General features: G+C 46.9%; 2 protein-coding genes across 2 annotated transcripts; both read right to left on the reverse strand.

Moving 5' to 3' along the window:
* Positions 1–1,157: 1,157 nt before the first annotated feature.
* Positions 1,158–46,988, reverse strand: LOC103242382 (myosin-13). Its single transcript, XM_073005600.1, has 28 exons — positions 46,971–46,988; positions 46,289–46,438; positions 46,024–46,194; positions 44,604–44,913; positions 41,369–41,442; positions 41,191–41,278; positions 34,347–34,464; positions 33,392–33,515; positions 31,683–31,819; positions 28,997–29,252; positions 25,205–25,447; positions 21,779–21,955; positions 20,587–20,732; positions 20,393–20,483; positions 19,025–19,414; positions 16,145–16,271; positions 15,940–16,058; positions 13,425–13,621; positions 12,764–12,947; positions 12,102–12,267; positions 11,295–11,419; positions 9,716–10,024; positions 9,428–9,631; positions 6,814–6,939; positions 6,336–6,506; positions 3,302–3,406; positions 3,104–3,199; positions 1,158–1,602 (listed from the first exon to the last, which is right to left on the reverse strand). Exons 1-28 carry the CDS (start codon positions 46,986–46,988, stop codon positions 1,450–1,452), a joined length of 4,575 nt encoding a protein of 1,524 aa, XP_072861701.1. The 3' UTR covers positions 1,158–1,449.
* A 446-nt stretch (positions 46,989–47,434) lies between these two features.
* On the reverse strand, positions 47,435–50,960 carry LOC140708598 (myosin-13-like). The gene is made up of 2 exons (XM_073004696.1): positions 50,528–50,960; positions 47,435–47,605 (listed from the first exon to the last, which is right to left on the reverse strand). The coding sequence occupies exons 1-2, from the start codon at positions 50,772–50,774 to the stop codon at positions 47,469–47,471; spliced, it is 384 nt and encodes a 127-aa protein (XP_072860797.1). The 5' UTR covers positions 50,775–50,960; the 3' UTR covers positions 47,435–47,468.
* Positions 50,961–60,337: the final 9,377 nt, after the last annotated feature.

The following is a 60,337-nucleotide window of genomic DNA, read 5'->3' on the forward strand; positions in this document are numbered from 1 at the left end:
ATTGAATTGAGGTCACGCAGTGCTTGTCTTTCTGTACCTGGCTTATTTCACTTAGCATAATGTCCCCCAAGTTCACCTGTGTTGTCACAAATTGCAGGATTTCCTTCTTTTTTATGGCCCAGTAGTATTCCCAATAGTATATGAATATATATTCAAATTTGGATATATATGCACATTTGCATGTATATGCACATTGTGAAGATATATACATATATATGAGATATCTACATATATATATACACACACATATATACACATTTTCTTTATCCATTTATCCACTGATGGACATTTTGTTTCTACATTGTGGCTATTGTGAACAGGGATGCAATAAACATGGAAGCGTAGATATCTCTTCAAGATCCTGATTAATTTCCTTTGGCTATATACCCACTAGTGGGATGGCTGGATCGTATATGGTAGTTCCATTTTTAAGTTTTTGAAAAACTACCATTACGTTGTACCAATCTGCATTCCCACCAACTGTACACAAGAGTTCCCTTTTCTCCACGTCCTCACCAACACTTATCTTTCGTTTTCTGATAACAGCTATTCTGAGAGATGTAGAGTGACATAGGGTCTTTATTTTTCAATGTTTGAGGAAGCTAGTGATTTACCTGGCCATGGTTTGAATTTCCATGTGTTCTACTTGGAGCAAAGATCCTCCACTTTCACATCCCTTATTTAATATTTACAATAGAGCAGCAAGAATCTAAATATCAGCTTCATGGAAAAGGAATGGACCATGGTAATAAACACAGCAGAGCCGGGAATCCGAGTATTTAGGAGAATTTATTTCTCACACATTTTCCCTCCACTCTCTCTGAGGTGTCCCATGGCAACGAGCATCAGGTGAGCCTCATTCTTCCATCTTCTGTGGGAGAAAAAACAATTGTACATAGGAAATGAGTCAACTAAACGGGAGACTGAACATCACCTTGAAGTGGAGCAGCTGGAAAATCTGGAACTTCAGAGAAACATTAAGGAATGGCATTGTTTCCCTTTGCACATTGCAAAAACAAACCAATCTAGCTACTAGCGACAGGACAAATGCCCTACAAATCAGGGGCTTCATGGGCAGCATCTATAGCAACAGGGAGAGACAGGGATGACAGTGTCCTGCCTCACAGCTCATTCTCCCGAGAGCCTGGAACCACAGGAGTCTTTGCTAAAACAGTAGCATTTGGGAGTGCGTGACTAGCAGCAGGAAGGAGAGGATCAACAGTCATCCTCCAGGTTCTCCCTGGGTGGTCCATGGGACTCCCCCGGGGCTTGGAACTTCTTGGGAAGAAGCCATACTCAGGTACTTACTCCTACCTGGCCCCCTACATCTCAGATACCTGCTCTTACCTGGTCCCCACATCTCAGGTACCTGCCTTTATCTAGCCTCCCACACTCAGGCTTTCGCCTGGCCCCCATATTCAGTATCTGTTCTTAGCTGGCCCCTACATCTCAGGTACCTGCTCTTACCTGGCCGCCCACATCTCGGCTTTTGGCCCTCAGCTTGTTGACCTGGGACTCGGCGATGTCCGCCCTCTCCGCAGCCTCCTCTAGCTCATGTTGGACTCTCCGGCATCTGGACAGCTGCGTGTTGGCCTGCTCCTCCTACACAGGAGATAGGGGTTATGAAGCTATAGAGCCCCTCAGTCTGATTATGAGGTGCCCTGTCCCTGAAGGCCTCTGAGGAGTTAAGCAACCAGGGCTTTGGATTCCCCCATGGCAAAGAGGGCAGGTAGGCTTTCTCCAGAGTGTGAGGACAAGGCTCCCAGCCCACAACCATATGTACTGCCTCGAATCACCTTGCAGGTGCTACTGTCCCTCCTAGGACCTCCAAAAATGTTCCCTTGCACCTCTTCTATATGGTATCTGTTCCACAGAGATCTTTGGGGGAGACCTAAGTCCAGTGCTCTCCCAAGGCATCTGAAGGTATAGAGACCAATGGCCCAAGTCTCCCTCATCCTGTGCCTCTGCCCAGCGTCATCTGTCTAGGGCCAGGCCACTGTACTGGTCTATTTGGGGGAATGTCAAGGATTCCTGATTAAGGTATCCTCCTGGGCACCCTCTAGCCTGCCAAACCTGCTGGGACTGTACTCATCCCATGTGCACGAATTGCTCTCAATATTGAGCCAGTTCAGATCTGCTTCCCTGAGGTTAGGATTGAACCAACCAGGCTCCAGGGAAGGGAGGAAAAAGAGCAATGGGAGAAACTCAGCCATTTGTCCAGGGCAGGCTCCCCTAAATTTTGGTCATTAGAACAGTAGCCCTTCTGCATACAATAAGAAGGTTCCAAAGTCAATGAAGTGTGAGAAATGGTATATTCTGGAACCCCGCTTCCACTTTGTAGAGTTGATGACATATGAAACTCTACAATGTCTACACAATCTGAGAAACCCTTGAAGTAAAGCAACCATTGTAACTTTGTTTAACTGAGATTTTCCCAAACTATTTCTTTTCTGTAAAATAATAAGCTCCTCCTCATGGCAGCCCAACTTCCTGCTATTAACATCCCTCAGAACCAGTGTCCTCAGAAGACACTTTGGGAAACATGGATTTCAGCCCATTCCATTTATTTCCTGTTGATTTCACCTATTTGATCAAAGGGCGGATCACAAAGGATGGAATGGAGTGGAGGGAGTTGGGAGGGCTGAGGAAGGCTGGAGATGCCTAGGAGGGTGGGCTGTGGTGGGATGGTGGGAATTAGGATGAGGTGCCTCAAGTCAGGTCATGGGAGCAGGAAGGGCTGGGAGGGTAGACTGGGGTGGTTTGAGAGAGTCAGGGTGATCCAGTGCCAGCCAGGGTAGGCTAACATGCTCTGGGGTTGGTCAAGTAAGTCACGGTGGGCAGGATGAAGGGGATGAAGGGGGTTGGCCAAGTAGGGTGAGGCAAGAGGACACAGAGGTGGTGAAGGTGGGGAAGACTTAACATGGACCAAGAGAGGAAGAGGACAGGTGTCTCTGTGTTTATAGCCTGCAAATGCAAACTCAGGCCTGAGACTCAGAGGACTTTACCAACCAGGAACCTGCTCCCACTCGGGGATGGCGGGGACACCCAGGCTGCCCCAGGGACTGTCTGTCTGTGGGCACTCCCGGGGACCTCCTGTGCTCACCGCCTCCTCAGCCTGCCTCTTGTAAGACTTCACTTTGGCCTGCAGCTTGTCCACCAGGTCCTGGAGCCTGAGGATATTCTTGCGGTCCTCCTCAGCCTGCAAACAGGGTACACGTGGCAGGGGCCTACAAACCTATGGCCACTTCTGATGGGGCTTGGTCCATACAGCATTCGCTGAGGAGGTTTTTGGGACCTCTACCTGGTAAGTCATCTCCTTCACTTTGCGTTCGTACTTGTGGGCTCCCTTCAGGGCTTCAGCTCCCCTCTTCTGTTCCACATCAAGCTCATTTTCCAGCTCCCGCACCTGGGTAGGATGAAAAGAACACAGAATTCAAGTCTCCTCTCCCAGGCTTCTCTCATGGACTCATGGGCCAATCATTCTAGCGTGAACTCAAGATCCCCTAGTGGTCGTTAAAAAGTCAGGAAAACAACAGATGCTGGTGAGGATGTGGAGAAATAGGAACACTTTTACACTGTTGGTGGGAGTGTAAATTAGTCCAACCATTGTGGATGACAGTGTGGTGATTCCTCAAGGATGTAGAACTAGAAATACCATTTGACCCAGCGATCCCATTATTGGATACATTCCCAAAGGATTATAAATCGTTCTATAAAGACACATGAACACATGTGTTTACTGCAGCACTATTCACAATAGCAAAGTCTTGAAACCAACCCAAATGCCCATCAATGATAGACTGGATAAAGAAAATATGGCACATATACATCATGGAATACTATGCAGCCATAAAAAAGGACGAGTTCATGTCCTTTGCAGGGATATGGATGAAGCTGGAAACCATCATTCTCAGCAAACTAACACAGGAACAGGAAACCAAACACCGCATGTTCTCACTCATAAGTGGGAGTTGAACAATGAGAACACATGGACACAGTAAGGGGAACATCACACACCGGGACCTGTCGGGGGGTGGGGGGCTAGGGGAGGGATAGCGTTAGAAGTAATACCTAATGTAAATGGTGGGTTGATGGATGCAGTAAACCCACATAGCACGTCTATACCTAGGTAAATCCCAGAAATTAAAGTTAAAAAAAAAAAGATCCCCTAATGGGATTATTGCCAAGATGTCTCCTCCTAAAGGGCTCAGGAGCCATATTTTACTGACAAGGTCATCACAAGTCCATGCAGGTGCTTTGAGCAAGTGAGAAGAAGATGCCCTCATTGGGCAGAGGCAGCCTCAGGTGCACAGAGCATAGCTGGTGGGTCAGGCTTTGCACAGATGCACCCTTTTGTGGAGGCAGGTAGTTTGGCAAAGGCAGCAAAAGCTAACCTGACCTGTCCTTGCAGGTGAAACCTACCCAGCTGTTCACGGTTGCCCTGATTACAGATCAAGTAAGAGAGCAGGGATCACGAAGAGAACCTGGGCTAGGAGTAATCAAAGCATTCTCCAGGCCCACTTGATAGATCCAAAGCAAGTCAGTTGCCACCACTGAGCATGAGTTTCTGTATATTTGGGATGGAGATAATATTTCCTGCCTAGCCTACCTCAAATGTGGAGATTGAATTAAAGTATGTGAAAGTATGGTTAGAATGACAAAGCACTACACAGGTGGTGTTAATTTCATAGTTGCTTCTGCCTTTCTCGGAGTCTTGAGGGGAAAGGGTAGCCACTGAGGACGCAAGTCTCCAACTGTGGTCCCAACTCCACAATCCAGAGATTGAAGCCGAGGAGGGGCATCAGCTAGCTGCATTCTCCACTCCACCGGGAATCACAGTGGCTGCACAGCAGGGACGATTCCGGCTTGGAGACTCACTAGATCAATCTTGAAAACTATCAATGGGACAGACTTATTCTGGGCACTGTTCCCCAAACCTCCCCACCCTCCACCTCCTGGACCCAGGAAAGTCTTCCATCAGGTTCTACAAAACATGTGTTTTCCTAGGAATTCTTTCTAGGCTTCTGTGAGGTTTATGGAAGTCACATAACTGGGCAGCGGATGGGAGGACAGTCAAGGCACCTCACCATGGGAGGGGGAGGGTGGCCAAGGGCTCCCTGTCACTCCAGGAATCATAGTGTGGCAGAAGGTGTCATGAGACCTAATCCTTTTCACATAGGAGGGATCCATGAGAAGAACAGGCCTAAACTCATTGTGATGGAATAGGACTGGGGACCACTGAAAATAAACATTCAAGAACTTGGGGGGAAGTTCTAACTTCCCTGGTGTTTACTTTTGTTATTCAAAAAGTCTACGGCCTTGTTTTTAGCACCCCCCCCAAAAAAAAATCCTTTCACATTTAATGGGACCATGTGCCTGGGGAGGAAATCCTCCGTGGTTTGCAGGTTTGCATAAAGAATGACAGTATTTGGGGGCCTTCCTGCTGGGAAAAGTTGTCTCCTTTTCTTTCCCTCCTCCTCCTCCTTTCCTCCCACTCTTTCATTTCCTGTCTCCCTGGGACAAGAGACACTCGAACAGCCTCCTCCGCAGAGCCCTCCTCCAAAATGTCAACCGCTAGTACAGCCCATTTTAAAATGATTGAAATAAACCACATGGGTCTAAAAGGAAAAGCAAGGGGGACAGGAAACAAAGGGAACAGTCAGCAAAGAAACGGAACAATAACTGCAGGATACGCTCCCAGATAAAGAAAGAGCAGGATGTCCTGGTGTCGGGGGTTGAACTTTTCTGGTGCCTCAACCTAAAGGAAGAAGCCCCGATCGCCCTCTTTTGGGGCTGGAGCAAGAGACATACCTGTGCCAGAACTGCAGCCTGCACTGAGAGATGAGAGAAGCTGGGGAGGGAAGGAAACCTGAGATTGGGAGAAAACGGAAACTGCAGATTTTATGTAGGATGGGCCGTGTTTATCAAAGTGAAACTTGGTCCAAAATGTAAATGCATCAAAATGTGTAATTTTATGACCGTAAAGTACATGTTCATAGCTTTTTCCATGTATGTGTGTGCATCTGAATCTACACAGCAAATGGAATGTGAACATTAACACACATCATGATATTACATTTGCTGAGGTGTGAGCATACCAAAATAGATGTGTGTGTGTGTGTGTGTGTGTGTGTGTGTGTGTGTGTGTTGGGGCACAGGAACAGATGAAACAGAAAGAGATGAGAAATGAGGCTCACAAGGAATTTTGCAAGCAGTCCTGGAACTGAATTTGCAGTCTATTCAATCAATGGCCTTTTCCCACCATCTCAGTTTCTGGACTGTGGTTCTGTCTGAGGCTGTCACTTTCAGAGTAAGAATCCTCTCAAAAACTCTACCCGGTTCTCCAGTTTCTGGATCTGCTTCTTCCCGCCCTTCAGTGCCAGCTGCTCAGCCTCATCTAGACGGTGCTGCAGGTCCTTCACCGTCTGCTCCAGGTTCTTCTTCATCCGCTCCAGGTGGGCGCTGGTGTCCTGCTCCTTCTTTAGCTCCTCAGCCATCATGGCGGCCTGGTTAAGTTCACAGGACACATCAGAGGCCCCGTCCGCCCATCCCTACCTGGAGCTTGCAGAAGAGGAGAATGTTGGGATCATGGTGCTGAGCCTCCCGTGTCTGACTCCAGCCAGTCTTTGCTGATTCCTCAGCCTCCCCTCCCACTTTGCCGCTGCTGAGACTGTACCTCATTCCATCTGTCTGGGAAGCCACCACTAACCGACTGTGGTCATAAGAGATGAAACATACTTGCCACACCCTGGCTCAGAGGCCCCCCTTTCTCAGTTCCAAACCCCGTCTCTGAAAAGGAAGAACAGAGCTCACATCCGTGATGGCCTTCTTGGCCTTCTCCTCTGCGTTCCTGGACTCCTGGATTGAGTTCTCCACCTCTGCCTGGCACTGAGCTATGTCAGCCTCCAGTTTTTTCTTGGTATTTATCAGGCTCGTGTTCTACAAGAAGAATTAGATATCAGGGGTGTGGGTTCTATCTGGGCACTTAAAAAAATTGGAAGGGGGAGGGTTGGGCGGGGAAGGAAGTAAATCGTGATCCTGTTCCATTTCTTATTTTTCACATGGGTGACCTGCTGGGTACAGTACTGTACATTATTCTTTCTTTCTTTCCTCTTTTTTTTTTTTTTTTTTTTTGACACAGAGTCTCGTTCTGCCACCCAGGCTGGAGTGCGGTGGCCGGATCTCGGCTCACTACAAGCTCCGCCTCCAGGGTTCACGCCGTTCTCCTGCCTCAGCCTCCCCAGTAGCTGGGACTACAGGCATCCGCCACCACGCCCAGCTAATTTTTTGTGTTTTTAGTAGAGACAGGGTTTCACCGTGTTGGCCAGGATGGTCTCAATCTCCTGACCTTATGATCCGCCCACCTTGGCCTCCCAAGTACTGAGATCTTTCTTTATTCTTAACTGAACAGAAAGTCCTGCTTCTGTTCAGTTAACAGACCCAAGAATCGTACATCAAAGAATTGAGTAAATGATAAAAGTAGAATTTCAAATATTTGAGGATGGATAGATTATTCAGTAAAAGGTGTTGGAGCAAGGAAATGATTGATAGACATACTATATAAAATGAAAAATAATTCAAATAATCAAGATATGCCATAAATAGAATTGTAAGGGTGATGACAAACTGAAAAACATTTGCAATGTATATTACAGAAGAAAATATTCCCTTTCTTAACATATAAATAAGGCAAATCAATTAACAAAAAGGGCAAAAAGTACAAATGGGTAAAACATACTAGAAGAAGTACAAACGGTCAAGAAAAGTGATAAAATGTTCCACCTCATTAGCAATAAAAACATACTAAAAACTCAGTGAGGTATGCTTTGGCAATAAAATTGGTGAAGATTTTTTAAATAAGAGCTAGAATATTCGAGAATTTATAGAAGAGAACTCTCACACGTTTTCCCAGAGAAAATAAAAATTGGGACAGCCTTATTAAAGAACAATTTATAATATATTACAAATATCTTTGCTGTTTGGAACCTGAAATTTCATTTTTAGAAATTTATTTACTTCTAGACATATTAAGTGATAGTAATCATGGAAGTATATGAAAATTTGGTTATGAGGAAGTTCATCAAAACAGCCTTTCTAAAAGTAAAATTTTTACTGAGAACAATCTAAAATAACCACAGAAGACTGATTAAATGAAAGTGCAATAATATACAGGTAGAATAGCCTACTTTTCTGTCATTAAAAATCATATTACAGAACACTATTTAAAGATGTCGAGGCTGGGCACAGTGGCTCACGCCTGTAATCCCAGCACTTTGGGAGGCTGAGGCTGGCGGATCACCTGAAGTCAGGAGATCGAGACAATCCTGGCCAACATGGTGAAACCCCGTATCTACACAAATACAAAAATTAGTTGGGTGTGCTGACGTGCACCTGTAATCCTCAGGAGGCTGAGGCAGGAGAATCGCTTTAACCAGGAGGTGGAGATTGCAGTGAACCGAGATCTCACCACTGCATTCCAGCCTGGTGACAGAACGAGACTGTCTCAAAAAAAAAAAAAAAAAAAAAAAACCTCAAAATATGTTCATGATTGTTAAATGAAAAAAAGAGATTGCTAAAGATTGCTCATATTTTTACTATATGTATATGCATTTATTTTTAATTAAAACTTTTTTTTTTTTTTTGGTAGAGACACGGTTTTGCCATGTTGCCCACGCTGGTCTCAAACTCCTGAGATCAAACAATCCCAAAGTCCTGGGATTAGAGGCAAAAACATAATATTTATATAATTCACAAGGGGCCTAAGAATGAGAGACCCCAGAATGTTAATAATATACTTGACTTTTTTCTTCCATATATTTGCTTGTTTTTTCTATTTTTTTAAACAAAGGAGTTTTAAAAACGTTTATAAAAATAATTATTTTGTGTTTTGTGTGTGTGTGTGTGTGTGTTGTTGTTGTTGTTGTTGTTTGTTTCGGCAGGGTCTCCCTCTGTTGCCCAGGCTGGATGGAGTGCAGTGGTGAGATCATATTTCATTGCAGCCTTAACTCCTGGGCTAAAGCGAACCTCCCACCTTGGCCTCCCAATGTGCTGGGATTATAGGTGTGGCACTGAGCCGGGTCAAAAATAATTATTTTGAAATAAAATCTTAATATTCTAAGGTTTCCTCTTAAATAGTACTTCCAGGCGCCTTACACAATAATTAATCCTTCTTGCTCTGATTTCCCTACAACGTGCAAGATGTTTAATGTTTGGATCAGAAAAGGCTCAGAAATCTGTCAATCAAGAGTCAGTTATTTCAAGAAGCAAGCTTAAAGAAAATTGTTCTTGACCACTAGTCTGGGAGAAACCGGGTGCTCCTTCCCACGGCGTGGGCCCTGAGCCGAGGGATGGCGGAAGCAGCTAGGGGTGCAGGAGGCGCTACCTGCCCCAGGGTGGCTTTTCAGCACAGGAGTGAGGGCTGACGCACCTGGGAGTGCAGGAGCTGCACGCGGTCGCTGGCGTCCAGCAGCTCCTGCTCCGACAGCCTGCGGGTCCGCTCCGTTTGCTCCAGGGCCACCTTCATTTCCTCCAACTCCTCCAGCAGGAGGCCATTCCTGCGCTCCACGATGGCCAGCTGCTCCTTGAGGTCCTCATTGCTCCTCAGGGCGTCGTCCAAGTGCAGCTGGGAGTCCTGCAGGGGAGACCCGGGGTGAGGCCAGAGCTGCCCGGCAGGCTGCAGCCCGTCCAGGTACGCAGAGGCGGCCACCGTGCTCACCTTGAGCTGGCCCTGGACCGTGCGCAGGTGCTTCTGGGTCTCTGCCACCTGGCGGTTGGAGTGGCCCAGCTGAATCTCCATCTCATTGAGATCTCCCTCCATCTTCTTCTTCACTCTCAGGGCGTCGTTCCGGCTGCGGATTTCAGCATCCAGCAAGCTCTGCATGGCCTCCGTTGCCCGCTGGCTGTTTCTTTTTAGCTGCTCGATTTCTTCATCCTTCTCAATGACCTTGCGGTCTAGCTCGGATTTCACCTGGCTTAGCTCTAGCTGGACGCGCAAGATCTTGCTCTCCTCGTGTTCCAAGGAACCCTGACGAAAGCAAAGGAGTGACTGGGGGTGCTGTGGACAGCCACCTTCATGAATGGGTATTTTCATCCCCATACAATCAAATGGGTATTCTTTTTTTAAAAAAAATTAAATTGAAAAAATTTTTTTTTGGTAGAGACAGAGTCTGGCTATGTTGCCAGGCTGGTCCTGAACTCCTGGGCTCAAGTGATCCTCCCTCCTTGGCCTCCTAAAGTGTTGGGATTACAGGTGGTGTGAGCCATGGTGCCCAGCCCAAATATGTTTTTTTTGTTTATTTGTTTGTTTCTTTGACAGAGTCTCTGTTGCCCAGGCTGGAGTGCAGTGGCGCAACCTCGGCTTACTGCAACCTCCACCCCCTGGGTTCAAGTGATTCTCCTGCCTCAGCCTCCGGAGTAGTTGGGATTACAGGTGCCCGCCACTGTGCCTGGCTAATTTTTGTATTTTTAAAGACAGGATTTCACCATGTTGCCTAGGCTGGTCTCGAACTCCTGACCTTCCAGGTGATCAGCCTGCCTTGTCCTCCCAAAGTACTAGGATTACAGTTGTGAGCCACCATGCCCGGCTGCAAGTAGGTATTCTTATACCGATTTTATAGATGAAGAGAACAATACTCAGAGAGGTCCGAGTATTTGACTTGCTCCCAAATATCCCTAATAGTGATGAAACTGGGACTAAAACTTTGCATCCCTCGTGAACAAATTTCTTATGACTTGAGATAGAGTATCCTTCTTAATTAGTGAAAAGTTTACTGAGGGTATCTATTTTAATAACGACCATAAATCGGGAGTCAACCTATTCTCCAAAATGACGGGGCAATTGCTCTCCTGTTATCCTGTGTTGGTTCGTATTTCCCTAGAAACCACCAGTCATCCTGGCCACCGCCGATTACTGCATCAGGAGACTCTGGGTGTGTTTTGATTGTACAGGATTCTTGATAGCCAAAGATGATTGTCTGTGCCTCTGTGTTAAACATAACTGAGAGATGCTGCACTGCTCTCAGGATGTTAGGTGATTGATTTTCTGCTTCCTGAGAGGAAGACATTGAAGATATAATGAACACATTAATTTATTTTCAAAAGAGGAACTGTGCCAGAGGACACCCAGGAGATAAAGTAGCAGCCCGTGGATGTTTCAGCCCCTGGGATGGCTGAACGTTTCTCCCACTGGAAACTGAGGGCCTCCTGGCAGGAAGGGCCCCATGGGGTGGTGACGGGCAGCCTCTTTCAGTTCCTGGTCCTCCTGAATTTCCGAATATCATATCCCAGACACTTACCTCCACTTCTTCTAAGGCGACCTGCAGATCTGACTTTTCCTGCTCCACTAGCTTCTTGGTCTTTTCCACTTCCTGAAGATTCTTTCCAGTTTCTGCAATCTGCTCAGTTAAGTCGGAAATCTCTTCTGCAAAGGACAGGCTCAATTTAGGCTGTTTCAACAGGCTCCAGTTTATAGCATAGGCATTTGCCAGGCAATTCAGGGATGGGCGATTCATTCGTGACGTTTATATAGGAGAGAATACAGGGTAGCTGTTCGGATGAGGTGTTGGCAAGACAGGGATGTGTTACCTCACCTGCATTAGGCAGACAGGAACCACAAGTGAAGAATAGAAACTTAAAACTTCAAAAGTACTGTATACAAAATGGTCATAGAGCAGACCAGAGAAAACAATTGTGGGGAAAAGGCATAGAATCATAGTCTGCAGAACCAGAAGGGGCTTTGGAAAGTGCTGGGTGTGGTCTTCTGACTTTGTAGATTGGAAGTCTGAGGTCCTAAGGGATTCAGTGGCATACCCAAGAATACAGAGCCACTTAGAGACAGAATCACTGAAGGGTCTTCTCTAACAGAGCAGGGGGCTCAGCAACCCATTGTGCCTTTGGTTCTGGAAAATGAGACTTAGCTCCTGCTGTGCCTTACATTAAAAAGGTTTGGACCTTGGGGCAAACTGAGTAATATGAAGCATGATGGGTGAGGATTGTGTGGGGCAATGGGAAGAAGGTGTCTGGAGATGGCTGTGGCCAAATGGGGAAGGGGTTGGCAGGAGGAGACGGGGACATAGCACACACCGGTGGTGGAGAGAGCTCACCTTGTAGATTTTTGTTCTCCCGCCTCAGTGTCTCTAACTGGTCCACCACCTCCTCATAGGCGTTCCTCATCTTGAAGAGTTCGGTGCTGAGTGACCTGGACTCCTTCTGAGCAGCTTCCAACTCAGCCTGGCTTTCGTCCAGCTTTTGTTTCCACTCTGCAAGGACCTGGGAGATGACAAAGGGACATAGGAGAAGCAAAAAGCAGGGGTGACTCAGAAGAGTTCATGCAAACAAGGGCTATCAGTAACGCCAACGTTTTGCTCTTCCATCCTTAGGGACTGAAGAAAGAGGAGGAGCACTGTTCTAGATCCGGGCCCCCAAACTGTGATATTCCTGCAGGCCCTCTGCTGCGTTCTCACAGACATTACGATCTCAATGGAACTGAATTAGCTTTCACTGAAAACAAAATTGCCTTTGGAGGGACTGTCACAGTAGTCAAGAGACACCTCAAGTCCCCCAAACTGGGAAATGATGCTCCAACTGGGGGCCTTGTAGGATGTGCAGATATCTTACACATCTAAGTGTGAAACTGTTGTTTTCACCACTGCCACTGTAAAGCATTTGACCCTTTTCCAAATTCAGGTATATTCATGTAAATAGCATTTCCCCAACTTGAATCATCCCCATGGCTTCTTCACAGAGAAAGTGGCTGGGGAAGGACCTTGTCAAAGTTCCTCTGCTTCTTGTCCAGGGTGGCACAGGCGGTATGGGAGCGCTCCAGATCCAGCATCAGATCATCCACCTCTCCCTGCAGCCTCTGCTTGGTTTTCTCCAAGGATGCGCACTTGGAGTTCGCCGTCTCCGTGTTCTCCTCTGCTTCCTGGAGCCTCTGGGCCAGTTTTTTCCTATGAAAACCAGATTTTTTTTCCCCCCTTGGCAAAAGTGGAATATTTCAGAAGGTAACTGTCAGATGGGAAGAGAAATACAAAAAACAGATTTTTCCCCCCTTGGCAAAGGTGGAATATTTCAGAAGGTAACTGTCAGATGGGAAGAGAAATGAATAGCATGGAGGGGATTGATGTTTGATGACACCAAGACCTAGGATTTGGTGAGTGGAGAGGATCCAAGTGTCACCGGGAGAGTCTCAAAATGCTTGGTGGCAAAGCAGGTCCCTAAGGAGCCCCCCAGGGAGCTAGGGGGAATGGACAGTTCCCGAGAAGAAGGACAGGGAGACCCCCAGAGGATGAGGGGCACAATCTGAATGTTTCAGAAACCACAAAGGCATGGGCAGGAAAGAGACAATCTCTCAAGATACGAAGACTCCTGGTCCCTTGGCCTGTGCCCTCAGGCTCCCCCTGCTATTGCCACCCTGGAGTCCCTACTTGGCCTCCTCCAGCTCCTCTGTGCGCTGGATGGCGTCCGTCTCGTATTTGGTCCTCCACTGAGCAACCTCACTGTTGGCCTTGGACAGCGCCCTCTGCAGCTCGGCCTTGGCTTCCTGCTCCTCCTCATACTGTTCCCGCAGTAGGTCGCAGTCGTGGCGGGAGGACTGCAGGGCGTGTGCCAGGGCGTTCTTGGCCTGGGAATGACAGTGGTGACAAATTGCAAAAACATTTGACCCTTTTCCAAGTTCAGGTATTTTCATTTAAATAGCTTTTCCCCAGCTTGAGTTATCCCTATGCTGTTTTCACCAAATTTGCCATATCAGCATATCGCCTGGTTTATTTAATTTTTTCAAGTGGGCTCCTTAATTATATTTAAATATATTTAACAAAAGAGTGAACTGTTACAGGACAGTAAGTGGAAAACCACTGACATTTGCCATAAACAGAAGGTAACCGTAAGTGCAATGGAAATAAAGCAATGTTACCACATCTAGCTAGGTACTGTTGCCTGCTGGGACTCCATGCCTGGGCTCTACCCTCTATTTCTTAATAGGGTAAATAAGCAAATGCTAAAGGAAGTATGGTTCACGCTGAGGCCTTTTCCTTGATATAATCAGAAGGTTTGGAACAATTAAAAAGGGAAGAATTTTCTCGCTACTTGATGCAATGGTACGGAATGCTGTGACCAGGAGAAGCCTGAAAGCATCTTTTGATGTCACCAGTGGGCTGTGTCCCCACACTGGGGACTGCTGATGTGAGCTTTGCTGTTTCCACAGCCCGACTTCCTCCTCCTAGGCAGAGAAGACATGCCTAGAGGCATTCGTCCCTCGGAAGGGCAACAGTTTAGCTCCGACTATAATGGCCACAAGACGCCCTCTGGTGCCACCATCAAAGAGAGAGTTCTGTCAGCCCACTTTAGTAATTTGTACATTTTCAACTTTTTAAAAACGCAATAGGCCAGGCGTGGTGGCTCATGCCTGTAATCCCAGCACTTTGGAAGGCCGAGACGGGCGGATCACCTGAGGTCGGGAGTTTGAGACCAGCCTGACCAACATGGAGAAACCCTGTCACTACCAAAAACACAAAATTAGCCGGGCGTGGTGGCCCATGCCTGTAATCCCAGCTACTTGTGAGGCTGAGGCAGGAGAATCGCTTGAACCCAGGAGGCAGAGGTTGCAGTGAACCAAGATCACGCCATTGCACTCCAGCCTGGGCAACAACAGTGAAACTCCGTCTCAAAAAAAAAAGGCAATAAATGGGAAACTTTGCCTAAGAAGGAAAACAGCTGTTGCTGTGTCCTGGCCAAAGGACAGCCCGCTCCTCCTGCAGTGGCCCTCCTCAGTACTTGTTCAGGCTGGGGTTCTCACCACTTCCCCCTGCCCCCTCATCTACTGAAGATCTTCACCATAGAACAGAAAGATGGGAGACAAATATGACGCTTGTCCTTTTTCAGAAGAAAAAGGTGGAGCTTGGGAAAATTCCAGAAGATTCCCCTATAAGTCTTAGCCAGTGTACAGCAACCTTGGAGTTCCATTCATGCAGTTTTGTGGACTCTTGGTTCTCTATTCTGATACTTGAACACGAATTGGCAGCACCAAGCACCTACTGTGTGCACTGCTCTTCTGGGCAAAGTAGGTACAGTGAGGACAAACTATTCTTGCCCTCCATGAGTTTACAGATCTGTGGGGAGACACATATTATAAACATAGTATCTAGATCTTGAAATCAAGAAGGCGATGATGTTCATGTTTATGCAACTGTCTCCAGGGTGCTCCCAAAACTACGGAGTCTTTTTGGAGGAGGGTAGCTTAAAATCAGGTGGTATAGGAGGTGACACACCAGGAATAATGAAGAAAGAGGAAGGGATTTCAAGTGGCCGGAATGAATTGCTGGGCAGAATGGTCAAGTGTGTACAGTGATCGGGAGGAGGTGCCCTGGCTGGAGAGGGGAGTTTCTCAGACTACCCTGTGGGGGACAGAGGTCATGGACCACCATGGGTATGGTTTTCTATCCCTGAAGAAGGAAATCTAATGCCAAGGTCCTCTAACTTTAAAGGACAGGTTCGCACCATGCTGCAAGGCAAACAGGAGAAGTAACAGGTTTCTTCTTTTCTTTCTTTTTTTTTTTTTTTTAGCGGAGTCTTGCTCTGTCTTCTAGGCTGAAGTGCAGTGGCGTGATCTCGGCTCACTGCACCCTCCGCCTCCCGGGTTCAAGGAATTCTCTGCCTCAGCCTCCTGAGTAGCTGGGATTACAGGCACCTGCCACTACGCCCAGCTAATTTTTTTTTGTATTTTTAGTAGAGATGGGGTTTCACCCTCTTGGCCAGGCTGGCCTTGAACTCCTGACCTCGTGATCCACCCGCCTCAGCCTCCCAAAGTGCTGGGATTACAGGCGTGAGCCACCGTGCCCGGCCGCAGCAGGTTTCTTGATGTAGCACTGCTCCGACCAGCTTCACAGGTGAAGTGGTCATACAGCCGGGTTTCTCAGGTTCAGTCTGACTCTGTATCTTTACCTTTGTTTCTTCTTCCATTTGCCTCTTAAGCTCCTCCAGCTGCTGGGTGAGGGCCTGCTTGCTTTTGGTCAGCTGTGAAATCAGAGATTCCTTCTCTTCCACTTGGTGGCTCAGCTCCCCTACCAAACAGATGTGGCCCCCGTCAGTGTTACCGACCACCCTCTCCCATGGCCCAGCTGGACCTCAGAGCCCTGCCCATTCTCACCATTCTGGGTCTGTAGTCTTGCTTTCTGCATGTTCAGGTCATGGATCAGCTGTGTCTGTTGCTCATCCTTGGCTTTGATTTCACTAAATTGGTCTTCTACCGTCCGGCACGTTCTTTCTATGTTACTCTTTAACAAACAGAAAGTCACCATGAATGGGAAAAAAATGGATTCCTAGTGCCCAGCATTGAACTGAACAGTGTGATCGTTTAGCTTCTTGTCAGGTAAAATGAAACTACAAATACAGAACAAAAAAAGAGTCAGTTTAAAATCATAATTGACTGGGCGCAGTGACTCACGCCTATATCCCAGCACTTTAGGAGACCGAGGTGGGTGGATCCCTGAGGTCAGGAGTTTAACACCAGCCTGACCGGCATGGTGAAATCCTATCTGTACTAAAAATACAAAAATTAGCCGGGCATAGTGGCAGGCACCTGTAATCCCAGCTACTCGGGAGACTGAGGCAGGAGAATCGCTTGAACCCAGGAGGCGGAGGTTACAGTGAGCAGAGATCATGCCATTGCACTCCAGCCTGGGCAGCAAGAGTGAAACTCTGTCTCAAAAAAAAAAAAAAAAAAAAAAAAAATCATAATCATTTCAGATTTGTGAATGCAGCTCAATCACCAATCGCTTGAAACATAAGTTTTTGGTAGGTAAGTATTTAATGATTTGTAAACAACTCTTTGAGAAGATGCCACTTTTAAGTGGATCCTTGGGATCCTCTTGTAATATAAGTAATTTGTGAATAATTGCAAGCAATACAAGCCTGTGAATATTTGCAAGCAATATATTCAGATGACAGTGTTAAGCATTTCATTCAATATCACAAAAGGTTCCCGATGGTGGAGGTGGTATGAAGGGATTCACCTCCCCAGCCTCCAGTTGGCCTGTATTTTTGTGAACTTTATTCAAAACCCTTATGTGTGTTGACCTTTCTCTCCTCCTGCTGCTCCATAAAATAGAAAATAAAATGTATGGAGCATATGTTTTTCCTTAGAATGCGAAGTATGAGCTGGCAGTGGAGGAAGCAAGGATACTGATTCCAGGGGAGTCCTGGAGGAGCTTAGGATCTCTTTGAGAAGATGACACACAAACATGAAGGAATCAAAGCAGGGAGGGTTGAAAAGCGATGGCGACTTGCAAGAAGAAACATGAAGTGCTGCTTCCCCTGGATGTTAAAATTGAGAACAGAGAGCAGCACACGGCAGTTCTGGAGAGAGGGAGGCTGGAGTGGGGGCTGTTTATAGGCACAGTGCGTGGGGGATGCTGGAGGCTCTTCCTACCCACCTTCCCCTGCAGGCTGGCCTGGCTCGCGGAGAGAGAGGTGTGGGAGGGGAACATGTACAGACCCAAGTTCTTAGAGGAAGAAAGAAAACCAAGAAAGGGAAAAAGGGCAAACAAATGGGAAAGCAGGAAAGAAGGAGAAAAGGAGTCATCACTCGGAGCCAGAGGCTGCAGTCAGGGAGTGAAGAAGCAATCAAGGGAAAACAAGACAGTGTGGACGCAGACCCTAAACACTGGCAGCAGGGGGCGCTAGACAGACCACTCTAGTTCTCGGATCCACATCTCCCTTCCTTTTCTGGACAGATGCCCTGACCTTCCGGGAAACCCTCAGTGAGAGGCCCACAGCCCTACTTCTAGGGTCACCACTGCTTCTTCCAGCCCAGCCAAACAGCTCCTAGTACAGCTCAGAGCACCCTGCAAGGAGGGCAGGTGTTAAATCGAGGAGCACACATGCTCCACGAGGAATGCTTTGCTTTGAGGTCATGCACAGAGGTGGGTTCACTATGAAGCTTGTGAAATAAGCTTCAGGGCCCACAATTTGCATGGACCCCAGAGAGTCTGGGAGCTGCAGAAGGTTTGAGGGAAGAGGAGCCATCCCAAGCAGAATATATTCTAGAAGGCATTTCTGGCAAATGGCCCAAAGAGGCCTCAGGAGAAAAGAACTTGAGTCTTCAAGGTAACCTGCAACACTTTTGTGTCATTATAAGTATTAACTTTCATGCCTAAGTTTCATAAGTTTGTACACTTTTTTTTTTAAAGAACCCCAGTCGGCCAGGCACAGTGGCTCATGCCTGTAATCCCAGCACTTTGGGAGGCCGAGGTGGGTGGATCACCTGAGGCCAGGAGTTCAAGACCAGCCTGGCCAACATGGTGAAACCCCATCTCTATCAAAAATACAAAAATTGGCCGGGTGTGGTGGCGTGTGCCTGTAATCCCAGCTACTTGGGAGGCTGAGGCAGGAGAATTGCTTGAACCCGGGAGGGAGAGGTTGCAGTGAGCTGAGATGGCACCACTGTGATCCAGCCTGGGGCACAAGAGCGAAACAGTGGCACCAGATCATCCAACTGTGCTTGAATCAAGTGGTCTTGATGCTTTGGTCTTAAAGTTTGTGTCTCCCCAAAATTCATAATTTCTAGTCCAGTGGTGTTGGGGGTGGGGCTTTTGGGAGGTGATAAGGTCACGGGGGTGGAGCCCTTATGAATGGGATTAGTGTTCTTATAATACAGGCCTGAGAAAACTTGTTCACCCCTTCTACCACATGAGGATGCAATGAGAAGGCACCATCTGTGAGGAACGGACCTTCAACAGACACCGAATTTGCTGGCACTTTGATCTTGGACTTCCCGGCCTCCAAAATTGTGAGCAATAAATTTCTGTTGTTTATAAATTACCTACTCTAAAATATTTTGTTACAGCAGCCCAAATAGATAAAACAAAGGATGTGAGTGAATTTGAGGAACTGGAAACAGGCAGAAATAGGGAAGAGGGTTTCGGTGTAGAACATGCAGTGGTTTGGAGGCATCAAATTACATGTGCCCAGGGGCAGGTGGCCACCGGCTGCCTTGCATTCTCCAAGAGCAGAAAGGTCAGTCAGGTACCTTTGACTTGGAGATGGCTTCGATGTTGCTGGCCATGTCATCGATCTCCATCTTCAGCTCACTCTTCTCCTTCTCCAGCTTCTGCTTCACCCGCTGCAGGTTGTCAATCTGCTCCCCAAGTTCAGCCACGCTATCTGCGTGCTTCTTCCTCAGGGTGGCTGCCGTGGCTTCATGCTGCAGGGTGGACTCTTCCAAGTCCCTGCGCATTTTCTGGAACTCAGCCTCCCGCTTCTTGTTCATCTCAATCTGGGCTGAAGTGGCCCCACTGGCTTCTTCCAGCCTCTCACTGATCTCCTCCAGTTCCCTGGCCAGATCTGAGCGCTGCTTCTCAATCTTGGCTCTGAGTGTGTGTTCTGCTTCAATTTCCTCCTCCAGTTCTTCTATGCGAGCCTGAAAGGATCACTCTATCAGGAATGTTATTGTGGAGGAGGGGGCAGCCTCCTTTGAGAGGGGCTGGGTGTTGAGGAATTGCAGGTAGGCAGCACGAGGTGGGTGGATCATTTGAGGTCAGGAGTTTGAAACCAGCCTGGCCGACATGGTGAAACTCCACCTCTACTAAAAATACAAAAATTAGCCAGGTGTGGTGGAGGCCACCTGTAGTCCCGGGTACTCGGGAGGCTGAGGCAGGAGAACAGCTTGAACCTGGGAGGTGGGGGTTGCAGTGAGCTGAGATCACGCCGCTGTGCTCCAGCCTGGGTGACAGAGACTCAGACTCAGAAAAAAAAAAAAACAAAAGAATTCATTATAACATTCCATTGGTGAAAAACCTTGGAAACAACCTAAATGTCCATGAATAAGGGAATGCAGAAATCGATGGTGATGGAGACTTGTTCTAGTAGTCTATGGAGCAGGTAGACACCAATCCACGTCTATCATAGATAGCTCTGCAGATCACATTGCAAAAAAAAAGCAGCAAGTTGCAGAGTGATACTCTCAGTGTGATATTTATGCTAAGAATATAAAGAAACAAGAACCTTTTCTGCATGTGTACTATATATTTTTGGGGGGTCTTAAATGTGTACAAAAACACATAGCAAAAGAGGCAGAAGGATGCACATCCCACTGAAACTGGTCATTACTTCTGAGAAGACGGTGAGGGCACTGGGCTTAGGGGTGGTGGTCAAAGCACCCTTATCAATAATATTTAGCTTTACTGGGCCTATTTTGAGCCTTTGCAAGGAAGTATGTTTATGGGTTACTTAGAACATATTAAAATATTATTTTCAAAAACGAAAGGAAAGGACAGGACATCATCTCTAGCTTTAGCAGGAGGAAGGAAAGAAGCAGCTAAAGAAACAATGGGGAAGGAGTGAGGAGGGGCACTCTTGCAAAGGGATTGTCATGATTGGGAAGGTTTTGATGTTTTACCTGCAGTTCTTTAATCTTCTTTTGAAACTGCAAACTGTGGACTTGTTCATCATCTATTTTGGCTTGTAACTGACTGATTTCAAACTCCTTCCTGCAAATAGATTTTAAAAAAAGAACATGAGATACAAGCCTCTTGGAGGGGATGAAAGTTGGCTTTTAGGCTGAGACACAGAGGTGGTAAAAGAAATATCTACTTTTTTAATTTCTCTTCTATTTGCTGCTTGTCATTTTCTAGATCCATAATGGATTCCTGGGACATTTTCAGATCTCCTTCCAGCTTCCTCTTCGCCCTTTCCAGGTCTGCCCGCAGTTTCTTTTCCTGCTCTAAGGAACCCTCAAGCTGAGAAGACACACAGGTAGAAAAGTAAGCCCCTGCTGGGGAAGCGTTTGCTCCTTTCATTCAGCGCAGCCATACACGTGACCTGGGGCTTCCTGGGGCTCCTGTAGGGTGCTGGCTGCAAGCCTCTGGCCCCAGGAGGAAGCAAATCTTGTCCCCTACCTCCCCTCTCTTCTGTCTTCCAGAAAAGGCTACCCAGGGTGGGGCTGGATCCTTCATGGACCTCCTGGTGCCTCTCTCAACTGATTCCCACTTGGCCTGGCCCAGACCATGTTCCATGGAGGGGTATGGTACTCACGGGTGCACACCCTTGCACAGACAATACAAATGGGGGCTTCTATGGACAGCACTGTGAAGGCCTATGCTCTACACCATCACGCATTCCCTGCTAACATTACACAACCATGGGAGGCAAGGAATTCATGTGTGTGTATGTGTGTGTGCGTGTATGCACACACACACGCACACATGGGAACAGGAAACAGGGGCGTAGAGGAGGAGCACACCTACCCTGGGCTCAGAAACATTCAAGTTATCTAGAAAATCTCTAGCCACAATAATGATTAAAACCTGAAAACTTCAAAAGTGGCTCTTACATCAAGAATAATAACGTCATGGGATGGTAGTGGAAATAGTAATTTTCGTGGCCACAAATGGAACTCATCTTTAATAACATTACAACAGGATTGGAGGTTTTGGAACCCAAAGGACCTACAGGTGGATGCTAATAATACTGATGATGGCGATGATAGCAATAATAGCGGCTGTGTTTTACTGAACACCTTCTGTGTGCTGAGCTTTCTGTGAACACCCTCTGAGATGGAGCTATTTCCATCACCATTTCACAAGGCACAAATGGAGGCTTTGCAAGGGTAAGCAGCTTGCTTAGTATCCCAGACTCCTTCAGGGTCAGGATGGGGCTGAGATCTGAACTTAGGGATGCTGATTCCAGAGTCTGACTTCTCAAGCCCTGCGTCCTAGTTAGACCGTCTGTTGTCTGTGCTTCCACAAGTGATAAATGCTAAAGCATAGTAGTAAAATATCCTCACATCATCTGTTTGCTGTTCAAGCTTGGCATTTATTTTGATTAGACCATTGACTTTATCTTCTTCAACCTGAAGGTCATCCAGTGTTTGCTGATGGGCCTCCTGTAGAGACTTCTTTTCTTTGGTCAATTTGGAAATGTTTTCTTCAAGTGCTGTCATTTCTTCGGAGAGATTCTTTACCTGGGACAATATCAACACTGATTTAATGTGGAAAACGATTAAGCCAGAAGTTTCCATCAACAAAAGCTATTGCTTCTTTGCTCATTTTTCCTCTTTCCCTTTTCTTTTTGGCTACTACTTTTTTTACCTCCTGGAATTGACAGACTCTCAGTTCTTTATCTTCCTTAACAGTCTATCACGGCGCCTCAAATTCTCCCATTAGGATTATTCATTTAAGGAGGGCAGTATATTCTATAAGGAAGGGCACTGTTAAAATGCAAATGTGCTACCTCTGAAGGGTAACACATCAATCTATATTTGCTCATAACACGTCTGTGGAAATGTGTTTATTAGGCTGGCTGGCTGAATAGGGTTTAGAATGAGGCAGGAAGGGGAGGAGAGGCGTGAGGTGCTCTGCAAGAAAATTCACGCCGGGTGCAGTGGCTCACGCCTGTAATCCCTGCACTTTGGGAGGCCGAGGTGGGCAGATCATGAGGTCAGGAGATTGAGACCATCCTGGCTAACACTATGAAACCCCATCTTTACTAAAAATACAAAAAAATTAGCCGGGCATGATGGCGGGCACCTGTAGTCCCAGCTACTTGGGAGGCTGAGGCAGGAGGATGGCGTGAACCTGGGAGACGGAGCTTATAGTAAGCAGAGATCACACCACTGCACTCCAGCCTGGGAGACAGAGTGAGACTCCATCAGAAAGAAAGAAAGAGAGAGAGAGAGAGAGAGAGAGAGAAAAGAAAGAAAGAAAAAGAAAGAAAGAAAGAAAGAGAAAGAAAGAAAGAAAGAAAGAAAGAAAGAAAGAAAGAAAGAAAGAAAGAGAGAGGAAGGAGGGAGGGAAGGAGGGAGGCAGGAAGGCAGGAAAGAGAGAGAGAGAGAGAAAGAGAAAGAAAGCAAGCAAAGCAAGAAAAGAAAAGAAAATTCAGAACAGGAGTGCTGTGTTATCAGGAAGCAGGAGGAGGGCACCCAACATGGAACTTGAAGGAAGTAAGTGAAACTTTTTCCACATCCAACAGGCCTCCAGATCAGAAGTTGCTAACTCCTAATCTATGGGCTGAATCTGGCCATATTTTCTTTAGTCCACATAGTAGTTTACAATGTTATTATTTACAATGTCACTGTAGTTTTTGTTTGTTTGTTTGTTTGTTCTTGTTTTGTTTTGTTTTGTTTTTGAGATGGAATTTCTCTCTGTTGTCCAGGCTGGAGTGCAGTGGTGTAATCTCTGCTTACTGCAAGCTCCACCTCCCGGGTTCACGCCATTCTCCTGCCTCAGCCTCCCGAGTAGCTGGGACTACAGGCGCCCACCACCACACCTGGCTAATTTTTGTATTTTTAGTAAAGATGGGGTTTCACCATGTTAGCCAGGATGGTCTCGATCTCCTGAACTTGTGATCTACCTGCCTCGGCCTCCCAAAGTGCTGGGATTACAGGCGTGAGCCACCGCGCCCGGTCTGTAGTTTTTTAAATGTTATCAACATTGAAAAAAATGAGACTTCACGTAAAACTTGGATTTCTGGCTTCTCATGGAAAACCAGAAGTTCTGAAAATGCTGGATTCCCATTCCCCGCTGACAACAGTTGGCTGGGGCTGAGTCACCACTGCCTTCTGTGGACAGGGCAAGAGCTCTTCAGTTTGCCACAGTCCCCAGCCCTTCCGAGTGTCTTTTTCCATTACTCCCAGAGTCTATCCAACACTGACTCTGAGTGTCAACTGTCATTGTCTGTTACGCTCAGCAGCTCACATCCCTTAGCCCACCTCATGGGCAACCCATTATGATGTGAATCATGTCAGTGGTTTTACATATTATTGTTGAAATGTATGTCGTTGTGTTGTGTGCATATGATTTTTGTCCACATAAATGCTATTATGCTGTATACTTCATTTTCTTTTTCTTTTCTTTTTTTTTTTGAGATGAATCTCACTCTGTCACCCAGGCTAGAGTGCAGTGGTGCAATCTCAGCTCACTGCAATCTCTGCCTCCCAGGTTTGCGTGATTCTCCTGCCTCAGCCTCCCAAGTAGCTGGGAATGCAGACACCCGCCACAATGCCCAGATAATTTTTGTATTTTTCGTAGAGACGGGGTTTCACCGTGTTAGCCAGGATGGTCTCGATCTCCTGACTTCATGATCCGCCCCCCTTGGCCTTCCAAAGTGCTGGGATTGCAGGCGTGAGCCACCGCGCCCGGCCCTATATTTCATTTTCTTACATTTTCCCACCATTTAGCAGTGTTTGACATTTGCTGTGCACAACCCATTGTTCCTAATGGCTACGTGGTTCTCCCTGGTGTGTATCTACTATATGTTATCTCTCCGTTTTCCCCGTGGTGGACCCTGGCACTGCCTCCAGCTGTCTCCCACAAGCAATGCCACTACAAACACCCTAGGACATATCGCTTTGTAGAAAGGTGGAAGAATTCCTCAATCTATACACCCAGGAGCAGAATTGCTGAGTCATAGGGTATCTGGATTCTTAATTCGACTAAGTCATTCCAAATGACTTTCCCAAACGCTGCATCAGTCTCTGTTCTGCCAGTACCCGCTCCTCTCAGTCAATCTTTGGTGTTACCCAGTCTTCTGCCTCCTTCACTATCTGGCTGGCCCCTGTAGGCCTTCTTGTTTGGAATCCTTGCGCTTGGTGCTATGGGAAATGAAGAAGAATATGAAACAGTCCTTCCTCTCAAAGAAATGCTAGAAGTTTGTGATACAGTCAGGGAGGTTTGAGAAGAGCCTATGGGGTCGGGCGCAGTGGCTCACACCTGTAATCCCAGCACTTTGAGAGGCTGAGGCGGGTGGATCACCTGAGGTCAGGAGTTCGAGACCAGCTTGGCCCACATGGTGAAACCCCATCTCTACTAAAAATACAAAAAATTAGCTGGGCATGGTGGTGTGCGCCTGTAATCCCAGCTACTCGGGAGGCTGAGGCAGGAGAATCGCTTGAACTCGGGAGGCGGAGGTTGCATTGAGCTGAGATCGCACCACTGTAACGAGATCTGCCTGGGTGACAGAGCAAGACTCTGTCTCACAAAAAAAAAAGAAAGAAGATGACGAAGGAGATGGAGGAGGAGGAGAACCTATGGGACAGAAAAGACGGCAGGGGACAGAACTTGTTGGGACTTAACTACCCTTCTCCTTGACTCCAGCCTCTCATTTCCGGGCAATGTTGTATTGAGTGGACTCCTACGCCACCCTTTCTCCTCCTTACAGAGAGAGAGAGAGAAACCTGGTTAAGACACTGCGGGAATCCCTTGGGTTTGCGCACCTTGTTCTCTGTGGCATGCTTCTCCTTTTCAACTTTCGTCAAGGTCAGCTCCAGGTCATCAATGTCTCTCTTGAGAGAGCAGCATTTGTCTTCCAGATTCCTCTTCTTGGCAACCAATTCAGAATTCATGTCCTCTTCCTCTTCCAGTCTCTCAGTCAGCTCCTTGATTTTTGCTTCCAGTAGGATCTTGCTTTTGATGAGTCCTTCACACCGTTCCTCAGCATCCATCAGATTTTCCGTTTCCTGAAAGAACCAGGTCATTTTATGTTTTGATTGGCCTCTTTGAAAATGCTACAAAGAAAGGGTGTCACCCTCTTAAAGCCCATTATCTACGCCTAAGCCAATAAATGGGTCATACACACACATGCATGCACATGTGCACACACTGCACACATACGTGTACATAAACTTAGATATCACCCATAAACACATTTTTCTTTTTAGATGGAGTTTTGCTGTGTGGCCCAGGCTGGAGTGTGGTGGCGCGATCTTGGCTCACTGCAACCTCTGCCTCCCAGGTTCCAGCGATTGTAGTCCCGAGTTGCTGGGATTACAGGCATGTTCTACCACACCTGGCTAATCTTTGTAATTTTTGTAGAGATGGGATTTCACCATGTTGGCCAGGCTGGTCTCAAACTCCTGACCTCAGGTCATCCTTCCGCCTCAGTCTCCCAGAGTGCTGGGATTACAGGCGTGAGTCACTGTACCTGGCCAGTATACATGCTGTTTTTTTGTTTGTTTTTAACTACCAAGGACATTGCTTATAGAAATTTGCATATAATAATTTGTCCATTTATTTCTTTAGAGACAAGATCTTGCTCTGTTGCCAAAGCTGAAGTGCAATGGTGTGAGACAGCCCACTGCAGCCTCACACTCCTGTGCTCAAGTGATCCTCCCACCTCAGCCTCCCAAGTAGCTGGAACTACAAGGTATGTGCCACCATGACTGGCTTCATTTTGTGTGTGTGTACAGATGGGGTCTCAATGTGTTGCCCAGGCTTGTCTCAAATTTTAGCCTCAAGTGATCCTCCTGCCTCAGCCTCCCAAAGTGCTGGGACTACAAGTGTGGGCCCCCATGCCTGGCCTCACTTATAATAATTTCAAACAGAGGAGTTCATGAAGTTACAAGTTCATTTTAAAGAATGAAGCCTCTAGAAATTTGCCACATTTGGGCTGGGCGCGGTGGCTCAAGCCTGTAATCCCAGCACTTTGGGAGGCCGAGATGGGCGGATCACGAGGTCAGGAGATCGAGACCATCCTGGCTAACACGGTGAAACCCCGTCTCTACTAAAAAATACAAAAAACTAGCCGGGGAAGGTGGCGGTAGTCCCAGCTACTCAGGAGGCTGAGGCAGGAGAATGGCGTAAACCCGGGAGGCGGAGCTTGCAGTGAGCTGAGATCCGGCCACAGCACTCCAGCCTAGGTGACAGAGCGAGACTCTGTCTCAAAAAAAAAAAAAAAAAAAAGAAATTTGCCACATTTGAACAGCTGTTCATCTCACTCTTCCTGCTACCACCAGTTGGAAAATGACTCATCTACTCTATGTTCTCTGAAGCTGACAAAATCGTTTCAAAACATTACTATCTTTTAACTTCCATTAAATTTGTTTTTAAATGTATGTATTTATTTATGGTCTAGAGATAAGGTCCCACTATGTTGCCCAGGCTGGTCTCGAGCTTCCGAACTCGAGTGATCCTCCTGCCTTGGCTTCTGAAAGTGTTGGGATCGCAGGCAGGAGCCACCAGGCCTGGTCCTTTCAATGGAAAAGTTCTTCCTGTGTCTCCTTAGCTGTGTCTTCTTGAACCACAGAACAGAAAATTAAAAACACCCAAGAATTCGTGATTGAATACATATGTCCTAGAAGATACTGCAGTGAATCTCTTGAACAGACCAACATCAGCTACTTCTGTTCTAAATCAGGCTATATCTTCCCATATAAGAGTATTTATTTATTTATTTTTTGAGACAGAGTCTCACTGTGTCTCCCAGGCTGGAGTGCAGTGGCGCAATCTCAGCTCACTGCAAGCTCCGCCTCCTGGGTTCAAGTGATTCTCCTGCCTCAGCCTCCTGAGTAGCTGGGACTACACGTGTGCACCACCACACCCGGCTAATTTCTGTATTTTTAGAAGAGACAGGGTTTCACCATGTTGGCCAGGATGGTCTCGATCTCTTGACCTCATGATCCACCTGCCTCAGCCTCCCAAAGCGCTGGGATTACAGGCGTGAGCCACCGCGCCCGGCCTGTATAAGAGTATTTTAAGACACATACTGCAGGGTAATGCGTGGGAGGAGACTGGTACGTGTGCTAATGTTTATTGAACATCTATAAACATGAGCTGTGTGCTAGGCATTTTATACGCATTAACTGTTCATTCTTCAACAGCTGGATGAGGTGAGTACTGTGACTATGCCCATTTTACAGACGAGACAACGGAAGCACAAAGAGGATACGTAGCTCGCCCAAGGTCACGCGGCTATCAGGTGGAACATCTGGGATAGAAACCCAGTTATCTGGTTCCAAGAACTGTTCTCTTGCCTGCTGTGCCTGGGAAAGCACTCCTGTTAACTCACTATAGGGGTTGGGAAATCACATGAAAAGGGGAGCGGAAAATGCTCTGCATAAAAAACAAAAGGTAAAAGTATTTGGAGGTTTATGAAAAAGGGAAAATTATAAATGCCTTCACTCTGTGAAAGAGACAATTATACTGTCCCATTTCTTTTCTTTTCTTTTTTTTTTTGAGATGGAGTCTTGCTCTGTCGCCAGGCTGGAGTGCAGTGGAGTGATCTTGGCTCACTGCAACCTCCACCTCCCAGGTTCAAGTGATTCTCCTGCTCAGCCTCCTGAGTAGCTGGGACTACCGGTGTGTGCCACCACACCTGGCTAATTTTTTTTTTTTTTTTTTTTTTGTATTTTTAGTAGAGACGGAGTTTCACCATGTTAGCCAGGATGGTCTTGATCTCCTGACCTTGTGATCCACCCACCTCGGTCTCCCAGAGTGCTGGGATTACAGGCATGAGCCACCATGTCCAGCCTATATCCTCCCATTTCTTTGATAAAACTATGTATATTTAAAGTACTTTTTTTTTTGAGATTGGGGTCTCACTATGTTGCCCAGGCTGGAGTGCAGTGGCATGTTCTCAGCTCACTGCAGCCTCAACCGAGTGGGCTCAGGTGATCCTCCCACCTCAGCCTTCTGAGTATCTTGGACTAGAGACATGCACCACCACACCTGGCTGGTTTTTTTATTTTTATTTTTTATAGAGATGGGGTTTTGCCATGATACCCAGGCTGGTCTTGAACTCCTGGGCTCAAGCAATCCTCCCACCTCAGCCTCCCAAAGTGTTGGGCTTACAGGCATGAGCCACCGCGCCTGGCCTAAAGCACTTTTTACATATTACTGTAAATCATATATGGACAATTACTCTTGCACTTTGAATTGGGTTAATTTTGATTATTTATTTTTATTTGTATTGTTTTTTAAAAGGTGTGGTGCATATATGTATGACACATATATATCCCTCATGCCCACAGCAAAATATATCTAACTCTGTGATGTTGGGGACAAATCAGAGCACAGATTCTCTTTGCAGACATAATTTCTGGCACTCACTGCTTTGGCGAAGCCCGGGACCAGGCATCCTTTTACCAGCAGGGTGGTGCTGCAATACTCCATACAACCACTGGGTGACACCACTGTCTCTTGAATAGATGCCTGATGGTGCCCTCAACCTTCCTCCCCCTTTTCTGTCCTCCAGCGTCTGTGTTTTGCATTCTTAAGTGGGAGGTACTTACAGACTGGACCTGCAATTGGAGGTCATTCTTTTCCTGCAGCAGGGAGACCATTTTCTCCTCCAGCTCCTTCCGGCGAGCCTCGGATCGGGCCAGTTCTTCCTTGGTCCTCTCGAAGTCTTCCTTCATGGTGGCCATCTCCTTCTCGGCCTCTGCACTCTTCAGTAGGGGCTTGATTTTGAAGAACAGGTTCATCCAGGGCCAGTGCTTGACGTTCATAAAAGAGCGGATGTTGTACTGGATGCAGAAGATGGAGTCCCTGTACACCCATTAGGACTCGAATTAATAAACCCAGCAAGGTCTGGTCTCTGCACCCCCCACCTGTCCCCCACGGGCCCATCCTCCATCCTTCCTGGTTAGGTGGGGAGGTGCAGCCAAGCTTGGCAGATCCTCTGGATCCAGAGTAGGTCTGCAAATGAGGGGCAGAGGAGACAGAGGCACGTGCACAGGTTGGAAGGTAGGAGAGGGTGCGGGGCCTCCTGCAGGCACCTGGTCACCTGGCTGCCCCTTCTACCACCCTACTGAGTGCCCTGCCTGAGGGCGTCAGTGGCTTCCTAATGCTCAATTCAAGGAATAGCTTTCATTCCTATTTGATTGGGTCTTTCTCCCACATTTGATGTGTTAACCAGTTCTCAACTTTTGAAACTTTCTCTGCCCTAGATTCCATCAACATGTTTCCTGTTTCATTGTATTTTGCCATATGAGGTCCCTCTTTCTTGCTGAAGAAACCAAGGACTTGTCCTTGGTCATCTCCCAGTCTCTTGCCCTGGTAGAGTTGATCTGTCTTCCCAATTTCTTTCTTTTCTATATATTTTTTTGAGACTTTTTTTTTTTTTTTTTTTTTTTTTTTGAGACGGAGTCTTGCTCTGTTGCCCAAGCTAGAGTGTAATGGTGCAATCTCGGCTAACTGCAACCTCCACCTCCTGGGTTCAAGCAATTCTTCTGCCTCAGCCTCCTGAGTAGCTGGGATTACAGGCGACTGCCACCATGCCTGGCTAATTTTTTGTATTTTTAGTAAAGACAAGATTTCACCATGTTAGTCAGGATGGTCTCGATCTCCTGACCTCGTGATCCACCCGCCTCGGCCTCCCAAAGTGCTGGGATTACAGGCGTGAGCCACCACGCCCGGCCCATGCCTGGCTAATTTTTAGTAGAGACGGGGTTTCGCCATGTTGGCCAGGCTGGTCTCGAACTCCTGACTGCAGGTGATCTGCCCGCCTCGGCCTCCCAAAGTGCTGGGGTTACAAGCGTGAGCCACCGCAACCAGCCTGTATTCCTAATTTCTACTGCTGTTTTCATCCCAGCATCACCCACATGATCTCCTCCCCTTCACCCTCCACAGCTTTGTATTTACATAGCTTATGGATTCCTGAACACTGGCTTCTCTTTGCCTTCTTGAGATTCTTTTCATCTCCATGCTGGCTTCCATCTGCTTCACCAAACTCAATGCCTGGGAGTCATTCCTGACGCATACGTAATGGCGGTCCATTATGGCTCTGACAGTCAGAGTCACAGGGGATCAGGGAACCAGGGAGAACAGGCTCTCTCCCACACTCTCCCTGCAATCCCTGCAGTCATCAGTGCTGCTATTCCGTCTCTTGAATTATCAAAGGAATCAGACTTAAACGTTCCTTTAATCCGTGCCCTGCTCTCTAACCCACCAACCATGTCCTACTTCAGGTCCTTGTCATCCCTTGTTTGGACTTCTACCACACTGTGGTCTTGCCCCTCCATAGCCCTTGTGTTCACCCTCCTCCTAGCTGCCAGAGTGACGCAATCCTACCCCTCGTCTCCCCACACACCTTCTACAGCTCTCCATCAATGACAGGGTGCAGCCTGGGTTTCCGAATGTGACACACAGGGACCTCCACTGCCTGCCTCTTGCTCTAGATTCCAATGACAGCCATTTGCTTGTCGGGCTTCCTCCCAGACCACCCACTCTCAGGTTATGTAGACCTTGCTTCAGGAAGTGCTTTCTTCAGCCGGCTTTCTTCAGCCGGGCATGCTGGCTCACACTTGTAATCCCAGCACTTTGGGAGGCTGAGGCGGGCGGATCACCTGAGGTCAGGAGTTCAAGACCAGCCTGGCCAACATGGTGAAACCCCATCTCTACTTAAAAAAAAAAAAAAAAATATATATATATATATATATATATAAAAATTAGCCAGGCATGGTGGTACACGCCTGTGATCCCAGCTACTAGGGAGGCTGAGGCAGGAAGGTCACTTGAACCTGGAAGGTGGAGGTTGCAGTGAGCTGAGATTGTGCCACTGTACTCCAGCCTGGATGACAGAGCAAGACTCTGTCTCAAAAAAAAAAAAAAAAAAAAAAAAAAGTGCTTCCTTCTTGCTGGCATCTTCATGCCAACTCCAACCCCCCAGCTAGGCTAGGGGCTTATTCTTGCCAGTTCCCTATCCCCCGACTATAACATGAACATTGCGCTTGTCACAGGCATTAAAACCAGCCATGCACGTGTCTGCTTCCCACTCCTTTGTGACCCTGTGAGACAGGGTTCATTTCTGTCTCCCCAGTGCCATGCAGAGCACCCAGCCCAGGATTGCCGCTCAGTAGATGTGGGTTACACAAATGAAGGAAAGAAAGAGCAAGCACATGGATATCCCAAGACGAAAAGCAGGAAGCGACAATCAGCTGCTAAGCAGGATAAGGTGGATGTGAGAGTCTGTGTCACCTCCTCTCCATCATCTTCTTGAACTCCACCCGCATCAGGTAGCCCCTGCACACAGCCTGCGTGCGCGTCATTAGCGTCACCAGCTTCTCGTCTCTCATCTCCTCCAGAAGCCCCAGGAGCCCAGCTTTGAAAAACACCTGCATTAAAAGACAGAGGAGCCTTGATCTTTCTCCCCAGCAGGTGTTCAGCCGGGCCCTTGAGGAAGCCTGTTTCTGCCCAACTCTGAGCCTCAACCTCAGAGCATGGCAGGGACAGCAATTCCGTTTCCAGGACTTGCTTCTCAGTGACTCTGGTCTCCTCAGTGGCCCCTCCTGGGCAGTGAGGCAGCCTGTTCCAGAGTCTGTTCCAGGCCAGGTGCGGTGGCTCATGCCTGTAATCCCAACTCTTCGGGAGGCCGAGGCAGGCAGATCATTTGAGGTCAGGAGTTCGAGACAAGCCTGGCCATCATGGTGAAACCCTGTCTCTACTAAAAACACAAAAATTATCCGGGCGTGGTGGTATCCAGGCACCTGTAATCCCAGATACCCAGGAGGTTGAGGCAGGAGCATCACTCGAGCCTGGGAGGTGGAGGTTGCAGTGAGCAGAGATTGCGCCATTGCACTCCAGCCTGGGTGACAGAGCAAGACTCTGTCTCAAAACAAAACAAACAAAACAACAACAACAAAAACCCAAAACAACAACAAAAAACCAACCTGTTCCAGGCCCCACCAATCCACAGAGACCAGTTCTGACAGAGCTCACGTACAGGAAACAAAGATGAGCCCAGAAAAAAACCATGGGATACAAGTGTGCCCAGATCAGAGAGACTCACAGATGCGCTGGCTTCACTCTCTTTCTCTGTCCATCCGGGAACGTTGGTTCTACCCTCAGGCCCACTTCACCCACTCCCTCCATAACATTCCAGGGAAACCAAGCGCCCTCTGGGCCAGCAGGCTGTTCCTTGGTGGGGACCCCCAGCCTGCCCCTTTCTGAGATGTGAATCTTCGGAGGCAGGCCAGGATTTGAAGCCGACCTTTGCCACTTACTCTCTATCCATGTGTGACCTTGAGTCAGTTTCTCAACCTCCCAAGAACCTGAAGAGTCAGTGCCACCTGTGTCACCATCACTCCCACCTCGCTGGATAGTGAGGAGTCAGTGAAGTACGTGCAGGAGGCTTCTCACGGGGCTGATACTCACGTGCTCAATAAATGGCAGCTAGTTTGTCTTCGTTTTTGTTTTTTGAGACAGGCCTTCACTCTGTTGCCCAGGCTGGAGTGCAGTAGGGTGGTCAAGCGCACTGCAGCCTCCTTCTCCTGGCCTCAAGCAATCCTACTTCAGCCTCCCAGAAGCACTGGGATTATCGGCATGAGCCACTGCGCCCCGCCTGGCAGCTGGTTTTATTGGTTATAAGTCATTCTTCTCAAGGCCTCAGTGTCCGTGGAGTCCTCTCTACGTTCTCTTCTCTTTTCGGCTTTCTTACCTCGGACACTAGAGTTTCCCGTTGGCTTTTCCTATCCTTGCTGCATGGTGGGGCTCAGGCTTCCAGTCTAAGCTTCCAACCATGTACGAACCAATAGGGAGACAAGTTCTCTCTACCTAGACACAGAGCTCTCTTTACCTGGGTGACTGGGCAAGGATGGTCAGGTGTACCAGATGGGGAAAGGGATCAGCTAACAAGCAGCCCAGGGCTGTGGGGTTACTAGGGGGGTCCCAGCCTCACCTGTACTCACCTTGGTGTTGCCGAACCTGAACTGCTCCCGGTCCACATCGATGGAGTTCAGGAGCTTCTCTGAGGCGTTTTTGCTATCAATGAACTGCCCTTCAGGGATAGCACTGGCATTGAGGATCCGGTACCTAAGGAGAGAGGACATTTCCCGGATGGATTCCAATCCCCGGAAAGGCTTCATAGCTGAGACCAGGACTTCTAGAATCTTCTCCTGCTCCAGCCTTAGGAGGAAGTGGAATATTGTACAGCTGGTCTGGGAGATGGGAATAGCTAGGGGCTGATTCTAGCAAGGGGGCCACGGTGGGTGGGAGAGAAGCGTGAAAGAAGGAAGCCCAGCTGAGTGCATGGCGGGAAGTTTGCTGTCAGAGGAAATGATTCTTCTTTGGCTTAAAAGAGCCTTGAAATCCACCGTGACCTGCAGACCTTGGTTCTCCTACTTCTGGAAGGTCCTCTCCTGTCCTCCATCCTGGATGAGGCCTGGACTTGCGCACCCCAATGGTGGCTCAGTGGACAGAGTTAGTCTAGAGCTGCGGGCCTCAGCTGGGGGTGATTTGGCAATGTCTGGAGAGTTTTGATTGTCACAGCTTAGCGGGGAGGGGTGTGGTTCGCTACCACATCTCTGAGTAGAGGGCAGGGTTACTGCTAAAATCCTCCCACACCCAGACAGCCTCCACAATAAAGGACTGAATGTCTAGCCTGAATATCCATCGTTCGGAAGTTGAGACATCCTGGCCTAGAGTCACAATCAGGCTAGAGGGTCTGGGCTCTGAATTTGGAACCACTTGGGCTGGCCCAGCACTCACTGTGGGCATAGTGTCAGTTCCTCCAGCAAGAGATGAAGTCCGTGGAAACTCTGGGAGGCTTGGGAGCTCATTAAATACCCAGGCCGAAGAGTGTCTCTGGGGAATGCAGAAGTTGCCCTCGGAAGGAGAGAGATGCACAGGAGAGAGGGAACCTACCGCTGCTTGAAGTCAGCATAGAGGATCCGGCTAGGGAATCCCTTTCTGCAAATCCGGATGCCCTCGAGGACCCCGTTACAGCGCAGCTGGTGCATGACCAAGTAGTGGTCCATCACACCTGGAGAGAGAACGTCCCGGGGGTGTGCCTGTGACCCCTTCATTTGTTGATGGTCTGAGGCACCATGAAACCCTCCAGCATCCATACTTGAGTGGCAGAGTCAGTGCCAGCTCCAAGGTAGAGGGCTGGGAGTGGCCGGAGGCTGCCTGCAGGTCCCACAGTAGAAATAATCCCAACCTCTTGGGGAGATGCTAGCACCCCATAACCATGGTAATAAGAGCCAAAGCATTGTGCTTTCTGTCCTCAGCCCTGACTCTGCAGCAAGGCTGCAAAAGGGGGCAGAGTGAATATGGGGTGCACTTGGGCTTCCCGTGGGATAACCTGAGATGTCTTCTTGCATCTACACAAGGATGGAGTTGGAAAAATCTTCAGGCTGCGGCTGCAGAAGAGTAACCCAGCAAAGAAGAGGAGGCCGGCTGGGCCCGGTGGCTCATGCCTATAATCCCAGCACTTTGGGAGGCCGAGGTGGGCATATCGCCTGAGGTCAGGAGTTCGAGACCAGCCTGGCCAACATGGTGAAACCCAGTTTCTACTAAAAATACAAAAATTAGCCAGGCGTAGTGGCACACGCTCATAATCCCAGCTACTTGGGAGGCTGAGGCAGGAGAATTGCTTGAACACAGCGGGCGGAGGTTGCAGTGAGCTGAGATTGAGCCCTTGCACTCCAGCCTAGGCAACAAGAGTGAAACTCTGTCTCAAAATGAAGAAGAAGGAGAAGGAGAAGGAGAAGGAGAAAGAAGGAGAAGGAGAAGGAGAAGAAGAAGAAAGAAAGAAAGAAAAAAAGAAGAAGAGGCCATGGGAGGGGACCCAGAGGGGGGTTGAAGGCAGGGCGGCGGTCATCTGCTGACCACTCAGCCCCTGCTCTAGGAATTGGGGGAGAAATGGAGCTTGGCTGGAAGGAGAGGAGCCAGAGGGGCATGCCCCCCTGGGGAGGTAACGTGGATGCTCGTGGTAACCAGCCTGGGTCAGGCACAGATCAAACTAGGATGGAGAAAATTCTGTCTCAGGTCTGTGTGAGGGGTTAGAGGAGAGGGGCTATGGCAACCTGATGGCTTCTCTCTGTGGGCTCCCTAAGTTGCTGGGAGGGGGGTGGGGCCAAAGCTGTCTTTGACTTAACCTTAGGGAAGCTTCTAGAATGCCCACATGCTTCCCTGGTAGCTGTGAGGAGACATCACTATACAATTAGATGATTTTTCAAGGCTTTGGTAGAGCTGCACTGTCAGATACCGTAGTGACCAGCCACATGTGGCTATTTACATTTAAATTTATTAACATGAGAAATTAATTAACATTTTTAAACTTTTCATGTAAATGTAAACATTTCATGTAACGGTGGCCACCCTATTAAACAGTGCAGACATGGGGCATTTAATCATTTCTGAAAGTCCTATCAGGCAGTGATTCTCTAGAGAAAACATGGTTAAGAGCAAGGAGAAAATGTCTCAGACATTCAGAGAACTGGCCAGGTGCAGCGGCTCAACACCTGTAATCCCAGCACTTGGAAGGCCGAGGTGGGCAGATCCCCTGAGGTCAGGAGTTCGAGACCAGCCTGGCCAACGTGGTGAAACCCCATCTCTACTAAACATACAAAAATTAGCCGGGTGTGGTAGCGGGCACCTGTAGTCTCAGCTACTGGGGAGGCTGAGTCAGGAGAATGGCTTGAACCTGGGAGGCAGAGGTTGCAGTGAGCCGAGATGGTGCTACTCCACTCCAGCATGGGTGACAGAGCAAGACTCAGTCTCAAACAAATAAATAAATAAAATAATTTTAAAAAGAAATTCATAGAACCGCCGATGTGGAGAGAACCTTAGAAATGATCTAATTTGACTCCCATGAGCTCTCAGATGATGACTCTGAGTGTTCTGAGTGGTTAAGATCCCAGCTGTGCTGTTTACTAGCTTTGTGGACTTGGGCTGTCTCTGCCTCAATTTCTCTATTTGTGAAATAAGGATAATAATGTAGATTGAGCATCCCCAATCAGAAAATTCAAAGCCTGAAAACTTTGAGCTCCAACCTGATGCCACCGTGGAGAATTCCACCACTGAGCTCATGAGGCAGATTGCAGCCAAAACCGTTTCACGTATAAAATTATTTAAAATATTCTATACAATTACCTTAGGGCTATGTGTATAAGACCCATATGAAACAGATGAATTTTGTATTTAGATTTAGTCCCATCCCAAGATATCTCATTAGGCTCATACAGATATTCCAATAGCCACAGAAATTTAAAGTGTAAAATACTCCTGGTCCCAAGCATTTCAGATAAAGGGATATTCAACCCATAGTATCTATTTCATCGGGCGGTTGAGGATTAACTGAGTTGAGTACAGGCTGGGCACAGTGGCTCATGCCTGTAATCCCAGCACTTTGGGAGGCCGAGGTGGGCGGATCACCTGAGGTCAGGAGTTTGAGACCACCCTGGCCAACATGGTGAAACCCTGTCTCTACTAAAAATACAAAAAATTAGCTGGGGGGTGTGGTGTGTCCCTGTAATACCAGCTACTCGGGAGGCTGAGGCAGGAGGATTGCTTAAACCTAGGACGCAGAGGTTGCAGTGAGCTGAGATCGCACCATTGCACTCCAGCCTGAACAAGAGTGAGACCCTGTCTTGAAAAAAAAAAAAAAAAAAGAGAGAGAGAGAGAAAAGATCAGTACAGAGGTTTAAATGGTGAAAGCAGGCATGATTAACACTTGCTTTAATCATGTGGCTGAGGCCTCTTTCTTCTTAAGCGCCGGGAGCAGAGAGAAAAAGGCATAATTACAAGAAAATGGAAGCTTCTAGAGCCAGCAGAAAGCCGAAAGGACCATCATTTTATGGTGGGGAGGCCAGAGCTGCCACCATGCTTGCCAGGCCGTCCATTCTGTTAAGGGCTGTGTCCCACTTGCACTGAGAGATCTTTTCGAATTCCTACAGAGGCATCCTATGGGGTGGCAGGGCCCTGGGGGAGACTGAGGCCCAGAGAGGTGAAGAGCTTTGCAAGGCCATGGCAGAGCCGATACGGGACTCTCCTCTCTCACAGGGCCCCTCTGGTTTGTGCAGACTCGGAATCCCGAGCTGAGTTACCTTAGGGCTTGCTCTTGTTTTTCCTTAAACCCGGCCTGAGATGTTTTCTATCAGGTCCACGTAAAGGGCCTCCTTTGGTTTTGTACCAACGTACAAAACTTCTAAAAATTTCCCTGAGCTATTCTCTCATTCTTCTGCTTCAGTTGCTGAAGGGTTTTTCCTCTTTACTTCTCCAAGTGTATCCCTTCCATCCCGCTCCTTTCTCCAGCCATCTTTGCCTCCATGGGCAGTGGTGTTAGCCACGCTTTTGAAATATGCTGTATCTTATGATGCTCTGGCATCTTGGGGCCTCGCCGGCCCAGGAGAAACTGCCCTTCCCGGGGCTGCTAATTCCAGGAGATAGCAAACAATTCCCGCAAGCACATCTTTCACATGCAAACCAACTATCCAAAGCCGTTAACCCCCAACCCCTACCTTTGTCAGGCTCTCACAGGACTCTTACACTCTGGGCCAATATTTCCCTGCCCTGGTCACCTCAGGGCCCCGGGTACCGGCCAACTTGAGAAAGTTCCTACATTTTGAAGCCTGCTGAAACCATTCAAACTTGCCAGTGCTGAACCTGCTTGGCCTGTTCATGCTTCCTCACCGACTCCATCCCATTGGAACGACCCTCAAGGCTCTGGCCTGTGATTTCTTCTTACTCCCCCACCGCCACACCTAGCCCTGGTGCTTCCCCTCATGGCCCTCTGTGGCAGGCCCCCTCCTCTCGAGCACTGCATCTTTTTTTTTTTTTTTTTTTTTTTTTTTGAGACGGAGTCTCCCTCTGTCACTGAGGCTGGAGTGCAGTGGCGCAATCTCGGCTCACTGCAACCTCCGCCTCCCGGGTACAAGCAATTCTGCCTCAGCCTCCCAAGTAGCTGGGATTACAGGCATGCGCCACTACGCCAGGCTAATGTTTGTATTTTTAGTAGAGACAGGGTTTCACCATGTTAGGCTGGTCTCAAACTCCTGACCTCAGGTGATCCACCCGCCTCAGCCTCCCAAAGTGTTGGGATTACAGGCGTGAGCCACCATGCCCAGCCGTGGCTGTCTTTTTAATGGTAACCATCTTCTGGTCTGTTGGCCTCTCCATCCCTTAACAATAATAAAACCTACATTTAAAAACAGCAGCAAGCCAACCTTTGGTGAGCCAGCAGCACAGACTTAGCAGGCCCCAGGTTTGCTGCACGAGGAGAACGAGAGGAGTAGAGGCTGGAGCCTGCTCCTGAGGGTTCCCTGTTCAGCAGACGAGCACAGGACCTGTGCCTGTGAAGCCCCGGAGGATTCGGGAGAACAACTAGCAAACCCCGTATGTGCCTGTGGGTGGGGAGGAACTTGAGATTTGATCGTGGATTGTGACTCCCAGTCCCTGCTCTAGGTGCCCTGGGGTGAGGCATGGAAATCTCCATAGTCTCTAGTCTTCTAGAAAATAAAGAGGGCACACTAGGTGCTTTCTAAGGTATCACCAGGCTTCTGTATCAGTGTTGGGCCATTCCCAGAAATGGACATGAAAACAGAGAGGTAGGTGCCAGAGCTAAGGAGAAGCAAACACAACAGAAAAGACAGACATGAAAAACAGACATTTCAGCAACCTTTACCTTCCCAAAGAAAAGGTAGGGCTGGGCGCAGTGGCTCACGCCTGTAATCCCAGCACTTTGAGAGGCTGAGGCGGGCAGATCACGAGGTCAGGAGATTGAGACCATCCTGGCCAACATGGTGAAACCCCATCTTTACTAAAAACACAAAAAATTAGCTGGGCGTGGTGGCGGGCGCCTGTAGTCCCAGCTACTCGGGAGGCTGAGGCAGGAGAGTACCTTGAACCAGGGAGTTGGAGGTTGCAGTGAGCCGAGATCGCGCCACTGCACTCCAGGCTAGCGACAGAGCAAGGCTCTGTCTCAAAGGAAAAAAAAATAATAATAATGTAAGCCAGTGGATTACCAAAAACCTTCCTCCCAGAGGTACAGTTTAGAGCCATCTCCTGCCACCTTGCAGGCCATCTGCTGAGAGAGGAGTCAGGCTACAGGCATGTTTGATTTATGCAAGCGTGTACTCAACAACGACAGTAACGGAAATGGATTTTTTCCAAGACCTACATAAAAGCCAATGATTTTGTGTGATGCTTAACCAAAGAAACCACTCTTCCCAACACTGGAGAAGCTGGCTCACTGGTCAGAAGGCTGCAGGATGCCCCAAATAATGCATATCACAGTGATGTAGCTGGTTATTACCTTTGACTTAGACTTTAGAACCTAACTTTCATGGAAGATGCAGTTTCACTAACTATAACACACCTGGCTATTGGGGAGTTACAGTTTCTAGTTCTGAGTGATGACGATGATAATAATAGTAATAATGAGAAACATCCAACGTTTGCTGGGTGTTCACAATGTGCTCAGCCCTGTTGTAAATGCTTGACTTGCACTTACTCATTGAACCCTCACGACAACCCTCTAAGGTGGGTTAAATGAGCTGATATTTGCGAAGTGAGTAACCACTTTATGGCTGCTTATTGAAGAAGGAAATAATGGATAAAAATGCCACTTGTATCCTTGTTTTATAGACAAGAAAGCTGAGGCAGAAAATGCTCAGATGCTCTGCTTAGGGTCACGTGGTATATAGGTGAACCTTTTTTTTTTTTTTTTTTTACCCGACCATCTATACCTCTGTTTATTTGTAATGTTGCAGAGGCAGGATGTTTAATCCTGAACTGGGAGGCCCGTGTTGGGCATAGAAGAGCTCAGCTGGTGAGCGCGTTACCCCATAGGCACAGCTCCACGTGGCAGTTGGTTTTCCTTTTTGTGACAAATAACACTGAAAAAGCTAGACTCCAAGAATGTTTGCAACTCAGGATGAAGTGACAGTGAACGGAGCCCTCTATTGCACGGGGTTCTATATTTATACATAGTCTCTGATTCTCAGCTTTCTCGTTTATAAACTGGAGATCAGTACGTGTATCTTGCAGAGAGCTGTTGCAAGGATTCGGGATAATATAACAAAGTGATTGACATGAAGTACGGCCTCAAACAGTTGTTACTGATGCTAGTTTGATTATGGGATACCTAAGATGATTATTTACCTAATGTAGTGGTATTTAACTTTGGGGTAAAGGAGGCCAACAGAGCCTTCATCTTATGAAAGCTGTGGATCTGATGTGCCTATACACATACACACAATATTTTGAACGTGATTTCATAGTAGGGGTGCCAGATAAGATACAGATGTGCCATTCAATGTGGATTTCAGATAAACGATGAATACTTTTTTGGAGGAAGTATATTCCAAATATTGCATGGGTCACATTTATATTAAGACATTTTTCATTGTTTATCTGAAATTGAAATTTAATAACATTTAATACAGCATTCAGTTTTTAACATTTTTGTGGTCACATAATAGTTGAACATATTTGTGGGGTACACATGGTATTTTGATACAAGCGTGAAATGTGCAAAGATCATATCTGCATAACTGGGATATCCATCACCTCAAACATTGATCATTTCTTTGTGTTGGGTACATCCGGTATTTTTATCTGCTAAATCTGGCAACCCTATTTCAGAGACTGCTTTCAGAAGTGATACAGACCATCCCTCTTTCCAAGAGCACACCCACAGAATTCTGCATTTATCTCAGGGCGTCCTGTTCTGTTCAAATACTTGCCAAGATCTGCTGGTACTTACCAGGAGTCTTGGTCTCATTGGGAATCAGGCATCGTACAAAGTGAGGGTGGGTGCTCCTTAAGTTAGTCATCAATTTGTTTAGATTTTCCTGGGACATAAACCAAAACAAGCACATTTAGCAAATGCCATTTCACTGGGCAGAAAAACAATCGGATGTGGAAGCTGCCAAAACACTAACCCTGAACACGGCCGACACAGTCTGGAAAGAGGAGCCCTTCTTCTTCCCGCCCTTCTTGCTTCCCCCGGAGTCGCCTAGAGACAGACACAGAAGGGCATGTCAGATGTATCCCAGAGGACCCAGGAGTGGGATTCCTGAACCACCCCTTCCCAGTCCCGGGTTCTGGTTTCCTTTTGACATGAGAGACCTGAGGTTTTGTTTCTTTGTTTGTTTTAGACAGAGTCTCACTCTGTCCTCCAGGCTAGAGTACAATGGCACAGTCTCGGCTCACTGCAACCTCCACCTCCCAGGTTCAAGCCATTCTTCTGCCTCAGCCTCCCAAGTAGCTGAGACTACAGGCACGCACCACCACACCTGGCTAATTCTTGTATTTTTAGGAGAGACAAGGTTTCACCACGTTGGCCAGGCTGGTCTTGAACTCCTGACCTCAGCCTCCCAAAGCGCTGGGATTACAGGTGTGAGCCACCATGCCCGGCCTGTTAGTTTGTTTTTAAAATGCTTCCAAACTACCCAGGATTGAGAACCCTCAGCTTTATCATTGTGGGAACGAGGTGGGAGTGGGGTGTGGGTAGTATTTAATTGAGAGGATAACTTAAACTCTCAGTATAAAAGGGGAGTCCTTTCCTTTAGAAATCAGACCTGAAAGCAAACTGAATAATTCACAAGATTGAGATGTCCCTCTTAATGTTTGTGGTTTCCTTCTTTCTTTTCTTTTTTTTTTCTTTTTTTGTTGTTTGTTTGTTTTGTGACAGAGTCTCACTGTGATGCCCAGGCTCCCTGCAACCTCTGCTTCCCGGGTTCGAGCGATTCTCCTGCCTCAGCCTCCCAAGTATCTGGGACTACAGGCGAGCATCACCATATCCGGCTAATTTTTATATTTTTAGTAGAGATGCGTTTCACCATATTGGCTAGGCTGGTCTTGAACTCCTGACTTCAAGTGATCCTCCCGCCTTGACCTCCCAAAGTGCTGGGATTATGGGTGTGAGCGACTGTGCCTGGCAATGTTTGTAGTTGATTTCACGAATTTACCTCCTTTTCTTCTTTAATCCCTGTTTATCTCTAAATGAGTAAGTAACTGAAAGTAGTAACACGGAATTTTCTCAAGAATATTTTATAAGTTGATTTTTTTTTTCTTTCCTAAAGGAAACAACTCAACTTACCATCTTAATTTGGAGTCTACTTTTTCCGAATGACTCAATTTTCTCTGATACTTAATCAAGATGTAGCCTTGGGGGGAAAATGCCGTGTCTCGGTCTCCCCCGTCTTCCTTTCCCTTCACCCCACTTTTTCCCCGGGGTCTAGCATGAATGTGTGTTTGGATCGGGGAAGGGAAGGCAGGAAAGCTGCTTCCCCAAATCCACATCCACACAGGGTCTTATGTTAGATTTGATGTTATATCTAGGTGAGTTTATGCAATGTAGTTACAGAGAGATTGTGATCAGATTCAAAGAAAATGATTTTCATCATTGAGGTTTACGTATGTGCCCATTTCCCATTTATTACATTCCCTTGCCCAGAGGATATTAGGCTTTCATTTTTAAAAAATGATCTCATTGTCTAATGAATAATTATATTTCATATATTGTATTAATTTATTAAATGTATGCATTTAAAATGGCATATAATGTTAAAACTCTATGTTGGTAACTATTTAAAAGTATATTTACTGGTAATCTTAAAAAGTGATACTGGCTTGTGTTACTTGTTTATTTATTTGAGATAGGGTCTCACTCTGTCATCTAGGCTGGAGTGCAGTGGCACAGTCATGGCTCACTGTAATCTCAGTGACCCAACCTCATGTGATCCTCCCAGCTCAGGTTCCCAAGTAGCTGGACTACAGGTGTGCACCACTATTTCTGGCTAATTATTTTATTTTATTTTGTTTTGTTTTGTTTTAGAGACAGGATCTCTATGTTGCCCACACTGGTCTTGAACCCCTGGCCTCAAATGATCCTTCCGCCTCAGCATCCCAAACTACTGGGATTACAGGTGTGAGCCACCACACCTGGCCCCTGTGTAGCCACTTTGGAAAGGAGTTCAGAAGTTACTCAAAACTTTGAACACAGTTGTCATATGACCCAGCAACTGTACTCCTAGGTACTGTATATACCCAAAAGAATTGCCAATATATCTTCACATATAAACTTCTATACAGATGTTCATAGCAACATCATGCACAGTAGCCAAAAAGTTCATCGGCTGATGAATGTGCAGACACAATGTGATCTATTCATACAATGAACTATTATTTGTCCGTCGGAAAGAACAAAGTCTTGATACATCTACAACACGAACAGACCTTGAGAACAGTAGCCTGAGCGAAAGAAGCCAGACACAAAAGAGCATCCAGTATATAATTCAGTTTACACAAAATGCCCAGAGAGGCAAATCTACAGAGAGAGAAAGTTGATGAGTGGTTGCCAGAAGCTAGGAATAGAAATCTGCTCATGGGGACGGATGCGGTGGCTCACGCCTCTAATCCCAGCACTTTGGGAGGCCGAGGCGGGCGGATCATGAGGTCAGGAGATCAACACCATCCTGGCCAACATGGTGAAAGCCTGCCTCTACTAAAATACAAAAAATTAGCCAGGTGTGGTGGTGCATGCCTGTAGTCCCTGCTGCTTGGGAGGCTGAGGCAGGAGAATCTCTAGAACCTGGGAGGCGGAGGTTGCAGTTTCACCTTATTGGCCAGGCTGGTCTCAAACTCCTGACCTCAAGTGATCGGTCCCCGCCTTGGCCTCCCAAAGAGCTGGGATTACTGGCCTGAGCCACCGTGCCCGGCCAAAACCACTACATGGTTTTAAGGGGGAATTTTATTATACGTGAATTATACCTCAATAGAAAACTATTAAACAATGTGATGTTGACTATCGTGGCCACTGAGAAGTCCTGTTTTCCTCCATAGAGCTCTATCTCTGACAGAAGAGGAAGAATAAGAGCAGGAGGAAGAAAAATGGAGCTGAAAGACAGAAACATCATACTCAGCTGAAGCTCAGGTCTGAAGTTCAGCTGAAGCTTGAACCTGGGAGGCAGAGGTTGCAGTGAGCCAAGACCGCACCACTGCACTCCAGCCTAGGTGACAGAGTGAGACTCCATCTCAAAAAAAGAAAAAAAAAAGTTAATGTCCACTCCTGTTTTCATAGTAACATCCCTCCAAGATTCTTCACGAGCAGCTCTGGGTTAGAAGTAATTACACAGAACGTCCCACAGAGGGAAAGAAATGATAGAATTTTACCTGTGTCTGCACCAGCATAGTTGGAAAAAAGGAAGGAGAGAAGCTTCAGCGAAGACTTCTGGTATAGCCCCACCACAGTCTCATTCAGGGGGTCCTTGTTCTTGTCGAGCCAGCCGGCAATGTTGTAGTCCACGGTGCCGGCGTAGTGCACCAGCGAGAAGTGAGCCTCAGCCTTGCCTTTGGCAGGCTTGGGCTTCTGGAAGTTGTTGGATTTTCCAAGATGCTGGTCATACAGCTTGTTCTTGAAGGAGGTGTCTGTTGCCTTGGGGAACATGCACTCCTCTTCCAGGATGGAGAAGATGCCCATAGGCTGGAAAGAGGATAACAGAGTCTATACATCCACATATACTAGTGCGTACCCATGCTCCATGGTCTGGAGAAGCCAAAAGAACTTCTTTGGTGCTTTCACTCCGGTACTAGGAATGCTGGCATGTATGCTCTGGGGGAGCAAGTCTCTTGGTCTGTTTGGGGGATGACTAGAAAGTGCTAGGCATCAAGTGTGTGCTTCATTAATAGCTGCTGAACAAAAGAATATAGGATGAAATTATGTGTGTATAAATGTAGCACACTTTTTTCAATAGGTTTACAAAAAAAGTAAAGTTTCATAGATAGCCATAAAGTCATGTGAGTAGTATTTTGAACAATAATGTCTCAATTTCTCAGTAGCCACCTTAGGAAGATATACTCATTCCAACATGAGCAGTGCTCCAATGGTATGAGAATTCCTTTTTAAAAAGTTAATGTCGGCCGGGCATGGTGGCTCACGTCTGTAATCCCAGTACTTTGGGAGGCTGAGGTGGGCGGATCACAAGGTCAGGAGTTCGAGACCAGCCTGGCCAACATGGTGAAACCCCGTCTTTACTAAAAATACAAAAAAAAAAAAAAAAAAAAAAAAATTATCCAGGCGTGGTGGTGGGCACCTGTAGTCCCAGCTATTCAGGAGGCTGAGGCAAGAGGATCGCTTGAACCTGGGAGGCAGAGGTTGCAGTGAGCCGAGACCGCGCCACTGCACTCCAGCCTAGGTGACAGAGCAAGACTCCATCTCAAAAAAACAAAAAAAAGTTAATGTCCACTCCTGTTTTCATAGTTACATCCCTCCAAGAGCTACACTGCTGCACGGTTCTACCTCCTTGGGTCTTTGGGTAAGTCAAATAGGTAAGAAATGCCACAGTCCTTACTGGGGTTCTATCACATTCTTGCAGATAACTGAGCCCTTGGATTTTAATGACCCATAAACCTTTTTAAGTGTCAGAACAGATTTAGGACATTCATTCTCTTTGCACAAAGACATTCAGTGATCTTTCTGAAGGCTTGCAGCCTGGGGGCTGGGGGCACCAATCTGTGAGCAGAAAAGAATCAGAGTAAGAAGGGGAGGGTCCCCACAAAGGAGGAGCTGTCCTGGGGAGCAGTATTTCTCTACCTTCTCGATGAGCTCGATGCAGGCAGCCAGGTCCATCCCGAAGTCAATGAACTCCCACTCGATGCCTTCCTTCTTGTACTCCTCCTGCTCCAGCACGAACATGTGGTGGTTGAAAAACTGTTGCAGTTTCTCGTTGGTGAAGTTGATGCACAGCTGCTCCAGGCTGTTGAACTGGGTGATTCAAACACCAAAGAATTTGAGTGACCTTGGAAAATACATTGGAGATTCAGCAAAGCAGACAAGAAAGTAGAAGGCCACAACTCACATCAAAGATCTCAAAGCCAGCAATGTCCAAGACCCCGATGAAGTACTGCCTGGGCTGCTTGGTGTCCAGCTGCTGGTTGATGCGGGTGACCATCCACAGGAACATCTTCTCGTAGACAGCTTTGGCCAGAGCACCCACTGAGTTGGTCACCTTGAAAAAGGATCACCCACTCAACCCTTGAGTTAGTGTTTCTATGGCTGCATTAAGTTGAAACATATGAAATTGACTTGAAAATCAAAAGCTGTTGGCTGGACATGGTGGCTCACGCCTGTAATCCCAGCACTGTGGGAGGCCGAGGTGGGCAGATCATGAGGTCAGGAGATCGAGGCCATCCTGGCCAACATGGTGAAACCCCGTCTTTACTAAAAATGCAAAAATTAACCAGGTGTGGTGGCATGTGCCTGTAGTTCCAGCTATTCAGGAGGCTGAGGCAGGAGAATCACTTGAACTTGGGAGGCAGAGGTTGCAGTGAGCCAAGATTGCGCCACTGCACTCCAGCCTGCAACATAGTGAGACTCTGTCTCAAAAAAAAAAAAGAGAAAAGAAAAAAAGAAAATCAAAAGCAGTTGAATACTGGCAATTTCATTCAACATAATATTAAATATTTTGTGAGGTGTTTGCCCAGCCCACGCTGTTCCCCTTTCTTTGAGAACTATCCTATTTACAAAGATATTTTTCCAACAACGTGGTTATAGCACATGACTCCAGCCCCTGGCCACACTTAATTAGACCAGAGGTGAACACTTGATCCAGGTTGGATTAATTGAGTATCTCTCCTAAGAATTTGGAATTGGGATCAAAAGATGCTGGTTTCAGTCTCAGGGTGAAGCTGGAAACACAGAGATATAAACTTGGGAGCTATGGGGTGGCCACAGGCAAGAGAGGTCCAGGAAACTTATCTGCTTAGCAAGGACACAACAGAGGAGAGAGTCAACAGCCCATGAACCCCAGAGGAGCTGGAGGGAGGCTGCCTGGCTCCAGAGGGCTCTTCACTTTCTAATTCCAGGTCCTCATGGCGTCCAATGGGCACTCAATGATTTGCATTCCTTCAGTTGCCTCTGAAGCCTAAAAATGATTTTTCTCTTAATGTGAAAGCTGGTTTCATGTGCATTTCTGATACCTGCAACTGAAAGAACTTTAAAACAATGGCTCAAATAACAAAAGATCTCAATCAACCGGATCAGAGCATCTCCATTACCTGCTGGACATTTTGCCCTTTAGTGACATATTCATTCCCAACCTTCACCCTTGGACAGCACAGGCCCTTCAGCATTTCTGCAGAATTCAGTCCCATCAGGTATCCGGCTTTGTCAGCCACTGAAGGAAGAGAAAAGAAATGGCATCATGCAAAAACAGTAGCTGCTAGTGTCCAGTCAGCCCCTGGCTTCTCCCAGAAGTGTTTTCTGTCATTATCTTAGATGTTTTCATGTTTTCGTACCTGTACCAGGTCTGGACTTGTTCACTGAAGCTTCAGTCCCATAGTCCGGGGCCCCATGGTTCTCAAGAACTTCCAATTTGCCTCCTAGATGCAACTTTTTTTTTTTTTTTTTTTTTTTTTTTGAGACGGAGTCTCGCTCTGTCGCCCAGGCTGGAGTGCAGTGGCTGGATCTCAGCTCACTGCAAGCTCCGCCTCCCGGGTTTACGCCATTCTCCTGCCTCAGCCTCCCGAGTAGCTGGGACTACAGGCGCCCGCCACGTTGCCCGGCTAGTTTTTTGTATTTTTTAGTGGAGACGGGCTTTCACTGTCTTGGCCAGGATGGTCTCGATCTCCTGACCTCGTGATTCGCCCTTCTCGGCCTCCCAAAGTGCTGGGATTACAGGCTTGAGCCACCGCGCCTGGCCCTAGATGCAACTTTTAACAATAAGAAGCTTCTTGGCCAATCCTGACCTACTAATATTTTGATTTCATTAAAAAAATGTTAATTACAGGCCGGGCACAGTGGCTCATGCCTATAATCCCAGCACTTTGGGAGGCTGAGGCGGGTGGATCACCTGAGGTCAGGAGTTCGAGACCAGCCTGGCCAACATGGCGTTGTCTGTACTAAAAATACAAAAATCAGCCTGGCATAGTGGCGAGCGCCTGTAATCCCAGCTGCTCAGGAGGCTGAGGAAGAAGAATCGCTTGAACCCGGGAGGTAGAGGTTGCAGTGAACCGAGATCATGCCATTGCACTCCAGCCTGGGTGACAAGAGCAAGACTCCGACTCAAAAAAATAAAAATTAATTACATAGTTATGTTGGAGTCTGACAATACATTAAAATATTATATGAGTAAAGGAGCCACCACTTGGACAGTTGACAATATATATGAGGCACCTTCCTAATTTAAGCAAAGTACCATGCTCATAGTTGAAAGAGAAGTACAAAACCTGACCCTGCCTTCAAATGTTTGGAGATGGTCAAAAGCAGTTGATTTTTGGCTGTTTCCTACAGATCATGGGTTACATGTCTGCATATATTTCAGCAGATGTTCATTGACTTTGAGAAGGACCTAGTGGCCTGTATTGAGTTCATCAAAAAGGCAGAGAAATGCTGCTCCCCAGGGACTACTTCTTTTTTTTTTTTTTTTTTTTTTTTTTTGGAGTTTTGCAATGTTGCCCAGGATGGAGTGCAGTGGTGCAATCTCAGCTCACTGCAAGTTCTGCCTCCCGGGTTCACGCCATTCTTCTGCCTTGGCCTCCCGATAGCTGGGCTTACAGGTGCACGCCACCACCCCTGGCTAATTTTTGTATTTTAGCAGAGACGGGGTTTCACCGTGTTAGCCAGGATGGTCTTGACCTCTGACCTCAGATGATCCACCCACCTTGGCCTCCCAAAGTGCTGGGATTACAGGCATGAGCTGCAGTGCCCAGCCTGCTCATGACATTTCTTCTGCTTGAACTGATCTCTCCCCCAATTTTTCAGAATCCTACTCATCCCTCAAAGTCCAAGTCAGTGCCCCTTCTATCAGGAAGCCTTCCCTGATTGCCCCAGTCAGAAGTGTTTCCTGTGTGAAGACTTGGAGCCCCCTCCACTGTGATGGGCAGGATTCTAGGATGGCACCCAAGGTGTGCCCCCTGGTGTACATGCCTTGTATAATCTCCTTTACTTGGGTGCAGTGGAACCTGTACAACTCCCATGATGAGGTGACCTATCAGGTGACTCTGAGTTAATACAAAGGGAGAATCATCCCAGGCAGGCCTAGGATAGGAGGCTGCTGAGCCTTTATGGGACACTGATAAGGTTTTGTAGATTTTTCCACCCTTTAATTTATGGCTGCACTTCCTTTTTATTACTTGAGAGTTTAAAGCGTACTGCTTCACACACCGTGGGGCTGTGATCAAAAGGCAGAATTATCAGGAACCATTCATGTTGCCAGGTTTTAATTCAAGGAACTTGTAAGATGCATCACGAGCGCTAAGAAGTCTAATGAGCAGGATGTATCGGGGCGGGGGCAGTCAGTCACCGCTCAGCCGTTCCTGCTGCCCTCTGCTCTAGTTCCAGGCCTCTTAGGGATGAGACAGAGGGTGGCGGTAGGATCAGCCAGGTGAGAGTTAATGGGGAGGAAGAACTGTTCACCATTCTTGGTTCAGGGCCAATTTCAACAGATGCTGGGGTGCAGGTGATGGGAGGAAGAAAACTTGGCTTCCACTTTACCATATCATTTTAGGCCTGAGTGATGAAGACTGCATTCTGGTGGAGAGAAAGAGAAGTTCACCTAACAATATTGTCTCATGAGAGTCCACTTAAAAAAAACAGGCACATCACGCCTGTAATCCCAGCACTTTGGGAGGCCGAGGCAGGCGGATCACGAGGTCAGGAGATCGAGACCATCCTGACTAACATGGTGAAACCCCGTCTCTACTAAAAAATACAAAAAAATCAGCCGGGCATGGCGGCGGGCGCCTGTAGTCCCAGCTACTTGGAAGGCTGAGGCAGGAGAATGGCGTAAACCCGGGAGGTGGAGCTTGCAGTGAGCCGAGATCGCGCCACTGCTCTCCAGCCCGGGCGGCAGAGCGAGACTCCGCCTCATAAAAAAAAAAAAAAAATTCCTTGTTTTTCAAGGATTCACCACTCTAAGAGTCCTTGACTGAGTGAGCAGACTCCTGGTGCATGCTACAATGAGCTTCAGGAAACCTAGATTTGATTTATACAGTTTTGGAAGAATAGCTCTTGAAATGAATGCAGTTTATCTCACGTGGCCTCGCCCACACGCAAACACAGCTGGACCCAATCACATCCCTTTCCCGGATGCAGTTACCTTCGGTGCCGTCCGGCTCCGCCTGCTCCTCACGCTGCTTCTGCTTGAACTTCATGTTCCCATAATGCATCACGGCTCCCGTCAGTTTGTAGATCCCAACTTTCTCCTCTGAGCTGAAGCCCAGGATGTCAATGGCATTCTGGAAAGAAAAAACAGGACAACTGTCATAGTAGGACTCAGGGATCCATATGCAGCCTCTTCTTGGTAAAGACCTTACCTCTTTTTTGTATAGCATGTGTGACAGCATTTGCCCAAATAAGTGGATGACAGGTGGGGTGTGGTAAATTAGAAACCATTTGTTTCACATGTTTGTGTGGGTGGATGGAGACTATGGGAAAAAGGTGTGAATTGTCTGTTTCCTTCCATCAAGTAAGAACCGATTACGGCCGGGTGCGGTGACTCACGCCTGTAATCCTAGCACTTTGGGAGGCCGAGGCAGGCAGATCACGAGGTCAGGAGATCGAGACCATCCTGGCCAACGTGGTGAAACCCCCATCTTTACTAAAACTAGCTGGCCATGGTGGCCGGTGCCTGTAGTCCCAGCTACTCAGGAGGCTGAGGCAGGAGAATCACTTGAACCCCAGAGGCAGAGGTTGGAGTGAGCCAAGATTGCACCATTGCACTCCAGCCTGGGAGACAGAGCGAGACCCCATCTCAAAAAAAAAAAAAAAAAGGCAGGGCGCGGTGGCTCAAGCCTGTAATCCCAGCACTTTGGGAGGCCGAGGAGATCGAGACCATCCTGGCTAACGCAGTGAAACCCCGTCTCTACTAAAAATACAAAAAAATAGCGAGGCGTGGTGTTGCGCACTTGTAGTCCCAGCTACTAGGGAGGCTGAGGCAGGAGAATGGGGTCAACCCGGGAGGCTGAGGTTGCAATGAGCCGAGATTGCGCCACTGCACTCCAGCCTGGGTGATAGAGCAAGACTCCATCTCAAAAAAAAAAAAAAGAAAAGAAAAAAGAAAAGAAAAAGAAAAGAAAAAGAAGAGAACTGATTATGATCTTTTCGCACTGTACATAGATTTGGGGGGCAGTTCTGGATGAGGCTACTGGGAACCACTGTATGATACTGAGAACTGGGAATGTCATGGAGAATGACTGGGAAATAATGTTCAACGGCTTAAGAGTTCGGCATTGTAATCCAGAAATTCCAGCATTGTTCGGACTCAAGACAATCAATATGCATCATAGAATATTAGATCTGGAAGGGAAGATCATCAAAGATGGTATCATCATTTCCCAAATGAGAAAGGGGCAAGCTTTTGCAGAGCCCTTTCTATGTGCTAGACACTGGGTAGGCATCATCTCTATGTTCTTATTAAATCCCCATGAAGCCCCTTTCTGTAGCTGTGCAGGTTTTTCCAAATTTCTGGATGAAGAATTGAGGGTCTAGTTGGTAAGCAGCCTGTCAAAAGTCATACAGGGAGGGTGTGATAAGACTGGGACTGGAGTTAGGTCTCCGTCCCTTCAAAATCTATGGTCATTGCTGGTTTGGTTTTATAACTACGTTGCCTGTCTTCCACCACAAAGGTTTCAACTAAAAGAAATCCTTCTCTGGGGTTCACATATTGATTATGCAGTAGAGTTTGCAGCGTGAGCCTGTAGAGTGTCTGCTGGTAGGACTGAAACATGTCTGGACACGTTTGGTGAGTGGATAGGATAGACCCAGTAGGCCAACACCAGCATGATGATATTGGAGAGTCAGGCATTCTTGGAGTGGCACCCCCTTTTAGTGGAGAATGAGCCTATGCCAGGAGCTGGGATATATGGGGAGGAGAGATTCCGATGGCCATCCCTTGAATCCATATCCCATTTCAGGGATGCATATCTCTGTCCTAGGGAGGGGTCATTGTAGGTTAAAAGAGAAAGAACTCTTTCAAAAACATTGAAAGGAGCGGGTGAAAGCATTACTGCCTAGGGACCCTTTTGGAGAATGTCATGTCACTCCAGCCTGGGCGACAGAGTGAGACTCTGTCTGAAAAAAGAAAGAAGAGAAGAAAGAAGGAAAGAAGGAAGGAAAGAAGAAAGAAAGGAAGAAAGAAAGGAAGAAAGAAAGGAAGAAAGAAAGAAAGAGAAAGAAAGAAAGAAAGAAAGAAAGAAAGAAAGAAAGAAAGAAAGAAAGAAAGAAAGAAAGAAAGAAAGAAAGAAAGAAGGAAGAAAGAGAGAGAGACAGGAAGGAAGGAAGGAAAGAGAGAGAGAGAGAAAGGAAGGAAGGAAGGTAGGAAGGAAGGGAAAGACTCTGTCACTGATGAACTGTGTCTTCCAGAAAATTATATATATTTTAAGAGTCAGCTTCCACATTTATAAAATGGAGACGATAATGACACCTACACCAGAGTTGCTTTTGAGACTATAATGAGATAATGCAGGTAAAGCCACTTATCTCAGTGTCTGGCACATGTAAGTGCTCAATATATTTAGTTATTACTGTTATTATGATTATTGATCCTGCAGGTACTTCCCCCAAATAAACACCACAGGCCAGACAGGTGTATTGAGGAGCTGGGTGTCTAAGGTGAGCCTAAAGTGAAAGGCAGAAAGAAAAATGGGGAGGCTGTTACAGAGTAGGGTTGATTTTCTGCTTTATACTTTTTTATATTTTCTAAATTTTCTTGAAGAACCATGTAGACGGTTTTGCAACATGAAAACTTTCAACAAATGTTATGTTGAAGATCTTATAAACGCAAAAATGCATTCTAGTTAAAATGTTAGAGAACAGAACTGACGGCCTGCTTTGGTGAACCTTCTGGATTCCCATTTTGGAATGCTGTGAGGTGGAGCTGAGTAGGGAGGGGCCAATCTGTGCTAATTCTCTGAGCTCTTGATCTCTGAGATCTTGAGTCTAATCACTTAGTATCCCTGGATTTCAGCTTTCCCATTAGCTCACTAACGTGTCTCTCAGTTCATAAACTCAATAATTCTGTGCATAAACAGACAAATAAATGGCATGCTTACATCGGTCGCCAGCAGTTCTTCACTGTCATCGATACTGGCCACTGTGACTTCTCCTTGGCTCACGAAGGGGAAGTCGAAGGGGTTGGTGGAGATCAGAAGCAAGTCTGTGGAACACAGAGATCCCTTTAATGGCTTATGCATAACTTACTCTGGGTTTTTTTTTCCCCCCAATGTCACTGATGTGGAAGATAAGAAAGGTATTCCAAGAGCTTACCAATTAGTTCTGGCTTCTTGTTTGACAAAATTTGGTAGAAAATATGATAGCTTCTCTCACTGGATAATTGAAATGTCACTCTGGATTTTTCTAACAGATCTAAGGTAACAAAAATAACGTGATTTCAGGTTCTCAGGTGGTGCTTTTGTGGCCAAAACACCAACAGTTTTATAGTGTCTGGACTCACAGGTTTCGATGTCTGCCGATGCCAGCTTTCCTGTGGCTCCAAAATGAATCCGAATGAACTTCCCCTGTCCAATAACAGGTGGACAAACGTTACAGTTATTTGATTTATACGGTTTTTGTGGCTGGCCTTGGATAGGTGCTGCCACAGATAAATTATAAATGCAAAAATGCTAGAGAACAGAACTGAAGGCCTGCTTCAGTGAACCTTCTGGATTCCCATTTTGGAATGCTGTGAGGTGGAGCTGAGTAGGGAGGGGCCAGTCTGTACTAATTCTCTGAGCCCTTGATCTCTGAGATCTTGAGTCTAATCACTTAGTATCCCTGGATTTCAGTTTTCCCATTAGCTCACTAACGTGTCTCTCAGTTCATAAACTCAATAATTCTGTCCACAAACAAACAAATAAATGGCATGCTTACATCTGTCGCCAACAATTCTTCACGGTCATTGATACTGGCCACCATGACCTCTCCTTGGCTCAGGAGGAAGGGATGCCAGAACATGGGCACCTCTCCACCTGGTGCCCAGAGCTGCCAAGCTGGGTCAGCCAGGACTCAGGTAGCTCTACCCAAGCACCTGGTCCTGTTCCTACAACCCAGGGGATGCCCATAGGCTCCTTCTCCGGCTCTCTTCTTGGGACTACTTCATTCTTGACTACCTGCCTGTTTTTTATCCTGCTCTCTTATACCTGGATTCTTGAATCTTCATAACGCCTTTGAATTCTAACTGGTCGGATTGTTCTGTCTGACTTTTTTTTTTTTTGCTTGTATTTTAGTAGATGCTACTTCTGAGATTTCTTGCCTGAGTTTCACGTATGGCTGACTACAGACAAATCTAGCTCGCAGGCCTGGGCTCAGGCTCAGGCCTGGCTCTCTGGCTGCCAAAAGAACAACTCAGGGTCTAGGTGGTCCACTTTCTGGGGAGTGGGAGGTAAAATTTCATATGCGTGTTTGTGTGTATGCACCTGCTTCATACATTATCTGCGTAATTGGTCCTCAGCGACACTGCGAGCAAATTTGAGGACAAAAAAAATGTTTTCTTGCTTGTTCCCCTACAGCAATGGGTGAACTGAAATGTGGATGATACTTGTAATGCCTCAATATTTTCTGAATGAACCCTAGGAAAAGTTAGCGAAGGATCAGTAAAGGCATGCGTGCATTGTAAGTGCTGGGTGTTAAGTATTTTTAGCTGCTTAATGGAAGACAATGGAAGTCATCCCTAGCCTGCAAATATTTGGAGGGTGGAAAGAGGACAAAATAATTAGAATGATTGTGACTTCTGGGTCAGGGCTAAGAGTAGAGGCCCATGAACTCAGTAAATGGGAATGAGAAGAGGGAGTGCCTGAAGGTATCGGCTTTCACGTTAAGCTGGTATCAAGCCAGTGCAATAACTAACTTGGTCCAGGCATGGGTAACATACCTCTGCCATGTAACATGTGCCCAGACCTTCCACAAGGGAGAGGAGTTTATTTGGGCACCGGGGAGGATACACATGCAGATTGGCAGTGCAAAGCACATATCCAAGGAAACAAAAGTCAAGGCTCAGAGCCATGGTACTTGATAAGTGTATCTACTTCCTCATCGATAACCATTTTATCTTTGAGGGGGGACAAAATACAAGTTTGAGACCATCCAACTACTAAGATGTGTGAAATGTTAATGTACTTTTGCAACCATAGGCACAAATGATGGCTTCGCCTCTGAGTACTTGCTCCACTGGCCAGTGAAATGAAATAGAGGGTTGGATGTATATTTATTTTCAATGGGAAGTAAATGTCTTTTTGATTAAGCCAATCCTAAGTAAAAAGTTGAAGGATGGCACACATCCTTCAATGTCTTCAGTATGAATCTATTCCATCTTTTTTTTTTTTTTTTTTTTTGAGACAGAGTTGCCTTCTGTTGCCCAGTCTGGAGTGCAGTGTTGCAATCTCAGCTCACTGCAACCTCCGCCTCCCGGGTTCAAGCAATTCTCCTGCCTCAGCCTCCCAAGTAGCTGGGATTACAGGCAGGCACCACCATGCCCAGCTAATTTTTTGTATTTTTAGTAGAGATGGGGTTTCACCATGTTGGCCAGGCTGGCTCGAACTCCTGGCCTCAAGTGATCCACCCACCTCAGCCTCCTAAAGTGCTGGGATTACAAGCGTGAGTCACCGTGTCCAGCCTATTTAAAATTTTTGAGCTCTTTTGCCTTCACTAGGTTTTCCATGCTCCCAATCCCTGCTGAGTTGGAAGAGGTCAAATCTGCTAACTTAATTCACACTAAGGTTTTCGTGGCTAGGTCAATAGATATGGCTTAATGGATGTTTACATTTTAAAATGTTTCCACACAGAGAGACCCATTTTAGCATAAAGTTGATCTCTAATTGTGGGATGTGAATCATGTGAGTGACTTCAGGATGCTGTGAGGTGACATTGCCTAGTTAGGGTAGGACGGCAAATCCTCCCTCTGCCGGGGCCAAACCAACACCTTCCTCAAAGTGTATCAAAATATTCCCGGTGGGTAGACTGATCTGAATCACTTGGCGGTAGAAAAAGGCCCCCGTATATTCTAGTTTATGAGGCAGTTTTTCATATTCAGCATTTCAGGAGAGGGTGTGGTTTTGGGAGGATACTTGAAAATTGGGCTGGTTCTTACAAATCTTGAGGAGTTGTCATTCCTCACAGTCTTGGCATTTCCAAAGGCCTCCAGCAGCGGGTTGGCTTGGATAATCTGATCCTCCAGGGTTCCCTAATCACAAACAAGAAGAGGAAAAAGAGGGCTTTGGATGGTTTTCTAAAGCAGCTCCTTGGTGAATACAACTGTGGGTGCTCTGGGCAGGTTCAGGGAGAGGTGTCGACCAGCTCCACCTGGTGGTCAGTGCAGTACCTACACCCCCACCCCCACCAGACCTAAGGCGTCTTCAAGGTGCCATCCTAGACAGGCTTTTATTAGCATAGCGTCGAAGGGACTTCCGGTCATGCCAGGTTCTAGGCAGGAATATTAATCCCTCCATCAGAACATCCAGACTGCCTTTCTGATAACATTTCATTATAAATGATAGATTTTAATAACACGTACCTCTGTTATTGCATGTAATATGACCCATCTAGTATCACAGATATTTGTGTTCAAAAGGAGATATAGAATGTGAGTAAAGCAAGTGATCCAAGAGATAATACAATAAAAGCAGTGGTTCTCAAAAAGGTTTTTTATGTACCAAAAAATATGAGAATGATTATTCAGAAATCCACTCTAGAAAGCAGAGTTCTCACCTTCACCCTTCTGGGCCCAGAAAAACTTAAAAAATACTGTCAAACCTAACGGTTCTCAAAGTGTGGTCCCTGGACCAGCAGCATGAACACTACCTGGGAATATGGGAGAAATGCCAGGTGTGGTAGCTCACGCTTGTAATTAGCACTTTGGGAGGCTGAGGCAGGAGGATTACTTGAGGCCAACGGTCTGATACCACCCTGGGCAACATAGTGAGACTCCATCTCTACAAAAAATTAAAAAATGAGCCAAGCATGGTGGTTCCTGTAGTACTAACTACACAGGAGCCTGAAGCAGGATGATCACTTGAGCCCAGGAGCTTGAGGTTACAGTGAGCTATGATGGTGTGCCACCGTACTCCAGCCTGGGTGACAGAGTGAGACCGTGTCTCTACAAAATAAAAAGGAAGAAAAATGCAAACTATGAGGTCCCACCGTAGATCTACACAATCAGGAATTCTGGGCCTGGGCTCTTCCACCCTTTGTTAAGAATCCCTCTTACTGATTCTGATGTGTACTCCAATTTGAAAACCACTGGTGTAAATATTCTTTCTCCAGAGGAGGATGTGGAGTTGGTCAAGGTCCCTCAGCTGTCGCTGATGGAGCTGGTGCCAGAACTCAAGTCCATTCTGGTGGAACCACTTCCTGCTTTGCTCCATGTGATACTGTGATATAATAGGAATGGTATATTTTGGTCTTTTTCCAGTTTCCTGGCACACAGCTCCTAAAACCCTTGGAATATCTGAAGGGATAAATGTCTTTTTGTGTGCTGATGAGATGATTGGTGGCTTCGGGGTCCTGGAAAGCTCAGGATGGGGGCTGGTTGCCAGGGAACCAACCATGTGTGATTAGAGGGTTGGAACTTTCAGTCCTATCCCTGACCCCGGGAAGGGAAAAAGGGCTGGAGGTTGAGTCAGTCATCAATGGCCAGTGATTTAATGAATCATGCTCGTGTAATGGAGCCTCTGTAAAAACCCTACACAGAAGGCTTCAGAGAGGTTCCAGGTTGATGAACACCTGGGGGTGCTGGGAGGATGTCACCTGCAGAGACTATGCCCCTCCCCCATACCTTGCCCTAGACATCTTTTCCACTTGGCTTTTCAACTGCATCCTTTGTAATATCCTTTATAACAAACTGGCACATGTAAGCAAAGTGTTTCTCTGAGTTCTGTGAACCGTTCTAGGTAATTAGCAAACCTGAGAAGGGGGTTGTGAGATTCCCCTGATGAATAGCTGCTTGGTTAGAAGTTCAGGAGGCCCGGACTAGTCCCTGGTATCTAAAGTGGGGGCAGTTTTGCAGGACAGAGCCCTTAACTTGTGGGATTTGATGCTTTCTCTAGGTAGTGAGTATCAGAATTGAATTGAATTGTAGGACACCCAGTTGGTGTCTGCAGAGAATTGGAGAATTGTTCGACATGGGAAAACCCCATACATTTGATGTCAGATGTGTTCTGTGTGAGGAGACAGAGAGGAAAGAAAGGGTTTTTCCTATTTGCCATCTCTGCTGAGCACATACCCTGCATACACTTGGTGCTCATCCAGGCTTTAAATGACACTTATTCCAATAAGCCTCCAGATGCAGGTGGCTGCTCACCTGCATTTTGCCTGGCTGTGTCTCCTTCTTCTTGTCCCCAGTAACTGCAATTGTTGCAAAGTACTGGATGACACGCTTGGTGTTCACAGTCTTCCCAGCCCCGGATTCTCCGCTGCCAATTTAAAAGTAAATGGGATAAAGGAGAGTGGCAGGGAGGGCACTGGTTTCCAAGACATGATGGTGCAAACAGGGGTTACTCACGTGATGAGGATAGACTGGTTGTCTCGATCTAGAAATGCAGAGGGAAGCAAAACAAAACAAATAAACAACAAACAGAACATTAAAATAAAGTAACACTGGGGGAGGTTGGAGAACATGGGCTCTAGTTAATGTCTCTGCCATTAACCAGTGGTGTGATTTGGGCATGTCTAATCTTCTTTGGGACAATTTAGGCAGATTTCTCAAATGTGGAATGTGTAACATGACCAGCCTGGGAGGTAAGTGATTCTCCACTCACTGTGGTGAATCCCACAGTGTAGAAGTTACTCATGGTCGTAGATCTTTAACTCCCTGCTAGCACTTTCCCATCATCCTTTTCCATAAAGAAAGCAAGTGTCAGGTTCAGATCTTGTGGGGCCACAGCTTTTCATTAACATTTATAGATGCTGATTGGTTTTATTGCATTTTTCTTTTACCTTGACTTTCTACTTGTGAAAAGTGATACTGGTTTTTCACTTACAATAGAACGTGGTTTGAACTGTGTCCCCCTAAAATTCATATATTGAATTTCTAACCCCTAGTACCTCAGAATGTGACCTTATTTGGACATAAGATGTAAGGTATTTAGTCAAGATGAGGTCATGCTGGAGTAGGGCAAGCCCCTGATCTACTGTGACTGGTATCCTTATAAACAGAAGAAATTTGGAGACACACAAGCACACAGGGAGAATGTCATATGAAGATTAAGGCAGGAATCAGGGTGATGTTTCTATAAATCAAAAACAACAAAGATTTCTGCTAGCAAACCATAGAAGCTGGGAGAGAGGCATGGGCCAGATTCTCTCTCAGCGTCCTCACACGAACCAATCCTGCTGACACCTTGACCTCGGACTTCTATCGTCTAGAACTGTGAGACAGTACATTTCTATTGTGTAAGCCCCCCAGTCTGTGACACTCTGTTACAGCAGCCGTAGCAAACTAATAGAAATTGTGGTATTAGTCTTCCCTTTAAAATTAATGTAACATTAATTGATTTCAAGAAAAATATTAAGTTTGCAGACATGGCAAGGAATGTGATTGTGAGAAAGAAATGACAGAAGTTTGGGCACCATTGCATTAGATGATTTTTAAGCATCTATAGGTCTCAGATGTGTGCTTCTTTTTTTTTTTTTTTTTTTTTTTTTGAGATGGAGTTTCACTCTTGTTGCCCAGGCTGAAGTGCAGTGGTGAGATCTCAGTTCACCACAACCTCCTCTTCCCAGGTGCAAGCAATTCTCCTGCCTCAGCCTCCTGAGTAGCTGGGATTACAGGTGCCCACTACCACGCCTGGCTCATTTTTTATATTTTTACTAGAGACAGGGTTTCATCATGTTGGCCAGGCTGGCCCCGAACTCCTGACCTCAGGTGATCCACCTGCCTCGGCCTCCCAAAGTGCTAGGATTACAGGCGTGAGCCACT

This window comes from Chlorocebus sabaeus, chromosome 16 (genome assembly GCF_047675955.1).
Source record: "Chlorocebus sabaeus isolate Y175 chromosome 16, mChlSab1.0.hap1, whole genome shotgun sequence".
In the NCBI taxonomy this organism is placed as follows: domain Eukaryota; kingdom Metazoa; phylum Chordata; class Mammalia; order Primates; family Cercopithecidae; genus Chlorocebus; species Chlorocebus sabaeus.

Bases quoted from the DNA above. Each gene is read 5' to 3' on its own strand.
- LOC103242382 (XM_073005600.1), bottom strand. The intron at 34,465-41,190 runs GTAAGTACCAGC...TTCTCTCTCCAG, and splicing joins CAATGAGACCAAGACTCCTG to GTGTGATGGACCACTACTTG. The intron at 33,516-34,346 runs GTAGGTTCCCTC...CTCTCTCCTTAG, and splicing joins TATGCTGACTTCAAGCAGCG to GTACCGGATCCTCAATGCCA.
- LOC140708598 (XM_073004696.1), bottom strand. From the start codon at position 50,774: ATGCTGTCACACATGCTATACAAAAAAGAGGTAAGGTCTTTACCAAGA. The intron at 47,606-50,527 runs GTAACTGCATCC...CTCTTCCTTCAG, and splicing joins GGAGCCGGACGGCACCGAAG to TGGCTGACAAAGCCGGATAC.